The sequence below is a fragment of the Heteronotia binoei genome, chromosome 5, assembly GCF_032191835.1.
Source record: "Heteronotia binoei isolate CCM8104 ecotype False Entrance Well chromosome 5, APGP_CSIRO_Hbin_v1, whole genome shotgun sequence".
Lineage (NCBI taxonomy): Eukaryota > Metazoa > Chordata > Lepidosauria > Squamata > Gekkonidae > Heteronotia > Heteronotia binoei.
This window is the reverse complement of record NC_083227.1, coordinates 113,383,176-113,454,792: the sequence shown is the minus strand read 5'-3', so window position 1 is coordinate 113,454,792 and position 71,617 is coordinate 113,383,176. Positions and strand designations below refer to the sequence as shown.

Here is a 71,617-nt window from a genome sequence, read left to right as displayed (position 1 = left end):
GATTTAAGGGGTGGGACCTAAAGATGGTGGGGTATGAGGACAGTGTCATGAGCCTTGAGAAGGGGGAGCTGGAAGGGTTAACAGACCAGGAAGAACCAACAGCTGGCCCATCAATCACTCTCCCCACATTCCAGGCACCAGTGCTGTTGACAATCAGTCTCCTCCAAGCTTTTTCCCTCCCATCTCAAGAATGTGCAGCCATCTTTGACAAACACTGGCAGAACATAGGCGTGCTACACACCAATGCTTCCAATCTCTTAGCCCTGATTACTAGGAGAACTACGGCCACCCAGGTAGCAGGCTGATTGAGGCGCCCATATAACTCATGTCCGGGACCTGGCAACCTTGTGGAAGCAACAAGTCAATTCCCTGGCTTGCATCAATGCTCCTTCCTGATTCCAGTTCCTGACCGGTTTGAATTCCTTGGCACCCTGACCCTTTGGCTTTGGACACTGACTTCTGCTTCTGGTTTGCGATTTTGCTGTGGTGACTTGGCTCCTGACTGACTCCCTGAACTTTGACTTCAGACCGGCTTTAGACTCCCTCCTGCCTGCACCCTGAGAACGTGACAGAGGGATAGGACCTCAGACAGGTACAATGTCATTTCCTCCTGGGGAACCACTGGCGATCACTCAGATTTACAGTTGTCCTCTAGATAGCAGAGATCAGCTGCCCTTGAAGGGGGGGGGCAATGCCTTCATTTGGGGGAATGGGAAGATTGCAAGGGTGACGGGCACTCACCAAGAGCCTCCTTCTAGAGCCCATTGTATTTTTCTTCGCAACAGGCCTTACTCCTAGTGCTTCAATAAATCTGTTAGCCTTTAAAGTGCTACAACACTCTTTTTTCTTTCTGACACTGATTAGCATGGTTATCCCACAGGAAATTTGACAGGTAGCTGAACACATGAAGCTGCCATCTACGGAGTCAGACCATTGGTCAGCCAAGGTTAGTGTTGTCTACTCAGAATAGCAGCAGATTTCTGGATCTCAGGCTGAGATTTTTCACATCACCTACTAGCTGATCCTTTTAATTGGAGATGCCTGGAAACTTCTGTTTGCAAAGCCAGTTTGGTGTAGTGGTTAAATGCACAGACTCTTATCTGGGAGAACCTGGTTTGTTTCCCCACTCCGCCACTTGCACCTGCTGGAGTGGCCTTGGGTCAGCCATAGCTTTTGTAATTGTCCTTGAAAGAGCAGCTGCTGTAAGACCTCTCTTAGCCCCACCTACCACACAGGGTGTCTGTTGGGGGGGGGGGGGTAAAGAAGATTGTGACTGCTCTGAGACTCTGAGTTTCAGAGTATAGGATGGGAAATAGATCCAATATCTTCTTCTTCTACCATTGAGCCATGCCACTCTCCTTGTTACCCATAAAAATTCCAGGTTTATGGGAGCAATAATCAAGATAGCTGTTAACTTCTCAAGCCTCATAATTCATTCCTCAAAAGAAGGATTGTGACAATTATCAAAAACATAATTCCATTCTAAAACAGCACAAGACTGAGACAAAACAGGAAACAGAGACAGTCTGATAAGGGAATCTATCCTGCCCCTGCTGAGTAATTCCTACCCACCATTGTGTCCCTCTCCACTCTCACAGAACCAGCTAAGAACAAACACTTATCTGGAGATCTGAGACACACAAGGTATGATGCAACTTATTTCTGGGGTGAGCTATATTTGGGGTTCCTGGCAGTTGCCCTGCAGACACATGTTGAAGCTGCTGGGCAGCATGGAAGCAAAGGAAGCTGAACACTGCAAAACCCTACTCAGAAAGGGGATTCTGCTCTGCTGAGTTTACTTACAGGGTAATGTTCAGCAGCGTTATGGGCTTGGGATGGTATAATTCTACTTAGTACTGCACTGCTAGCCTCTTACTAGCTTGAAGAAAAAGGAAGGTAACGTTAAATGGATGGATGGGAGCCAAAACGGATCAGACAATTCTTCTTAATAGGCCAGGATAGTTTTACTTGAAAAGAAACTTTGTGTAAGCTCAGAGCTTATTGTCTTCCTCTGTCAGCAGGACTCCCTCAATAAAACATACCTATATCATTTTGGATCCTTTGGAATGGACAGTTTGCTAGGAGTCTTGTTAGGTCAATAAGTGATCCACACACAAGACGATTTAAACTGCTGTCCTAGCTACATTGACCTCCAGGCTGGACTACTGTACCTCACTGTATGTTGACTGCCTTTGAAGACATCTCAGTTCATACAAAATGTGGCAACAAGAATTCTGTCATCAGCCAGTTGAATTTGTAACAATCCGTTGCGCTGGTTATTTATTTGCTTCTGGGCTCAATTTAGGGTTGCCAAGTACAATTCAAGAAATATCTGGGGACTTTGGGGATGGAGCCAGGAGACATTAGGGATGGAGCCATAAGCAAAGTTGTGACAAGCACAACTGAACTCCAAAGGGAGTTCTGGCCATCACATTTAAAAGAACCACACACCTTTTAAATGCCTTCCTTGCATTAGAAATAATGGAGAGGGGCACCTTCTTTTGGGGCTCATAGAATTAGACCCCCTGGTCCAATCTTTTTGAAACCTGGTGAGCATTTTGAGGAGAGTCATCAGATACACTTTCAAAACAGGTGATTGGCAACAATCAAGTTGCGGGCATTTTCTGTAGCCAGACTGTTCAGTTGGAATGGCCTACCAGAATGGGTGAGGAAGGCACTATCACATTCTGCATTCAGGAAGGCGTGCACAATTTATTTTATTTTGATGGTGGCCTTTGGTGGTGGCACAGAGTGGTAAGCTGCAGTACTGCAGTTCCAAGCTCTGCTCATGACCTGAGTTCGATCCTGGCAGAAGCTGGGTTCAGGTGGACAGCTCAAGGTTGATACAGCCTTCTATCTTTCCAAGGTTGGTAAAATGAGTACCCGGCTTGCTGGGGGTAAAGTGTAGATGACTGGAGAAGACAATGGCAAACCACCCCATAAAAAAGTGTGCTGGGAAAATGTCATGATATGATGTCACCCCATGGATTCGTAATGACTGGTTCTTTCACAGGGGACTACCTTTTAAACTGTTTTGCAGATTTGGGTGTGTTGTTTTGTCTTGCTCATGAATTGTTCTGTTGTATTTAATGCATTTTCAACTTGTTCTTGTTTTGTTACTCACCTCTGAGTTCAAGGAGATAAGGTAGGATACATTCCTTAAAATGAAATAAATATTTACTTTCTTTTAGAGTATTTCTACATGTGGCGTTTCTTGAACAATTAAAGAGCAATCCCTACTAAGTTATTGTTTTTGCTTGGCAGATGTGGCAAAATGGCACACATACTTCACAGGAGAACTCTTTTTCAATGAAGCCCCCAAGCCCTGACTAGAACCATTCAGCACCTTTACAATGTGTGGCTGAAGCAGAGTTCCAGCACCTGCTTCTTCCAATTACATACAGTGTGGTTTGTATGCTGAGCTTGGCCTCTAATGTTGTGGCCACATGGAGCTGCTGGGCCACATGGGCCCAGGCCCCACCTGTCATGATCTTCATCTATAACCTCATTGTCATTGACCTACTGTTTGTGCTGTCATTGCCATTGCAGGCTGTGTATCATGTGAGACACAATGACTGGCCTTTTGGTGAGAATCTGTGTAAAGCCACCAATGCTCTTTTCTTGGCCAACATGTTCAGCTGCACCCTTTTTATGGCTTGCATCCGCCTGGAGCGTTACCTGGCTGTCATTCACCCTGTCCGCTACCTGCACATAAGGTGGCCCTTCTATCTTTGGTGATCTGGACACTCTTCTCCAAGAGCTCTGTGACCAGTCGATTCCCAAATGGGAACATAGCCTGCATGGAGAATTTCCCAACTCATGTGTGAAGTGGAAGACTGGCAGGTATGGTTCTAGCATCCTCAGCACTGGGCTTCTTTGTGCCTTTCCTTACCATTGCCATCTGCTCCATAGTGATTGCCCGGCGTATCATTCATCTGAGCCATGGCTCAGCTCAAGCTTTTTCATTGCGGAGGCACTCTCTCCACACCCTCCTGATGGTGACTGTCCTGCTCACACTCTGCTTTCTACCATTCTATATCATCTACACACCCTTGGCCGGATTGGTGTCCTGTCTTCTCCAGGGCTTCTGCAGTTCACGTGTTCAGCCCAACACGCTACCATGGCCCTTGCTAGCACCAATAGTGCTCTTGACCCACTAGTGTACTACTTCAATATGGAACTTGCCCACTGGAAAATGCCCTGCTGTGGCACAATCCTTCAGCACTGTAAGGGCTCAGGTGGGGCCTAGCCCAGCAGCGGAGGTGGATCAGAAACATGACCTAGAGAGAGAATGATCTTGCCTCAGGCCCCTCTCCAAAGCAACATCTGACTTCAATCTGAACTCAAACCACACCACACTGTGAAGACAATCAACCAGTGGAATGGAATCTGGACTTGGAAAGGGCAAGGAAATAGAACCATCTGATTACCAGGAATGCTTTGGCATAGCTAAGGGTCCTGTGGGGTGGAACTGCCAGCAGCAGAACCTACAAACTGGTTTTGGCCCAAACCAAATTATGGGAGAATGGATTAAGGTGTTCTCAGAATCCTCAGATCCAGCTAAGTTTGTAGCCCGAGAGACCACTTAAATGCAATTGGAACAGAGCAGACCTTGAGAACAGTGCAGGCAAGCAAGAAGCCCAGACAGAGTGAGGCCTAGGTATGATCTGAAAAGCAATGCAAAAGCATGCTTATTGTACAGAGAAAGTTAAAGAAAGGACATTTAACAGAAAACAGAACACTTACAATTAAATTCGTTGGGCCCAAAAGCTTTGACAGTTGCAATTTGAGGTTAGGTGTATCCGGGTGTAGGAATAAGCAAATCCTTGCAAAATCTGATCTAGAAATAATCTGGAGTAAATTTATTAATTTCATGCAAGTGTTCTAGGATATCTGTGGCATGAAGACCATAACTGAACTTAAATCCTGGATACTGCTATGCATACATGATGCATTCAGGGACAATGGGAACAAAGGAACCAAAAGCACAGACACATCAAGGACCTCAGGATCCATTTCAGACTGAACCTGGTCTCCTAGAGAGCCAGTTTGGTATAATGGTTAAGTGTGTGGCAGGGCTGGATTTACATATTTTTTGAGTGGGAGCAAAACCAAAAAATGGTGCCCCCACAAAAAATGCAGGAGGGGAAGCTGTGGAGCTGCCTCCCCCCCTTGTAAACACCCCAGCGGGGTGTCTAAAGGGAGAGGGAAGCAATGGGGCTGCCTTGCGGAGAGGCAGCAAAGGCAGGCGATCTGCCTCCCCTCCCCATTTAAACATCCTGGCAGGTTGTCTAAGTGGGGAGGGAATGTGTGGGGCTGCCCTTCTTGCTTCTCTGTCTGCCTCCCCCCCACCCCAGGAAGGTGCCCAATTTGGCTCCCCGGTGATGCCCGGGGCAAGAGCTTGCTCTGCCCCCCCCCCCGCCCAATCCAGCGCTGCTGTGCGGTCTCTTATCTGGGAGAACCGGGTTTGATTCCCCACTCATCTACTTACAGCTACTGGAATGGCCTTGGGTCAGCCATAGCTCTTGCAAGAGTTGTTCTTGAAAGGGCAGCTTCTGTGAGAGCTCTCAGCCCCACCCACCTCACAGGTTGTCTGTTGTGGGGGAAGAAGATAAAGGAGATTGTAAACTGCTCTGATTCAGAGAGAAGGGCGGGGTATAAATCTATGGTCTTCTTCTTATGCAGTCTGATTAAAAATGCAATGTGTGTGTGCGGGGGGAGATTCCCATAATCTGGGTGGGGTTAGGTTTTATGGATTTTATCTGCATCTCACACATGGAGAAGAGCTTGCAAAGAGTATGGTAAAACAAATTAACATTTATCATTTTTATGGACTCCAATTATAGTCCTGTAATCTGATATTGATTACACTTTATGGATGTTCCATGTGATTTGATGATATGGGAAATGGTGGCCAGTGTCACCAGCACCAGCTGTTGGATGTTAGATGAATGGGATTGAAGGTTTGGGACCTGCTGTCTGATTATTGTGAATGAGTGTTTCACTATGGTTTTGCCTAAAGTGATTCTAGATGGGAGTCAGGAAAAAAAGTTAGTTTAATGGTTTTAGATGTTTCTGAATGCCAGCTTCCCTGGGTGAAATGGAGTCTGAGATGAATGCTTAGTATGAAGAAGAAGATATTGGATTTATACCCCGCCTTATACTCTGAATCTCAGAGTCTCAGAGTGGTCACAATCTCCTTTACCTCCCCCTCCCCCACAACAGACACCCTGTGAGGTAGGTGGGGCTGAGGGAGCTCTTACAGCAGCTGAGGGTTTCAAATTCTGAGAGATTTCATTTGGCAGGCATCAAAGAATTTCTCTAAACTGGATGAATGAACAATAAAATACAAATAAAATTCAATGGAAGTCTAACACTATGTACGTATATTCAGGGGGGAAAATTCTCATATTCACACACTGCTGGAATATGAACAGGCTGTGACTAGCTAGGATGGTGGTCTTGGAGTAATAGCGCACAGCTCAATCAAAATGTCACTTCTTTATGGGCGGGGGGTTGAATCTGTGTCAGGAGAAAGGGGTGTGTGTCTTCTATTGAACCAATGGCAAGTAATAATGAAATAGAATGATAAAACAGAACAATAACAAAAGGAGCAATAATGAAACAAAACCATACAAAGCAACCCAATAATAGAACTCCCTTTGAGAATAACATAAATGAAATAAACAAACCAAACTCCAAAGCACAAGTCTAAGATTCAATGGAAGATGATAATAACAGCAGTCAGAAAGTTTACAGCTTTCAGGAAGCATCACACTTGGAATGGTCACATGTTTTGTCACATGTTCCTAGATAATACCTGGATAAAGCTGGCTGACTGGGCTGCAGACTCCAGTAGTCAGTAGGGTAAGAGACACCCTTGTGGAGTGTATTGTTTCAACAAACAAGAATATTGCTTGGTAGAAAGAGTTTGGGAGACACAGTCTTGGCTCCTAGATTGCAACCTCATAATTTGTACCCAAAACAGTCACTGTTGGAGTGAACCTGTCACAGATTATCTGTTCTCCCTGTTCACTGCTTACACTCCTAATTAAAAGCCCAACCAGCCTGACAGGTCGGAGAGTGGGAGGAGGGATGGAGAATTCTAGCTCTTTTCCCCCACCCTAGTTCCCAGCTGCACTTATCATTTCCCAGCTCCCATAGAAGGACCACCAGTGTGAAGGATTTTTGGACCCCTAAGAACAAATGAGTAACAAGTGAGCATATGTTGCACTGTAAATAAATCTCATGGAGGGACTGACAGACTAAGCCCTCAGTGTTTAAAAATTGTGTGTGTTCACTGAAAAGACCTATATATGGATAATACTTAAGGGGTTGAAGGTAATCTGATGCTGCTTCTCAGATTTACTGAACATTTCCAAAATTTGGAATAAAAACAAATGAGACAGAGAGGTCCCATGACTGGGGCCCTTTCTGCATGCAAATTTACCCTGCAGTTTTTGCGCACCCAATTCACTTCACCTTTTACTTCAGATACAGTGCTTGTAATTCTGCACCTCTGGATTTCCCCTCAGAAATCACAAAATATGTACATCTACAATCCAAACCTGAATTGTTTGCTTAATTGTGGATAACATCACTTGTGAGCTGTGGGTGGTAATGTTCAATTGACAACTATTTAGCCAAGGGCATGTGCAAGAGAAGGCACACTGCAACCTCCCCTTTCTCTCCTCTCCTCCCTGCTCTCCCACTCCCTTCAGCTCACTGACGCTGAGCTACTCCATGCATGGGTCACCCACAGAGGGACACAAACTCAGTGGCTGGCTGGCTGGTCTGTCAAGAGGGGTGAAGTCTCAAGGTTTTTTTAACATTTTCAAACTAGGCACTATTTTAATGGTAGTTTCCCAGAAATTGCCAAAATGTCCTCCCTCCCCCCTCCAATTTTTTTGTCCACTGAGGCATTACATGGAGAAACACTTTCAAACCTTTCCCATCCTGGTTTCAATTTCATTCCATGCTGATGATCACCCCCTTTATTTTCTTTGTTTGTCCATCCTGGTTCCACCCCTCGTTTGTTGCATTGCACTCTCAATTTAAATCCTCCTTGTTCAGTTCCATGAATGAAACTGACAAAGGAAAATGGCCACCAACTTGTGGGAGCCTGTGCACAAGTAATGGGGCACACTGCAGCCTCCCCTTTCTCTCCTCCTCGCTCCCCCATCCCCCTCAGCTCACCGCCATTGGGCTAGTCTGGGCCTGGGCAAGCAGAACTGGTGGGGACACAGTTCTTCCGAGGGGAGGGGGGGCGTGGAATCTTTGCAGCAGAAAGACTTCCAGATAGGGTTGCCCAGTCCAATTCAAGAAATATCTGGGGACTTTGGGGGTGGAGCCAGGAGACATTAGGGGTGGAGCCAAGATCAAGGCTGTGACAAGCATAATTGAACTCTAAAGGGAGTTCTGGCCATCACATTTAAAGGGACGGCACACCTTTTCAATTCCTTCCTTCCATAGGAAATAATGAAGGATAGGGGCACCTTCTTTTGGGGCTCATAGAATTGGACTCCCTGGTCCAATATTTTTGAAACTTGGGGGGTATTTTGGGGAGAGGCACTAGATGTTATACTGAAAATTTGGTGCCTCTACCCCAAAAAACAGCTCCCCCCAGAGCCCCAGTTACCCGCGGATCAATTCTCCATGATTTTCTATGAGAATAAATCTCCATAGGGAATAATAGAGTTCCCAGCAGACATTTACCTCCCCTCCCCCTGCTTTCTGACGACCCTGAAGAGGGGGGGAGGGCCTCCAAACCGGGGGATCCCCTGCCCCCACCTGGGGATTGGCAACCCTACTTCCAGATATCAGAGTTTTTCAACTTGCAGGAAGGAGACAAATAAAAAGTAGAAATTTCACCCCCTCCCTCTTTCTGCCTCCAGCTCTACATCCAACCACTGAGAGGGGGGGCGGGCAGACAGCAGCTCCCAGGAATGGGAACTGGCATTGCTGGTGTGGAGAATCTGTCTTTGCACAGACCTCCCCCTCCCAAGAAATCTGCCCCGGCTTTCCCAAAAAAAGTGAATCAAAGAAAGAAAAAAAGATAGATTAAGTCTAACCACGCTGATGATTGCCTTGCCTCCCAGCATTGAGTGCAACCAGTAGAGGCTAGCTCAGAGCTCTGGCCATTTTACAGAATGCAGAGAGCCTTTGGACTTCAGTCCCTGTGCCTGCCTTTTCTCCTGCACCTGGCAGGGCCCAGTGCTTGCAAACATGAAAGTCCTGGGGGAAACTCTTGAGAAAAAAGCCCAGCTCAAAGTGCACACCATGCCCACTCAATATTTTCCCTTCAGTTTCAAGCACAACAAATAACTCCCCTGTAGGACGCAGAAAGGAGTGGGTGGAGGAGTGGCCTCCAAAGGGTCCAGAAAAGGGGCAGAGGGGGTGGAAATCAGAGGAAATATCTCTGGATTTAAATTACTCTGGCGTGGAAATGGGAGGGGATAAAGTTCACGGCAAAACCGTATTCAGAAAACTTGGAGAAGCAGCAGAGGGAAACCAAACTGAGAGCTGAGCAATTCAGAATTAAAAAATAACCTGGCAGAAATGCAGAGCAAACCCCAGAGGCAATGCAGAATTTAAAATATACAGCGAGTTGAAAGGAGAAGGCAATGTAGAATGAAAAATATGCTGCAAGGTAGAACACCTGTGAGTGTGGGGAAAACCCACTGCAGAAAGGGCCTGCATCTTCCATCTCTTTAAGTGTCTATTATTAGCAGTGTGGCTGAATGTGCCTGCTCTGGCCCACAGGCCACACTCCCCACCCCCCTTAACACCTAGGGTATCCCAACTCCCTGGAGGGGCTTTTCTCCTACTCTCAGGGCAACCTGCCACCACCACGTGTCCTTTGTCAAGGTATTGCCCGCTGAGAGGGATAGGAGTCCCAGCTTCCTTTCCTCGTACAGAGGCCTTGCTTCAGTGTCTTCCTCTGCCCAGCACCTGTTCATCATAGGGACAGATTACTGCCTTGAGCACCCTTGGAAGAATAGCTACTTGCCAGTTGCCTGCCCTTCCTTGCCTCCCCCTTCAGATAGTGTATTCAAGATGGTGGAGATTTATATGGTATAGAGAACCATACCAGCATCCAAAGTTATAAAGTATTTACTAAAAGAAAATATTTGTAAGCATACTTTAGCACAACACCAGATTTGAGCAAGAAAAACAAAAGAATTTGGCAAAAAAAAATGTAAATCCCCTGTTCCTTTCGCTATACATGCCCTATCTAATCGTAAAATATAGGACAGGCTCTTAAGCTTAGCTGTTCTAGTTCTCTACAGAGTTACCATCACCTTGAGGCTTGGTCCAAGTCTTCTTGGTGAGCACATGGTCAATATGGCTGCCTGCTTGCAGAACCCAGCTCAGAATTCTTCCCTCAACTGCATCCCAAAGAAAAAAGAGCCCTAGTTCCCATGGCAAGGAAGTTTTATGATCTCTATTTCTCCTCTTCCTTGACCCCAGCCATCCCAGGTCAAAGAAGCATTTCCTCCAGCTCTTTACTGGAGATGTTACAGCTTCTAGTCTTTCAAACCTGCCTGGAGAATGGAGGGGAGAAGGAGGGGAAAGCTTCACCATCCCTTTGTTTTTCCCACTAGGCCCATTAGCATTTCTTAAGAGGTGATCCTGGAAAGCTTTTTATGGACTTCCTCCTTCCCCTCTGGCCTGTTCCCAGCTCAGAGTAAAAGGGGGGGGGGAAGCACCAGCTTGCCAACTTTCCAGGAGAAAAGGCATTTCCTCACAAGCAGCAACAGGAGAGTATGCCAGGGATAGGATCCATAGTACTGGGAGAGAGGAAAGATAACTCTCCCCCACATATCTTTTTCTCCTTAGCAAGGGTAAACTTCCTCTCCCCAATTAATTCACCTTGGTAGGGAAAACAGATCAGTGTAGATATGAAACTGATAACTTGTATGTTCATCCCACCCACACACATCACAGGGTAAACACCTCCAAGGGTGACATCTTGCCCCAACAGAGACCAGGCCCAAACTGAGCTTCTATATACTGGAGCATGCCCAGAAAGGTCCAGCTCCTTAGGACAAAGGAGTGTCTCTTAAAGGGCCTATGATTGCCTTTGGAATCTTGCATTCTTGAAGCACTCTGTGACCTCCTGGAAGGTCCTCTGGCATCTCCAGTGAGTTGGGCTCAATTACAGAAATCTCTGAGGCAGTTTGTAGGTTTGACAGCCTCCAGGTGGGCAGGGAATTACAAGTGATCTCCAGTCCAGACTACAGAGATCTATTCTCCAGGGAGTGGGGTGGATGGCTGCTTTGGAGAGTAGACTCTCACTGAAGCACTCTGTGACCTCCTGGAAGGTCCTCTGGCATCTCCAGTGAGTTGGGCTCAATTACAGAAATCTCTGAGGCAGTTTGTAGGTTTGACAGCCTCCAGGTGGGCAGGGAATTACAAGTGATCTCCAGTCCAGACTACAGAGATCTATTCTCCAGGGAGTGGGGTGGATGGCTGCTTTGGAGAGTAGACTCTCACTGAGGTTCCTCCTTTCTCCAAATCCTATCTCCAGGAGCAAGAGTGTGACAAGCACAATTGAACTCCAAACGGAGGTCTGTTCATCATATTTAAAGAGACAACATTCCTTTTAAATGCCTTCCTTCCATTGGAAATAATGGTAGATAGGGGCACCACCTTTGGAGGCTCATAGAATTGGTCCAATCTTTTTAAAATTGGGAGTGGGGTAAGGAGTGGCACCAGATGCTATGCTGAAAATCTGGTACCTCTACTTAAAAAAAACAGCCCCCCCCCCAAGCCCCTGATACCCACGGATTGATTCTCCATTATACCCTATGGGTATAATGATCCCGTACTCACCTCATCCCTCACCTTCCATAGAGCACATTAAAAAGCTACCACCTACTAAGTGGTAGCATATTGCAAGGCATTTCCAAGGCACCTTTCCCAGCTGTCTGGATGGCCAGGAAGTGCCCAGGGAGTGGCAGTAAGGCATATGAGTGCTGTGGATGCTCCTCTGAGGTGCTTGCAACCTGTCCCTGTTCTGGCGGCATGCCAAGTGTCGTCTGGATGCCCCAGGGCGCTTCTGTTTGCACCAGCTTACTTCCAGGTCAGCATACTGCCACCCCAAGCCAGCAGTCTGGACCCTGCAAGGGAGTGCCCAGCGGACAGTCAGCCCTCCTCCCTGCTTTCTGATAACCCTCCTTTCTGATAACCCAGAAGTGCGGGGAAGGCCTCCAAACCAGGGGATCCCCTACCCACAACTGGGGACTGGCAACCCTGTTGGGCGAGCTGTGTTATTGCTGTGGGTGGGTTCAGGTCAGAACTGTAGACTGTTGTTCCCTGGCTTTAATTGCTGGCTCAGATAAGCTATTTCCACAGCTGCATCTTCCTTCTTTGGAACAAAACCTGTAACAGGGTCTGTGATGGACAGTCCCTTTTCTGAGTTTGTGTGCAGATGGCAAAGAGTGAAAATGACAAGGACAAAGACAGCTGAGTTGACTGCAGGTGAAACATCTTTGGGCACAGACTAACATCTTGGCACAGACACCAGTTATATAAAATATATCCTTAATACTATTGTTTACCAAATTTGAAACTAAATTTGAATACTAACTTTTGAATTCTGTCTAATTAAGTTGTTTCTGGAATCTTGTAGGAAGAGAGAGGAAAATGGCAAGAAGGAAGTGCAGCAATATGGAAATCAATGGGCAGATGAGGTAAGGCAAATAAGAGTGATTGGCAGGCATGTAGGGTTCCTATTCTTCCGCTAGGGGTGGGGGTTCCCCCTCTTTCGGAGCCTCCAACCCACTACCACAGAACTGGCTGGCAGGGGAGCCCTGCCCCCAAAGAGCGGCAGCATGCGCAACATGCCTGGTGCAATGGTGTCAACCAGAGTTAATGTCATTGCATCGGGCATGTTGCGTGGAGGACACTCTAGCATTTGGGAAAGACTTTATGATGACCATAGAGTTTCCCCCAGATGATAGAACACCCCTGCACAACATGCCCGATGCAATGATGTCACTTCTGGGTGATGTCATGGTGGCATGTGCGCTTTGCACATGTACTGAAGACTCCAGATAAAAGGATCAGAGTCCCTTGCTGGCAGCCAGGTAAGACTTGGCAACCCTATAGGCATGCCATGCAATCTTAAACAGAATCATACCCACTGACAGGCCTGGATTCAGCAGGAGCTCACAGGAGCACAGCTCCTGAACCTTTCTGAGGGTTCCCCCTCCTCTTCCTCACCTCGTCCATTGAAAAGTAGGTGCAGCTGCATAACAATCCCTGGATGAGCTCCACCACCTATTTTTCTACAAAGCGACCCCTGCCTACTGACATCAGTGGGTTTACAAGGATATAACTCTTAGGGTTGCACTGATATACCCTAAACTCCAGGTTCTTTGCCAGAACAACGCCCTTTGTTTTCTGAAACTTTCACAAATGCAACCTACATATTCACAAGCGTTTCTCTGCAACAACACGTTTCTTTCTTGTTTCATAAAGCTGCCGCTGCCATTCTCACAATACCAAAAGCCTGTGCTAAATACAGATCTGCTTTTGTGCTTGTGTACTGATGACATATACACATAGAAAATACACACAGTCCTGAAGGAAGGAGGGCATCAAATCTTTCTATTTCTGGCTCCCAGTCCCTCGGCTCTGTCCCCTGGGCTGTCCTCCCCATGCTGCCAATTAAATCCCACCCAAAGACCTTTGCTTTAAGCTGTATTGATCGAGGACTGTTTGCTTTGCCTGGAACAGAGCACAAACCTCACCACTTTATCCTTGCCCAGGCACCTCCACCATGACTTTCCTCCTGCTGCTTCTGCTGGTTCTGAGCCCTGGGGAGCCATTCCCGGTGAGATCCTAGTACAACCCTTTTATATCAAGTTGATTTCTTCCTTTCTAGCTTAAATTAATCTAGGTCCATCGTAGCTTAGATCAAAAAATTTTGCACACTACAACATAAGCACAGAGCCTGTAACATGGGGACAAATGCTCCCTCTAAGCTGTAGAGTTTTGTGAGCAAAAATTCTACTTTGTGAGCTACTGGCATTAAAGTTGTGAGCTGCTGCATAACCTAGTTTGTTCTGGGGCCATTTTTCCTGCGCTAAGACAAAAATGTGTGAGCCAGAGGCTTAAAAACTGTGAGCTAGCTCACACTAACTCAGCTTAGAGGGAGCACTGAACACAGATAACTTGTCCCTTAGGTGTATAAGGCATTTCCCAGGAGGTGAAGAGTTGTTAGGTGTGCCAGGAAGAGAATAGTAAAGGTGTGAAAGAAGTAATAAGATGTATGAACAACTCAGTTATCACGGGGAACTGGGGGATGGCACAGTTAGATTGCCTCCTGCCAAATTCAGTTCAACACTGTTCTTTGTTCTGGTGCTCATGATTTGCTATCATCTGGATGGTGATATTGAGGGCTAGTGACTCAACAATCTGAGAAACAGGAACCAGGAAGACTGATTCTTTCTAGTATATTGTTTTATTGCACAAGACATGCAGAGTCATTGCAGAACTGTTCCAAAACCCCTCAATGCTTTTCCCAGATGTTCTCAGTAGAAACACTGCGTTTTCCCAGCATTCAAACCATTGTATTGTGTTTATTTCCCCCTTCTCCACTAATTAAAGCTGTGTGTGGAACTATGTGGAAGTTCTGTGGTCAGTGCCTATGACATCACTGGGGTCCATCAACACATTTGTATCCTCTTGTCATCCCTATAAAATTATGCAAACACCCTAAAGGTTTTTAACCTTTTGTTTATTTTTCTGACTTTAGATCCTCAGAATTCCACTGTTTACTACTCCAATGAGAGGTAGCCTTTTAAAATCTTTCACCAGAGCCTGGAAATGTGTATTTAAAAAGTATAATTTAGGACTGCATGGTTCCTTTTTCTGCACAGAGGTATACTGGCATTAGGACCATCCCTATGCATTTTATGAGGATACATTAAGGAACAGTGGAAGTCAGTAAGCTGGAGTGAGGAGAAATAAGGCGATGGAATTGCTCCTTCTCTTCCCTGGAGATCTCTTCTTGCAGATGGAGGAGAGATTTCACATCAGTCTCTCTCCATCCCCTCCCCCACAGGGATTCTGTGGGGGGGGGTGTTCAGGAAGAATTAAAGCAATACAGAAAAGTGCAGTACAGTGTCTGTCTATTGTGAAGCTGTAAGAAAATAAGAGTGTTCAACGTGAAGCCATAATAAAATTGAGTTTGGGGTGTGGCAGAATATTAGATTCTCCCATCTCAAACCTGAAAGATTTTTAGGTAATCCTGCAGATCTTGTTGGAGGCTTTGATGAACCTTTTATTCCTGTTGAGGACAGTTTAGTGTAACCCTATAGGCAGTCTTTTAAGTTTTTATGTCACTGGAAACTACTGTTCAGGATATGGAGAAAGAGGAAAAGATGACAGTATGAACTGGGACTTTTAATTTTTTTTTTTAATCAGCACATTTTTAAAATCAGCAAAATATTATACCCAATCTAATTACTGTTCCTTCAACTCTTGTCAAAACCAGCAAATATCATTCTATCAATATCGTGTTATAACTACAGGTGTAAGAGGTTTTCTGAATTCCCAGCTTTCACTTAAAAAAAAGTCTCTAGTCTTTTTCCTTGAGGAGATATAAGAGAAAATACATATATTTGCAATGGAAAGCCCTAGACTTTTAAAATAAAAGCTGGGAATTAACAGAGCCTGTTTCACCTACTATCACTGCTAGGGAACTGAGGCAAGGAAACCCCAGGGAAACTTGCCATGCTGAAGCCCTGTTGCTGTTGTGCAGTATCTGCAGCTGCAACAGTGACAGGGAAACCACAAAAGCCCATCCCCATGTAGAAATCATCATAGTAATTTATCTTTTTCTGGCAGCCTCCACGTGGGAATCAACACGAGAAGAAGCATAGTGGTGAGTACCAACGCTGTGCTAGCACCAATCAAGGAACAATAGTTCCTATGGCAAATTCCAAATTTGGAATCTAGTTGGGGCTTTAGATTATTTATTACTGTACTAATACAAAAATCCATGCCCATGAAATAGATACAAGGGGACAGGGGCCTTGTTGAAGGATGGGTAATGTTTTGGGGGGAATTCACTAGTCACAATTATTTTATTTTTCTTTTTATAAGAAACAGAGGATTCTAGACTGAAGAAAGGAACTGCTCAGTTTAGTGTTAAAGAAAATACAAAGGTTCACAAAGTCATAAAGTAGGAAAGTTTGAGTCCAGTGCTACCTTTAAGACCAACAAAGTTTAATTCAAGGTATGAGCTTTTGTGTGCATGTGCAGAAGTGGAGAAAAATCTTGAGAGTCCCTTGGACTGCAAGAAGATCAAATCAGTCAGTCTTAAGGGAAATCAACCCTGACTGTTCTCTGGAAGGTCAGTTGCTGAAGCTGAAATACTTTGGCCACCAAATGAGAAGGGAGCACTCACTAGAGAAGGATCCTGATGTTGGGAAAGACAGACAGCAAAAGTTGAGATGGCTGGACAGCATTACTGATGTAACTAACATGAATTTGAGCAGACTTTGGAGGATGGTGGAAGACAGAAGGGCCTGGTGTGACTTTGTCCATGGGGTTGCAAAGAGTCGGACTCGACCATGTGACCGAACAACAACAAGCAGAAGTGTGCTTGCACAGAAAAGCACATACCTTGAATTAAAGTTTGTTGGTCTTAACGGTGCCACTGGATTAAAACTTCGTTCTGCTTCAGACCAACACAGCTACCCACCTGAATCTAAAGTCATAAAGGGTTAATGTGTGTCCTGATAGTGTTTGTTTTTAATGGAAATATAAAAGGCTGGGTTGATACAATATTAGCATTGACAAAAGAGAGCACAGGGTGCAAATTGCAAGTCAGCTCTATGCTCTGTTTGGGCTGCCCTCACCAACTGTTTGCTTTGGGGAATTTGCCTCAGGAATAGATTGGCCCATGGTGGGGGGAGGGTGGGGGGAAGATAATTAGATCCCAACTCCACTGATTTGTTTCTAATCATTCATTGCACTTTATCTTGCTTTCCTATGTGAAGAAAAATGCACTTTTAAGGGCACAAAAGAGAACAAAATCTCTCTATTGTTAAGGACCAAAAAAGGAGGGGGCATAATATCCAAGCAATTGTAACCCCCATCACCTCTCACAACAGAAACAGAAAGCCTTTGGTGAGAATCTAAATAAGTCTGAGCCAAGTATAAGCCTTGTTCCCAACACCAAGACTGCAAAAAAGTAAAAACAGTACTGGGTATCTGCATACTATCAGTTCCTCCCTAAACAGTAGCCACACAAATTTACCTACTTAATGTTAGGGGGTGAGTTTCTAAGTTGGAGAATGTGGAGGGCAGGTGGAACACTGGCATCTCTTATTTTAGTGATAGCCATTCTCAAAATCGTTTTGATTCCAGCCCCCAAAAAGATTCACACACATGCGCTCCAGCATCTTTTGAAGAAGAATATAGGTATCTTCAATAACAATAAAATTGTTGTGGATGAGGGGCAAATGGGCAAGATATGCTGTGACAGTTATGGAGTTGGAAGGCTGAGCTGGAGTCCCAGAGACGTGCAGAGTAAGGGAAAATACATTTCAACAGATATAGAGGGTTGGGGTAGTTTACAGTGTGGAGGGAAAATGCATTAGCTCTTTGATGTGTTAACACCTTTTCATTGGAGGAATGCTCTGGTGGGCTTAAGTTCTGGGACCTGACACCTGCAACAGCTAAGGCGTCAGGTCCCAGGTTGCTAGCTCGGGGTTCGGAAATATCTGGAGATTTTGGAAGTGGAGCCTGGGGAGGTGGGATTTAGAGAGGAGGGACCTCAGCCGAGTACAGTGCCACAGAGTCTACCCTCCAAAGCAGCCATTTTCTCCAGGGGAACTGATCTCTGTTGTTTAGAGATCAGTTGTAATAGCAGATCTCCAGGCCCCACCTAGAGGTTGGTAACCCTAGGAGTCCATCTGAAAAGGGGAGCTGTTCTTTTGTTTGATGTTGTTGCTTTTTGTTTGACTGCACAAGGGCCCTGGGAGAAGTTCATGTGGGTTGTTGTTGATTGTTTCACAGAGGAGAGTGATGCCAGAGGAAGCTTGCAGGTGCAGTGGAAAACCAGTCCAAGTGAGATTAATAAAAGGGAACACAGGCTGTGGCAAATCAAATGCAAGATTGTGATCAGGCAGGCGAAAAGGGACTATGAGGAGCATATTGCAAAAAACATAAAGACCAACAATAAAAATTCCTTCAAATATATTAGAAACCAGCTAGGGAGGCAGTGGGGCCCTTGGATGACCAAGGGGTAAAAGCATTACTGAAGAAGGATAGGGAAATGGCTGAGAAGCTGAATGCATTTTTTGCCTCCATCTTCACTGTGGAAGATGAGAAGTGTTTGCCCGCTCCAGAACCACTAATTTTGGAAGGGTTGTTGAAAGATCTGAGTCAGATTGAGGTGACAAAAGAGGAGGTTCTACAACTGATAGACGAATTAAAAACTAATAAGTCACCAGGTCCGGATGGCATACATCCAAGAGTTCTGAAAGAACTCAAAGTTGAACTTGTGGATCTTCTAACAAAAATCTGTAACCTTTATTGAAATTTTCCTCCGTTCTTGAGGACTGGAAGATAGCAAATGTCACCCCCATCTTTAAAAAGGGTTCCAGAGGAGATCCGGGAAATTGCAGGCCAGTCAGTCTGACTTCAATACCGGGAAAGTTGGTAGAAACCATTATCAAGGACAGAATGAGTAGGCATATTGATGAACACGGGTTATTGAGGAAGACTCAGCATGGGTTCTGTAAGGGAAGACTTGCCTCACTAACCTGTTACATTTCTTTGAGGGGGTGAACAAACATGTGGACAAAGGAGACCCAATGGATGTTGTTTACCTTGACTTACAGAAAGCTTTTGATAAAGTTCCTCATCAAAGGCTCCTTAGAAAGCTCGAGAGTCATAGAGTAAAAGGACAGGTCCTCTTGTGGATCAAAAACTGACTGATTAATAGGAAACAGAGAGTGAGTATAAATGGGCAGTCTTCGCAGTGGAGGACGGTAAAGCAGTGGGGTGCCACAGGGCTCGGTACTGGGTCCCATGCTCTTTAACTTGTTCATAAATGATTTGGAGTTGGGAGTGAGCAGTGAAGTGGCCAAGTTTGCAGATGACACTAAATTGTTCAGGGTGGTGAGAACTAGAGAGGATTGTGAGGCACTCCAAAGGGATCTGTTGAGGCTGGGTGAGTGGGCGTCAGCATGGCAGATGAGGTTCAGCGTGGCCAAGTGCAAAGTTATGGACATTGGGGCCAAGAATCCCAGCTACAAATACAACTTGATGGGGTGTGAACTGGCAGAGACTGACCAAGAGAGAGATCTTGGGGTTATAGTAGATAACTCACTGAAAATGTCAAGACAGTCTGCATTTGCAATAAAAAAGGCCAACGCTGTGCTGGGAATTATTAGGAAGGGAATTGATAACAAATCAGCCAGTATCATAATGCCCCTGTATAAATCGATGGTGCGGTCTCATTTGGAGTACTGTGTGCAGTTCTGGTCGCCGCACCTCAAAAAGGATATTATAGCATTGGAGAAAGTCCAGAAAAGGGCAACTAGAATGATTAAAGGTTTGGAACACTTTCCCTATGAAGAAAGGTTAAAACGCTTGGGGCTCTTTAGCTTGGAGAAATGTCGACTGCGGGGTGGCATGATAGAGGTTTACAAGATAATGCTTGGGATGGAGAAAGTAGAGAAAGAAGTACTTTTCTCCCTTTCTCACAATACAAGAACTCGTGGGCATTCGATGAAATTGCTGAGTAGTCGGGTTAAAATGGATAAAAGGAAGTACTTCTTCACCAGAAGGTGATTAACATGTGGAATTCACTGCCACGGCTACAAGCATAGCCAGCTTCAGGAGGGGATTGGATAAAAATATGGAGCAGAGGTCCATCAGTGGCTATTAGCCACAGTGTGCATATATATATATTTAGATATATAGATATAATTTTTTTGGGCCACTGTGTGACACAGAGTGTTGGACTGGATGGGCCATTGGCCTGATCCAACATGGCTTCTCTTATGTTCTTATGTTCTTACCCTGGGGGATGCACTATGCAATTAACTGCCAGCTTCCATCCTAGGCTGGTTCAAGGATTGTAAGTTAATTAGCCAATAACCTTTCTTTTATGTGCTTAGCTGTACCTAGATCTGTTTTGTAATTACCATGAGTTGTGCCTTGTAGTAATAAAATTGTTTAACTAAAGAGCCTGCACACATCCTTACTCACACTGCCTTACTACTTTTTTGCCATTGGATTCTGACTTGATATTATTTTGCATTTTTAACCACTGCCCACCAGCCATATGTAGCTCTTTTCACTATACCCCATTCCATTGTCTGATGAAGTATGCATGCATACGAAAGCTTACATTCTGAATAAAACTTTGTTGGACTTAAAGGTAGCACTGGATTCCTACTTTATTCTACTGCCTTACTAAAAAGTAGTCCCCTGTGCAAGCACCAGTTGTTTCCGACTCTGGTGTGATGTCACATTACAATGTTTTCACGGCAGACTTTTTACAAGGTGGTTTGTCATTGCCTTTCCCAGTCATCTACGCTTTACCCCCAGCAAACTAGGTACTCATCTTACTGACCCCGGAAGGATGGAAGGCTGAGTCAACTGCCTTACTACTGGCATGCTAATGCAAAAATTCCCATCTGGCATTGGGATGTACCAAGGAAATTGGCATTGGGATGTACCAAATTTCCATTTGGCATCCCTGGGATGCACCAAGGAAAGAAGGGGGGGATTTCAAGACCTAGGGGCAGTGGTATGCTACCAAATAGGCAAAAGAGAGATGCAAGAAACAGCTTTCTGCCCCAGCTTCCTGACAAGGTTGCAAGCCAATAAGGGACGTCTGAGGAGAAAGTGCCCCTGTCATTAAAGCTGTTCTGCTACAAAAACATACGTGGACAATATGCTCAGCTCTGTCACTAGGCCTGCATCCTTTGTATTTCTTTCACATATCTGAAAAACCAGCCTTTTCTTGGATACAGTTTTAGAGAATTTCCATTCTACATTACTGCTACACCTCCAACAATTAGAGGTCTCAGGCCTCCTTAGCACAGTTACATGTTCCCAAACCCTTTAACTACAATGGACTTAGTAACTCTGCACTGTCAATCACCTACTTAAACATTATTACTGTGTTTGATAAGCTTGCAGTTTTTCATTTGTGGGTGTGAATTTTAATAAGATAATGCTATGAGGAATAGAAATCCAGACCCTAAATTTTAGATTTTAGGCCACTTCAGTTTGCTTACAATGCTCTTTGCCCAGTTGTACCCTTAGATTGCAGGCCTGCCTATCATCACCCTAAGAATAATTCCATTAGATTCTTATTATTCCATTAGATTATCTCACTTCCAGCGTACATGGAGGTAAGCAAAAGCAGAAGGAATGGAACAACCATATGTTGGATTTTATATTCCTTTTTGACACTGCATGCATAACCCTAACTCTAAGCAGTTCATCTACTTTTGCCTTGCAGAGATGGTTTCCAGTGAGGAGCTCTGCCATTTCCCTTTTCGCTACCAGCGTGAAATGCACTATTCCTGCCTCCCAGGCAGCTTTGCTGATCCTGAGGCCTGGTAAGCATCTCTTGTGTAGGATGGAGAGTGGGGACTGATACTCGAGCATATCAGCCTATGAAGCTGCCTTATACTGAGTCATTCCGTTGGTCCATCTAGCTCAGTATTGTCTACTCTGATTGGTGGCAGTCCTCCTGACCTCTAGGCAGATTAAAGTCTTTCCCAGTGCTGCTCATGGATTGTTCTAAATTGGAGATGTCAGGGATTGAATTTGGGATCTTTTGCAAGCAAAGCACATGCTCTTACAGAGGCCTGGCCCTCTAAAGCATACTGTGAGGGAAGAGGGGACAATAACAGCCTGGCCAGACCTGCATTTGAGATGTATGGGGAAGTAATCACATGCAACTTTACATTTCAGCATAGGTCCAGCTTCCAAGTACTGGTTTGCTGACTCTCAGATTCTTCCATATCAGGTGTGCCACCACAGAGAACTATGACCGAGACCGACAACGGAGGTACTGTGAAAAACAGGAGAGGCCAAGAGGTGAGTCAGTGGTGGGAAGAAGCCAATCTGCTTGCAGCTGGTATAAGGGAAAGATCTCCGCTGTAGGATTTTTGACCTCCAGTCCTCCACTCCAACATATAGATTTTATGTACTTGGTCCAGAACAAGAACCTTACTCTGTGAAATCTATGTCTTAATGGGGCTGTCAGTCACTTCCAGTAGCAGAGTTAAGGTATCCATGCACTCTCATCCTTGGTCTGGTTGTGGCTAAATTTGGTAAGTCACTAAGAAAATCTCCCCATTGAGAGGCAGTAAATCTGACTACCAGTGCTGAGAGGCAATGTCATGGGAAGGCCTTGGTCACCATGCCCCCCATTTGTTGGCCTTCCTGAGCAACTGATTGGCCACAGTGTGAAGCAAGATGCTGGACAAGATGGACCATTGGTCTGATCCAGCAAAGGACTTTTAAAGTTCTTATGGTTGAGACTTCTGGTTTCAGCGACGTGACATTGAAAGCAGCTCAGACCGTCGCATCCTGAGCTGCTTTCAAATCGATGCATTGAGGGGTCGCCCCCGAAGGATAACTTGACTCTGGGGTCCAGGAAGGATCCCAGAAGGCAGGGGAATTGAAACGGCAGATCGGGAGTGCCAGCAGAGGCGGCTGCCCCCCATCCCGTTTTTCTCTAGCCTCATCGCTCTGATCGCCATTTTTAAATGGCAAGAGGGTCAGCCACTGGTTTCTTCTTTCCCCTTTCTACACTCTACATTCTGGATCTTCAAGCTTGGCAAATTCAAGATAAGTGACATTGATTTCTCTATTGATGTAAGTGTCCTGTTTTTATACTATTTTCTGGATGGGTAATGTCGTTGAGAAGCAGGAAAAAGGAGAATCAAGAGTGAAGCAGATTCCAAGGCAAAAGACTGAGAACATATGAACATATGAAGCTGCCTTATACTGAATCAGACCTTTGGTCCATCAAAGTCAGTATTGTCTTCTCAGACTGGCAGCGGCTCTCCTGCTAAGGTTTTTCACACCTATTTGCCTGGACCCTTTTTTGGAGATGCCAGGGATTGAACCTGGGACCTTCTGCTTTCCCAAGCAGATGCTCTACCACTGAGCCACCGTCCCTCCCCCAACATATGATGCTGCCTTATACTGAATCAGACCATGGGTCCATCAAAGTCAGTATTGTCTACTCAGACTGGCAGCAGCTCTCCAGGGTCTCAAGCTGAGGTTTTTCACACCTATTTGCCTGGACCTTTTTTAGTTGGAGATGCCGGGGATTGAACCTGGGACCTTCTGCTTACCAAGCAGATGCTCTACCACTGACCCACCGTCCCTCCCCTAAGGGGGGGGGAACTCTCCCTCATTCTCTTTAAAGGCTTGTAAAAGTTTCTGCCTAACCTGATCATTGAAGATGCCTGCATCAGAGTATACCAATTTATATCTTTATAAGAGAATGATCTATTTCAAACCCTTTTGGGGGAGAAAAATTCTTTGGACTTGGGGAAAGATGCTTGCTGTCAAATAAACAAGGATGTGAAATTTTAAAAACTGGTGAGTACCTGATATTGATTTATAAGGCATTGTGGGATTTTTGGCTTTAAGAAGACTATTCTGACAAACTTCCAAATTGGATTTTTATCTTTTCCTGTGGATGATATGAATATATCTTTTTAAACTGGCTTTTATTTTTTTCTCTCTCACTGCCTTTTGTTCATCTGTGGTTGGATTATTTTTTTGACAAGATTTGCCATGGTTTAAATATTTTAAGGTTTGGATTTTCCTTTTTATGCACCTTTTATTTTTTTTTTTTTTTTGTGTATCACCAAATAGGGGGATTTTCCCCATTTTTTATCATTCTTTATTATTTTTTTATCTTACTTTTGGATTTGTTGGTTTGCTCTATCTTTTGTTTGGATTATTGGTCTGTGGTTTAATTTTGGGTCTCATTTGTGGAATTACAAATAGGGCATTCAGCCTTGGATTACAAATTTATACTTTGCAGCTGTTGAACTTTGGAAATATTTGAAAGTCGTGGTGGTGAGCTGGGCTGCATCTGAATCAGCATTGCTGGAAGACATTGGACCGTGAATTGCTGTGTTTGTAGTGAACTGGATAGTTTTGTCTATTGGTTATCTAGTGTGGTGAACTGAAAAGTTGTGTTTACTATTATTCTTAGCATTGTTTTGGGTTACCACAAATTGTTTATAGATGCTAGAAGGTTGTTTTCTTTTTTTAGAACTATCTCATAATAAGGGCAGTGTTTGGAGGAGATTAGCCTTTCTGTTGCAAACAGGAACACAGAGTTTTAAAACAAACGTTGAAGAAGCCTTATTGAACTTGTGGCTGTGAGTGTACTTAATTTAATAAGTATGGAAACTAAAGCCGGGACTGTGCCCAAAGAAACTGTCAAAAATGATATCAAAGAAGGCAAGTCACCATTTCTTTCACCCAGTACTCCAACCGGTCCAGGGAAGTTTACAACCATGCAAGGAGACATGAAAGAACTGCAAACTACTTTAATGACTGCTGTTACTCGGCTGACAAGTAAAGTAGACAATATTGATGAACAGATGGCAGAGATTAAACAAGAGCTTTTGGAGAATAGCAGACAGACAGCTGAGACCAATAAAGTCTTAAAAGTATTAGAGGGTCAGGTGACGGAGAATATTCAAAAGGTGGAATATCTGGGAAAAGAACAGAGTATACAGGACTCTAGACTCTTGCAGCTGGAAGTAGATAAAGCTGCTTATATGCTGAGGTTTCAAAACATACTAGAAGAGAAAAATGAAGACCTACAGAAAATGTTAAGTGAAGCCTTGACTGAAATCTTACAGGTGACTCCTCAGAGGATGGAAGAAGAATTTGATCAAGTTAAGTGGGTGCCATTGAGTTATACCAGATGAAATAAATTACCTAGTGAAGTTCATTTGAGATGTTCAAGAAAGAAGACTAAAGATGACATTTTGAAACAAGTAAGAGATAGACCAATGATGATAGCTGGAAATGTGGTGAAAATTCTAAGAGAGGTTCCTTGGCCTGTGAGACAAAGGAGGAGAGAATATCAAGCATTAACAGATCTTTTGAGAGGAGGAGAAATACCCTACATGTGGCTAATGCCAGAGGGTCGTCTTTTTACGTACCAGGAGAACAGATATAGAATCAACTCAATTTTTAAAGTTCAAATTTTTTTTGAAAGAATGAAGAAAAAAGAAAGCAAAGAAAAGAAAGATGAGGAGGAGGAGGAGGAAGAAAACTCAGGTGAAGAAGATCCAAATGAACCACGGAGATACCATACAAGACAGCACTCCAAAAAAGATAAGAAGGATAATGATAATCAAAACCCATAATGGCTTCAATAACTTCAATTAATGTGAATGGACTGAATTCTCCTGCTAAAAGGAGAAAGACATTTAGATATTTGGAAAAATGGAAATGGACATAATTTCTTTACAAGAAACACATATTCTAACTAAAGATCAACATTATTTGAAAAATAAAACACTTGGTAATTTATTCACAGCAACAGATGCGTATAAGAAAAGGGGACTGGCAATATATATTAAAGATAAATTTAACCCACAACTGCAATTTGTTTCTGAAGATGGAAGAATTTTATTAGTGGAAATCACAGTGGATAATAAAAAATTTTTTACTTGCAAATATTTATGCAAATGATCATCAAGAGAAACTTTTTCAAGATTTGCGTCATAAATTATCAAATTTGGAGTATGTAGCATATTGTCTAATAGGAGACTTCAATGCTGTTTCTGACAGACTACTGGATAAAAAAAATGCATAACAGATGAAAAGTAAAGGTCTTCAGCTACCTACAAGTTTTTGGAAATTAGCAGAAGAAATGGATTTGGTGGATGCATGGAGAACAAGATATTCCAAATGCAAAGATTTTACTTACTATTCCTCTAGTCACCAAACTTGGTCAAGAATTGATATGTGTTGGCTTTCTGCAAGTCTGATCAAAAATTTAGTGAACATAGAAATTCTTTTTTTTTTCCGAGAGGGGCACAGGACCCCCCCCCCCCCCCGCCCTTTGCTTCTTCAACACACTTGCCAGCTCACCCTCTTCCGGGACCCCACGCTGCAAAAGAGGACCAATCCTGGGAGGCGAGGACGGGGCGGAAAGGACAGCCTGGGACACGCTTCCCCCTCTCCGGCCCCTGACCCACCTTCCCAGGCGGTCGGCCTCCCTTGTCCCCTCCTCAGCCCCTCTCAAGCTCACCATGATGGAATCTCTGTGGCTCCACTGGCACAAAGGGCGTTCCTCAGATGACGCCGGAAGGAGCTGCGAGCACAGCCGGATGTGGTGGCACCCCTTCTATAGAGACGGCACAGCCGTGAATATAGAAATTCAAACAAGAATCATTTCAGATCATAGCCCTGTAATGATATAATTAAAAGGCTCACGGATGAGGAAATCATGGAAGTTAAATACTTCAGTTTTGAAAGATAAAGACTTTCTTAAAGAATCCAAAGTGGAAATGGAATCTTTTTTCAAACAGAATATAACACAAGAGGTAAAGATGCAAGTAGTTTGGACACTGCTAAAGTTTTTTATAGAGGTCTTGCAATTAGATATAGTATCAAGAAAAAAAAGAAAGAACTGAAAATTTTCAAAATTTAATGTCACAAGCTGGAGAAGCTGAAAAGAACCTTAAAAAACAACCAACAAAATATGAATTCCAAAAAAAGGTGAAAGAAACACAACATAAATTGAATTTAATTCTTATGGAAGAAGTGGAGATTAAATTAAGGTACGCTAGACAAAATGTCTTTGAACATGCCAATAAGCCTGGAAGGTGGCTGGCTTACAAGATGAAAAAAGAAAAGGCTAAAAGAATAATTACAATATTGAGAGATGAGAATAACAGAGAGAAAACTCAAAAGCAAGAAATACATCAAATTGTGCAACAATTTTATAAAAAATTATATGAAGACAAGCAAGTTCATAAAATAGACTTAGAAGAATATGTTACTCAAAATAACCTCAGCAAATTTACAGAAGAACAACAAAAAGTTTTGAATGAGCCAATAACAATAAGGGAACTTGGAGAAGCAATGACATCTCAGAAGAATGGTAAAACTCCAGGTCCAGATGGATTACCTGCAGAATTTTACAAAGCTTATGAAGAGTCTTTACTTTCACCATTTAAACGTCGTATTGAAAAGTTTCAAGAGGAGAGCCAAATTCCAGTTTCATGGCAAGAAGCTACAATATCTTTGATTCCGAAAGAAGATAATGATTTGTAAGATATTAAAAACTATCGTCCAATTTCCCTTTTAAATGTGGATTACAAATTTTTGCTGCAATATTGGCACAACGTTTGAAGAAAGTTTTACAATCCATAATACACCATGATCAAGCAGGATTCCTTCCTAAAAGATATTTGAAAGACAATGTCAGAACAATTTGTAATATTTTGGAATATTATGAGAACCACCCAGAGAAGCAACTGGCTTTAATTTGTTTAGATGCTGAGAAGGCCTTTGATAATGTTCGTTGGCATTTTATGTTACAGCAGCTGAAAGGCATGGAATGTGGTGAAAACTTTTTGAGAGCGGTAGAAGCAATATATTCCTCACAAAAGGCTAAGGTGACAGTGAATGGTGAACTAAAAGATGTAATTAACATTCGAAAAGGTACAAGACAAAGCTGTCCACTGTACTTTTTATTTTATCTTTAGAAGTATTGAACAATCAAATAAGTGAAGATGGCTAAAAGATGAACAATATAAACTCAGAGCCTTTGCTGATGACTTAGTTTTTATACTTGAACAACCAATGGACTCAATAGATGGTCTTATAAACAAAATCAAACAATTTGATTATTGGGCAGGCTTAAAGTTTAATTATCATAAAACAAAATTTTTGACAAAGAATATGACAATGGAACAAATTCAATCCTTCCAGCAAAAATCAGGATTTTTGTATGAAAAAAGAATTAAATATCTAGGTGTTGTTATTTCAAACAGGTGTAGCAACTTAAAAGCAGATAACTATGATAAACTACTTAAATAAAAAAAGATCTGGAAAAATGGCATGATCTGAATTTATCTTTAAGGGGAAAAATAGCTTTGATAAAGATGAATATTTTACCAATGTTATTATTTCTGTTTCAAAGTATTCCAATATTTTTAAATAGTGGATTTTTTTCAAGAACTAAACAAGATGGTTGCTAAATATGTGTGGCAAGGCAAAAAACCTAGAATTAAACTAAAGACATTGCAGGACTCTAAATTAAGAGCAGGTATGGACCTTCCAGACTGGCAATTGTATTATAAAGCATCTGTACTTCTTTGGCTAAGAGACTGGATATTGTTGAACAACAAGAGACAATTGTTGTTAGAAGGACATGATTTGACTATGGGATGGCATGCATATTTGTGGTATCAAAGACTTGAAGGACACTCCTATTTTAGGGACCACTGGTTTTGAAAATCTTTGTATCATACGTGGTCATGGTTAAAGACTAGAACTTATCAAAAAATTCCAAGATGGGTTTCACCAGTAGAAGCATTTACACATCCAAATCTTTTAAAATCAAATCAGTACTATAGGTATGATGATTTGCTGGGAAAAGATAATCAATTGAAAACTAAAGAAGAATTGGAAAAAATGGATATTAAAATGAATTGGTGGCTGAGAATGCAAGTTGAATCCCGATATGCTAAAGAGAAGGCAACAGGTTTTAATACAGAACAATACATATTTGACAAAATACTCTTGGGTCCACAAGAAAAGTTAATCTCCAAACTATATGCATATTTACTTCAAATGAAGACACAAGATGAAGTTGTAAAGGACTGTATGGTTCAATGGGCAAAAATTTTTGGTTATAATATTACATTAGAAGAATGGGAGACTGTGGAAGCTTAATCTTAAATTAACTAGGTCAGTAGCCTTCAAAGAAAATCTTTACAAGATGTTTTATAGATGGTACTTGACACCACAGAAATTGTGTAAGATTTATACTAATATGCCTAACAAATGTTGGAGATGTGCTAAACAGATTGGCACCTTTTACCATATGTGGTGGACATGTGAGATGGTGAAAGACTATTGGAAAATGGTGCATGAAATGTTACAGAAAATTATGAAGACTCAGATCCATTTCAAACCAGAATTATTTTTTATTGAACATATTTCCTGAGGACTACTCTAAAGAGATGAGACATTTGTTGGCACACTTTATTACAGCAGCTAGGATCCTTCTGGTGAAGAGATGGAAATCGCAGGAAATTCCCATGAAAATGGACTTGGTGGGAAAAGTTCTAGAGTCAGCAGAGCTGGACTTTCTATCCCAGCTGATGGCTGGGAAATCTAAAGAAGAAGCAAGAAAATATTTGGTGAAATTGTATGCTTGGTTGGATACTCAAGACTCTTAAGATTCTCTGGTGTGAACGGATTTCTTTTGCTTTTTTCCTGTATTTTATATTATAAAATTTACCTTTACAGGAATTGTCAAAACTATTAGATAATAACAAAAAACTTTTACTATAAAATTTTAACATGGATTATATACAGTTTAGACAAAATAATATGGGACAATTTATGTAAAGAAAATATTATAGAATCATACTTGGTTTTTTTTAAGTATTTTATACAAAATGAGGTCAGAATGTATTGTGCTTTTACACTTTTCTTTCCCCTATTTCTATCCTTCCACCTTTTTTTGAAACCAATAAAACTTTTTAAAGCTGTAAAGTTCTTATAGTCATTCATGTGGTCAGCAGTGCTGACCAATGATGTGTGGTGCCTAATTCTTGCAGAGGTGTCCACATAGCCAAAATCCTGAGACTTCTTGCCTGTCTGCATGTCTGACTCTTACCCCTCTTTTTTCAGGACACTGTGATCCTAACCCATGCCAAAATGGTGCTGTCTGTGAAGCTCGACGCACTGGGTTTCATTGCATCTGTAATCCTGGTTTCTATGGGAAACATTGTGAGAAAGGTAATAGAGGCTGAATCCTGGAATTATGACCCCTACATGACTCCTTGATAGCCTAATAATGATGGTTCAGTAATCTGACAAAACAAATTATGAACACCACCAATAACTACCTTTGTCTTTGCACAAGGGCAAATTTGCTATCATCATCTTTCTCCATGGGGCCAAGACCTCAGTCTGCCATACACCAAATGGAATGGCTAAGAGCTGTTCCTCTATTGTAATTGTGTTCCGCTGGACTTCATAGCCCCATCATCAGGTTTGACACTCCTATCTTATTCTCCTAGTGCCAAACTGGCCAAATTAAGCTTTTAATGGCCATGAGGTAGTATTGGCAGTTCTGAGGAACCTTGGGATTTGTCATGTGTTGGTGGACAAAGCAATCTCATTGCTATAAATGAGAAGCTGCAACAGTTGCTTTTTGTCTCCAGAGGCCAAGTTGCATTGTGTAAGTCCCTGTATCACCTGTAATCTTGCTTTGCAGAAAGCTGCTTTGAATCTCCGGGGCGCCTGCACATTGGAGAAAAGGAGACCTGGCTGTCATATCAACCTGCTGGGCTGGAGGAATGCCATTGTGCTGGAAAGAAGAAGATTGTTTGCAAGCCCGTGTATGGAAAGGGTCAGATACAGAAGAGAATAGTGCCAGCATTAGGGAAGATGAATGGGGAAATCTCATAATAAGTGGAGCTGGAGGGACACAATTTTTCCTTGGTTAATGGGTCAGGATCATCAGAGATGAGACATAAAAAGGAGTAATTTATACTTGGCTATTAAGGAAAATCTTGCTTGGTGTATTCTCAACTTAAATGGTTCTTGAACTTGATCACTATAGTAGATTCATCCCCCCCCCCCTTTGATTCACAGCATGTACAACAAACCCTTGTTTGAATGGAGGTCACTGCATAATGCTGAAGCAAGGCTGGGTCTGTGGTTGTCCTGGAAGGTTTTCTGGACCACTATGTGATATAGGTAAGACTATCCTCCACCCTCCAGAAGTTAGAAATGTTTATGTATATAACTGACACCTAGGCATAGGGTTGCCAGCTCCAGGTTGGGAAATACCTAGAGATTTTGGGGGTAGAGCCTGAGGAGGGTGGAGTGTGGAGAAGAGGGACTTCAGTGGGGTATAATGCCATAGAAACTACTATTCCAAAGTAGCCATTTTCTCCAGGTGAATTGATCTGTCTTGTCTGGAGATCAGTTGTAATCCTAGGAGATCTCCAGCCACCACCTGGAAGCTGGAAACCCTACAAAGGCAACAGTTGCCTAGGTTGGGGAAATTATTGGGTAAATTAACTCAAATGATATGTATAGCTTATTTTGGATGTTTATCACAACGGGAGGAATCATGGCTACTCAGAGGCATTTCAATTGGGAGGTGATGGGGGTGTCTTAAACTGCCCTTTCTCATGCACGTGATCCTGATCTCAATCTGGACTCCACATTCCTGATGTGCATTTTTTAAAATGCTGGGAAGTCTCAGCATCTTGTCTAGTTTGGGCCTTCTGCTGAGTTCAGACCATTGGTTCATCCAGCTCAGTACTGCATATTGTGGTGGGCAGTGACTCTCCCTGGTTTCATACAGAAAAAGATATTTCACTTTCTGCTGTTTCAGATCCTTTAACTGTAGACAGAAAAAACTGAAGCATTCTTCTGTTGAGCCACAGCCTCTTTCGAGTTGAGACAACTCAAGGGGGACATGATAGAGGGAACATTGTGCATGGGGTACTGAGAATTGACAAAGAAACATTTTTCTCCCGCTCCCAAAACTTCAGGGAATCCAATGAAACTGGTGGACAGTAGATTCAGGACAGACAAAAGAAAATACTTTTAGACAAAGAGTGATTAAAATGTGGAATTAGCTGCCAGAGGATGTAGTTATGGCCACAGAAATAGACAGTTTTAAAAGGGGGTTAGGTAAATTCATGAAAGATAAGTCTAGCAGTGGCTACTAGCTGAAGTGACTGAGGGGCACCTCCATGTTCAGAGGCAGTCAGCCTCTGAATCCCAGAGCCAGGAGACAACATCAGGAAAGGTCTCTGCCTCTATGCCCTGTTGTTGGCCCTCCAAAGGAACTGGTCAGCCACTGTGTGAGACAGGATGCTGTACTAGATGGTCCATTGATTTGATCCAGCCAGGGCCAGTGCCAGGGTTTCTGGTGCCCTGGCCGCTGGCCACCTCCATGCCTGTGGTGGTGAGGGCAAGCACAGCGGCAGCTGGTGGCATGGCACCAAGTGCCTCCAAGTGCACCCACTGCCATGCCACCCATGCCCGGCCTTCATGGGTCACCCGGATAGGCTGAGTGGGGTCAGCAGGGCGGTGTGCAGCAAGGCAAAGGAGGGCGGTGGAGAGGTGGGTGGCAAGGGCAAGCACCACCGTGGCAGGGAAGGGGCACCAGGGGCAGTGGGGCACACATGGAGAGGGGGAGACTGCTGGCCACCACTGAGGCCTGGTAGCACCCTAAGTGGCCACCTACCTACCTGGCCTACCTGGCCTACTGGTCCTAGATTCCACAGGGCTTTTCTTATGTTCTTAACAACATGGAAGTGAGAAGAGGCTGTCTTCTTGGGAAAGGGCAAGTACGGGGTTCATAAGCATTTTCTTCTACAGCCCCTGCTAGTTTTAATAACTGGCCTTCTTGCTCCCTAGATCACTCTCACACCTGCTACAGTGGGAATGGGCATCTGTACCGAGGTATTGCTCAAAGCACTTCCTTAGGGGAGCCCTGCCTGCCTTGGGACTCTCCCATTCTGTTTCATGAGTTCTCCAGCAACACTTTGGAAAATGCTGCCAGTCTAGGTTTGGGGTCGCATGCATTCTGCAGGTGAGCTGTGTTTTTAATGTAGCGAGTGGGCATATATACCAAGCAATTAGGCTTCTCAATCCCCAGGTCCCAGCGGGGGATCCCCCATTTTTACAGGCTTCCCCCCCCCGCCCCCAGCCAGCTGGCCGGTGGGGGAAGCCCTGCCCCCACAGTCACCATGTCGTTTTAGAGCTCCTGCAGATTTAGAAACCTGCAAACAGGTCCGTTTTTTAAAATGTGTGCCTTTAAGGCTGAGCAGGAAGCAGGAAACAGGAAGGGCTTCATGGGAAAGGGCCAGTAACAGTTTTGTCGGAGAACGGCCCCTCCCTTTGTTTTGCTTTCGTTTTCATAGCAAGTAAAGTTCTGCAGGAACAAGATCCAGTAAGTATTTGTGTGTGTGAGAGAGGGAGGGGGCAGGGGATTCCCTAGTTTGGAGCCCCCCCCCCACTTTAGAAAGCATGGTGGGGGGAGGGAAATGTCTACTGGGCACTCTGTTATTCCCTATGGAGAACGATTCCCATAGGGAATAATGGGGAATTGATCTGTGGGTATTGGGGGCTCTGGGGGGCCCTATTTTTTGAGGTAGAGGCACTGAATTTTTAGTATAGCATCTAGTGCCTCTCCCCAAAATACCCCCCAAGTTTCAAAACGAGTGGACCAGGGGGTCCAATTCTATGAGCCCCAAAAGATGGTGCCCCTATCCTTCATTATTTCCTATGGAAGAAAGAAATTTTAAAAGGTGTGCTGTTCCTTTAAATGTGATGACCAGAACTCCCTTAGAGTTCAATTATGCTTGTCACACCCCTGTTCCTGGATCCACCCCCAATGTCTCCTGGCTCCACCCCCAAAGTCCCCTGGCTCCACCCCCAAAGTCCCCAGATATTTCTTGAATTAGACTTGGCAACCCTACAAGCAATGTTCCCTCTAAGCTGTAGAGTCTTGTGAGCAAAAATTCTACTTTGTTAGCTACTGGCATTAAAGTTGTGAACTACTGCATAAATTAGTGTACTCTGAGGTCATCCTTCCTGATCTATGTGTGAGCTGGAGGCTAAAAATCTGTGAGCTAGCTCATGCTAACTAACCTTAGAGGAAACATTGATACCAAGTAATAGTGTAAGAAAAGTAAGAGGGATGTGATAGAGCCATCTGACTGGCGCGAAATTCCAGGGGTGGTAACAGCCAGAACTGCACCCAAGGGGTAGGGCACCAAAAAAAACAAATGATGGATGGGATAAGACTTGCTGAGTGCACATCTTGTTTGAGACAGAATTGGACACTTTGCTCATGCAGAAACCCTGATAATGACAGCCAGCCGTGGTGTTACGTGTTGCGAGATAAGCAGCTCAGCTGGGGATTCTGCAATGTCCCCCATTGTTATCCCCACACTAACGGTAAGGCATGCCATTTTCTCTGGGTAAAATGAATGAGGTGTGGGTGAATGAACCAGAAATGAATGAGCTATGCTGCTTTCTCTGCAGTTAGTGAGAGTACAATGAATGAGGGAAAGCACATGGAATCAGTGACGGAGTCTCCAGACAGGACCAATAATACCCAGTCCAGTGCTGGCTCAGCTCCAGTATGTGGACAACGTTATACAAAGACTGCCTCCCAGAGAAGTCGTGTAGCGGGAGGCATGGTAGCGCATTCTGATGCCCATCCTTACATGGCTGCCATGTATGTGGGGGAGCAGTTCTGTGGAGGGAGCCTCATTGATTCCTGCTGGATCCTGACTGCTGCACATTGTCTGGAGAGAAGGCAAGTTTTACTATTGTTTCCCAGAACTGCTAAAAGGCCTGATAGAAAATCTATAGCACCCAGATCTGATGGTAGAGGGCTCTACTGATCAAAGATTCTGTACTCTAGGCCAGCTGTCTCCCAAATTTCAGTTGTGCTGGGCCAGACCATCTACAATGTCACCACCAAAGGTTCCATAAAATTTCAAGTACAGGGATATCAACTGCATGAGAACTACTCTGCGATCAACAAGCACAATGACATTGGTGAGAGCCTGTTCTTGTATGTCTCCTCCCCACACACACACATGGAGTAGCAATCTGTGCCTGTGCTCTGGACACCCATAGAACATCCTGTGCCCAACTTCTTTATGAACCATCTTTTGGGTCTCTCTATACCAGGGGTGGTCAAACTGTGGGTCAGCAGCCACATGTGGGCCTTCTACATATATTGTGTGGCTCTTAAAGCTTCCATCACCCCATTGGCCATCTTGGAGAAGGCATTTCTCTCTTTAAATCACTTCTTCGTCAAGCAAGTTGCTTTCTTTCCCTCCCACAATCTATCTATCTATCATCCTTCCTTCCTTCCTTCCTTCCTTGTCTTGTCTTGTGGCTTTCAAACATCTGACATTCATGTCTTGTGGTTCTCAAACATCTGACGTTTATTCTATGTGGCTCTTACATTAAGCAAGTTTGGCCACCCCTGCTCTATACCATCTAGGCCCGGCCAGAAATGCCTTTCCTTAACCTTTCTTGAGTCCAAAGGATCTCAACCATTGGGTTATACTAGGATCAAAGGTAGGTCAACGGATGAGCTGGTTCCTGTCTTAACAAAACCACAAGGTTCTAATCCATGCTATACAATCACAGACAGAAAGTACAATGCAGGATTTTGGCCATGCCAGAAGCCTATTTATATGCCTGGTGGTGGTGGTGTTTCTCTTTAGTCCGTTTCAAGTTCCAACTACCCTCCATAAAGATAGGTAACAATTTTCACTCACTGTCTCTCTAGCAATCCCCTCCCCTGTGCCCAGTTCACTTTACCAAAAGACTAACTAGATGCCTAACTAGATGCCTGCACTCTCTCTAGCACTAGTACGACTGAAGGAGAATGGACCAGGACACTGTGCTGAGTTTTCACACTCCATCTCACCTGTGTGCCTGCCCAGTTCCATGGAGAAATATGATGAAGGCAGTCGGTGCCAGATTGCTGGTTGGGGACATCTGTATGAAGGTGAGAAAGAAGCAGTCATAGCAAGAAGTGGTGACAGGGCCTTATCCTTTCTATAGAAATCCAAATTTAAAATCCACCATCATGTTCTCTACCAGTTTTTGTTGCAATGAAAGGCATGATACTTTCTCATTGGCCTCTCTGCCCCCCTCTTCTCAGACATTTGTTTTGGAGGAAGCGGAAGAAGCTACTAACTGCCTGCAACCTGTCAGTATCATTTCCATCTATAGAGTCAAGATGGTTTCATTCATATCAGTACTATGAGTCTGCAGGCAGACAGTAAATGTGGTTGTTATCCAGGTGTGTTTTCTGCAGCTACAGGGTCAATGCAGATGACCTTATCATTTCAACTAGATAAGTCCCAGCCATCTTAAGGAGAATCATGACATCCTAACCATAAAATCCTGATGCTTAGCACTCTTTGATATAAGCAGACTACATTTTGTTCTGATACACTGCCTTCCTGGGGCCCTGTTCTTTCCCTCCAGGAGCTGACAAGCTTTCACAGTATCTGCAGGAGGCAGATGTGCCTGTCATTCCTCATGAGCAGTGCCAGGCCCATAATGTACATGGGACTCGTGTTACACTAAAAATGCTGTGTGCTGGATACATGGATGGACGAAGTGATGCTTGCCAGGTGAGTCCATTGGGAAGTAAAGGGAAAGGCAACACAGGGATATCTCTGGCATCCCTCCTCTCTACTGTCCAGATTTGGGGTTGAGCAAGCCATTTGCTCTGGTAGATTTTCCCAGTTAGCTACCACAGCTGGAGATTCCAGTCAATCTAAAGGCTAAACACTGACTATATGTTTTACTTCACAACCATATCAAAGTGCTGCAACTAAAATTTCAGATCCCTTTATTTTTCACTGTTACCTAGAGCCATGCTATATTTCTCCTCATAAACTTCTTTCTCCAGTACAACTTCTCCACTTGTGACTTCAGCTATTCTAGCCATTCCCAATCACAGTATTTTTCTGTATTTATGTTAGTGTGCCTGGGAGCTATAACCTGATCAATGGCAGATTAAATGGGGGGGGGGAGGAGAGGGGAAAGCTGCCTCCTCAAATGTCTTGGAAGGGCTTGAAGATAAGAACATAAGAGAAGCCATGTTAGATCAGGCAATGGCCCATCCAGTCCACTCTGTGTCACATAGTGGCAAAATTTATATTTATATTTATATATGTGTGTGTGCGTGTATATATATACACGCACACACACACACACACACACACATACATTGTGGCTAATAGCCACTGATGGACCTCTGCTCCATATTTTTATCTAAACCCCTCTTGAAGGTGGCTATATTTGTGTCCGCCACCACCTCCTGTGGCAGTGAATTCCACATGTTAATCACCCTTTGGGTGAAGAAGTACTTCCTTTTATCCGTTTTAACCTGTCTGCTCAGCAATTTCATCGAATGCCCATGAGTTCTTGTATTGTGAGAAAGGGAGAAAAGTACTTCTTTCTCTACTTTCTCCATCCCATGCATTATCTTGTAAACCTCTATCATGTCACCCCGCAGTCGACGTTTCTTCAAGCTAAAGAGTCCCAAGCGTTTCAACCTTTCTTCATAGGGAAAGTGTTCCAGCCCTTTAATCATTCTAGATTAGCAAGACCTTATGAATTTGATAACCCAAGTGCATATTATTCTCCTCAACTCCCCTCCCAGCTCTTCTCACACACTATTCATTCCACATTTGGGCATTTTTATAGTATGTTTGGGCTTCTCACTCATGTTCCTAATTCCATATAACATTTACTGGCCAGAAATTCAAACCAGTTCATGGACTGTTAAAATGTCCCCCCCCCCGCCCTTCTTACCTGATGAGCTTCCTTTGCAAAAAAAAAAAAAAAAAAAAGGCCTGTGCAGGAAAAGCAAAATTGGAGATTGGATGTATACCATCTTCGATATCCACCCAAATGCTGGGTGGACAATTTCATCCTTGTTGGATTTATCAGTGGCGGTCACACTGAACTAGTTTGTGAGAGTGGTTGACAACAAGTTATCCAAAAGAAGATACTCATTTTGGATACAGAAATTTTGGCAGGTGGTTTGTCAGGTTGGAGACAGGTTGGGGTTGTTAGGAACTTCTAGTTTACGGGTTGTCCATATAAAAGCTAAGTTAGGGATCCACGTGACATCAGGATCAATGAAAAACATCTACAAGGGAAGGAAGAAGATGGATTGGGTCCACACTACTGGGGAACAATGGGCTTAATTCTTTCCAAAGATTTCAGGTTTTCACGGCTGGTAACATCATTAAGGTTTGTAGAATCTTTCGGGATCAAGTGCCGTGTTCTACTGGAGAAAGTTTTCCTTCCAGACGTTTCGTTCTCAGCTGCGGAGAACATCCTCAGTGGCATTGCAGCCGGAGCAGGCGCTCTGACCTTCTTGGCTGCTGTGCATTGAGTGGGGCCAGGGCTGCTGGAGAGCTGCTATTTCTAGGCTGGAGGAGGTGTGATGAAAGCTGAGAACGAAACGTCTGGAAGGAAAACTTTCTCCAGTAGAACACGGCACTTGATCCCGAAAGATTCTACAAACCTTAATTAATTCTTTCCCTTGCTTCATTTTTTAAAATTGGAAATACACCCGCTCCAACACACACACATGTACACTTTTAATCCCAGTAGAGATTGAAAAACTGGGCATTTATTGTGCTAGCCTTTTCCCTTCTGGGACTAACAACAGCCTGTGAGGCCATTTCGAACCCGCAGCACTAGTATAGATATATGTTTTTTGTCTCTAAATATGAACTTAGGAATTTCATCGCTGATCTCCAACTTCATGTATAGTATAGCCTCTAGACTAGGAGTAGGTGTTTTAGACTTGTAATTAAATTTACAGTACAGCTATTTGGTAACAGCTATGTTACTCTTACCCTGCCAAACTGTTCTTCCCTATCCTAACTAAAATTCTTCTTTCTTCTATTAAAACCGGACATGAAAAGTTTTGTAATTACTGGGTGAGCTTTGGAAAGCAGAGAGGCTAACCAGGCCCTCAAGTTGCCAAATGGAAAACTTCCAACACTACTAATAAAATATCAAACCGTGATGGTTTTAGTGGTGGCAGTGGTAGGTTCTGGACTATCCTGATTGTTTTCCTTCTCTTTGCTGCAGGGAGATTCTGGAGGGCCCCTAGTGTGTGAAGAGCAGAATAAGGCCATCCTTCGTGGCATTGTCAGCTGGGGTACAGGCTGTGCACAGGAGAACAAGCCTGGGGTCTACACTAATGTTGCTCACTACCTTGACTGGATCCAAACCAAAATGCACTAGCAAATGAGAGAGTGCCAACTCACTCACTGGACAAGGAGCATTGTACAGTCCTATATGTTATCATAAAAATAAATCACCCCCCTGGCAATATGGCCTAGGATCATTCTTATGTTGGCATTATATTTTCTGAGATGCACTAGTGCCACCTTGGATTGTTTTCTCACATACACCCCCCCTCCCCAAAAAAATGGCTACTGAAAACTAACTTGGGCTACTGAAGGTTAAGCCAGATGGATCTCCGGCAGTCTATAAAAAAGCAAATTTATATCAGGGGCATTCCAAAAGAAGGGAGGGTTTTTAACTCTTTAACTCACACTTGGCAAGAAGGGGAAGGAGATTGGATTTATACCCTGCCCTTCTCTCAGAGCCTCAGATGGGCTTACAATCTTCTTTCCTTTCCTATCCCCACAACAGACACCCTGAGAGAGTTCTGCTCTTGAGAGAACAGCTCTGAGAGAACTTGTGACTGATCCAAGGTCACTCAGCAGCTGCATGTGGAGGAGTAGGGTGTCAAACCTGGTTCTCCCAGATTGGAGTCCGCGCTCTAAACCACTACACCAAACTGGCTCTCTTAAGCAAAACTAATATCCCTACAATAAGTCTGAAAGGGTATTAATTCTTCCCATGCACTGGAAGTCTGTGTCTTGACCACCTGTCTTCTCTTTGCCCTTATTCTTCCACCCAGAGCACTAGCACACCTCATATTCCAGTGCTCTGGAGAGCATCCTCTATGCCATTCTGGGGGAGCTGAGGGAGAGAAAGAAAGATAGCCTGTACAGAAATGTGTAAATGGCCAGGTCTGGTGTTAGCATACCCTGATGTGGGCAGCTCCCAGGGTCCAGAGCTTTCAGGAAGACCCATTACTACCAACTAGGGCTTTATACTCCATTGAAGTAACTTACCTTCCACAAACTCTACCCTCCTCAGGCTCCACCCCTAAAATCTCCAAGTATTTCTCAACCTGGAGCTGGCAACCCCCCTCCTATTCACTTGTTAGCACTCTACCATCTGTGCTGTGCCGTGCATAATTTCTGGTGCCACCAGAGAAATGGTTGCAGGTGGCTTTGAGTTTGGGCAGTGGCAGGTCTTGCAGGCAGGCAAGGAAAGGTACACAGGCAGATGGAGGACATGAGGATTGGTGGGAGGGAATAAGGGTATGATCAGGGCCTGGTGGTGGGAGAAGAGGGGGGCCTGAGAATTCTCTGCCCAGGGTCTCCCAAAATCTGGAACCTGCCCTGCATAGAGCCATGGAAACTGAGGAGCCCATGGAAACTCTACTGTGACTCTCAGCAGAATAGCATTTATCATGGAAGTGCCAAGAATACAAGATAACTCAAGAACATTTGGAGCCAATGAAGAAAAAGATAAGGGAGGAAGAACACCCCCTCCATGCCTCTAATTGTTCCAACAGAATGATTTATAAAGAACTCTGAACACCAGAGGGCAGCCCATATTCAGACTATCCCTTGTCAGAGATGCAACAATATGGAGAGTAAATTGCACTTACGGAAATTAAATCCAGTTGTTGTCATTCCTTTCTGACATGGAGACATATCATAATCTTAACTGCTGCTCAGGCTTGCCAGAAGACAAATCTCTGCTATTCATCCCTGAGTTTTTCTCTCGTGCCTGATAGCTCTGCAGGTTTTATTAGAAAGAGAGCCTTCATGCTGCAGCATTTGCAGCACCACATGTTCAGGTTGTGCCACACCTTTTGGTTCAGAGTATCACAAACCTGTAAAAAGATGTGAGGATGCTACCATGCGCTAAGATTTGCTGTCAAGAAAGACTGGTCAACAGCACAAAGATGGAATCCACATGAGGCCTTAATGCTCACTGCTGAATTAATAGCAGGGTGGGGGGAGGCTCTTCCATGTGATTTTCAGTCACATTTTCTAACATTAACTCCAATGTACCCATATCTGTTTTGTGTCGGGATATAACTTCTTGCAAAACCAATCCACATAATATAGAAGCTCTAGCATTGAAAACAAAATAGATTGTGCAAACTGAACATGATTATGCAAATTGAGAAGGGCTGCCAACTTCAAGATGGTGGCTGGAGATCTCCTGGAATTACACCTTCTCTCCAAGTGACAGAGATCAGTTTGCCAGGAGACAATGGCCACTTTGGAAGGTGAACTCTATGGCATTTTTATTTATTTTGCAAATTTACAGTCCACCCTTTCCAATGATGGGCTCAGGGCGGATTACAACACAATAGAACAGTTAAAATTGAACAATAAAACAGTTAAAAATTAAATAGTTAAAACCATTAAATAAAAATAAAATAAGGCAGCATCAGTGGTATGAACATAATTATGCCCTACTGAGGTCTCTCCCCTCCCCAAACCCTGCCCTCCTCAGACTCCACCCCCAAAATCTCCAGATATTTCCCAGCCCAGAGCTGGCAACCCTAAAATTGAGCAAAATAACTCTTCAAAAACGGTATTAATTTTCATCATTTATTTTTAATGCAGAAGTTATATTTTCTGGCTCAAATAATTTTGTTTTCCTAATGAGAAATTTAGACCTCTGGGTACAGAGAGCAAATGGGTTAGTGTTGAGTCCCAAGGAGATATTCAGCATGATATAAAAAATTCCACACAGATTAAGCCATTTGATATATGATCTCAGTTCAGAATCCACTACTGAAAATTCAGATTTTGATCGGCTTAAAGCCTATTTTCTCTTCTAGCTGAAAATGCCTTTGTTGCTAATATGTAATGTCATAACACTGTGGGCGCCCAGTACATTTAGCTCTGCCCCTACTTGGCCTTGATAGGAAAGGAGGGTCATTGTTTGCCACCCAGAGTCATCTTCCTCCTTCCTGATGGCCAGTTTCTTCCTCCCTGTATTTGGTGGACTACTGGCAAAAACATATGCATCTGAAATCCATACACAAATACTCCTCGATCAACAGTTTTATATTTTACTCAAATCTTAACCTATGAAATTCAAATATTTATATTATTGAATCAAGTTGAAATGTTGCATTCCACAGTAATTTAATCCCTTGTGTGCTCTGTTTTGCTTTTTGCAGTTCTGAAAAATATAGATGCTGTGGGAGTGTTCCATAACCCAAGCCCAGGGCCTAGTTTCTTCTCTGAAAAATGTGGGCAGTGAAACCACCTGTTCATCCTGCCTCATCTATTGTGAATGGAGTCAAACCACTTCCATGAATTATTTTTATTTATTTATTTTATTTACATTACACTTCTATCCTGCCCTCTCCGCAAGCGGACTCAGGGCAGCTCACAACATTCGTTTAAAACAGTAAGTCAATAAAATCTATAAAACATTAATACAATTAAAATTTAAAAACTATTCCACAGTGCTGTACCATTACTATGTAGGCAGTTCTGCTTTTCAGACGGTTGGACACTGGATACTCTAACTGATGTCAGGTGGCAGCTCTCTCTCAGTTTAAACTTCGAAGCCCTGTCAAAACAATTTGGTCTTACAGGCCCTGCAGAATTTAGGAAGGTCCCGCAGGGCCCTTATGGCTTCCAGGAGAGCATCCCATAACTCTGGTGCTGCCACCGAGAAGGCCCTGGCTTGTGTCAAACACAACCTGCCCTCCTTTGGTCCAGGGGTGGACAGCAGATTTTTTGTCCCTGAACGCAGTGCTCTCTGGGAGATATATGGGGAAAGGCGGTCCCGCAGATAAACAGGTCCCTGACCATAAAGGGCTTTAAAGGTCAATACCAACACCTTGAAACGGACTCGGAACACAATAGGTAGCCAGTGCAGCTCTCCCCCATGGGGGGAGCATCATTAACAGCCGTGCTGCAGCGTTCTGCACTAGCTGTAGTTTCCCAGTCAAAGTCAAGGGTAGCCCCATGTAGAGAGCATTACAGTGGTCTATTCTTGAGCTGACCGTAGCATGGATCACCATTGCTAAGTCATTGTGCTCCAGAAAAGGAGCCAACTGCCGCACCCGCCGAAGATGAAAGAAGGCGGATCTAATAGTGGCTGCTACCTGGGCCTTCATTGTAAGGGAGGACTCAAGGAGCACGCCCAAGCTCTTGACCTTAGGGGCCAGTATCAATGGCACCCCATCAAGAGCCGGCAGCTGGACACCTCCCCTTGGACCACCCCAGCTCAGATAGAGAACCTCTGTCTTCGTCGGATTCAACTTCAGCCGACTCAGCCTGAGCCAAGATGCTATGGCTTGAAGAGCCAGGTCCAGATTTTCCGGGGTACAGTCGGACTGGCTACCCATCAATAGATAGAGCTAGGTGTCGTCTGCATATTGGTGACAACCCAGTCCATACCTCCTGACAATCTGGGCAAGGGGGCGCATATAGATGTTAAATAACATCGGGGACAGAACCGCACCCTGAGGCACACCACATATGAGTGAGTGCCTCTGGGATGACTCCTCCCCTATCACCACCTTTGTCCCCGATCTTGGAGAAAGGAGGTCAACCACTGTAAGGCGGACCCCTGAATCCCCACGTCAGCAAGGCGGCCAGTTGGTAGCTGATGATCAACCGTATCAAAAGCGGCTGACAGGTCCAATAATAGCAGCACTGCTGAGCCGCCCCAATCCAGATGTCGCAGGAGGTCATCCATGAGAGCGACCAGAACCGTCTTCATCCCGTGACCTGGTGGGAAGCCGGACTGGAATGGATCCAGGGAGGAAGTGTCCTCCAGGAATCCCTGTAGCTGAATTGCCACCGCCTGCTCTATAACCTTACCCAAGAAGGGAAGGTTTGATACCGGCCGATAGTTCACCAATACGGCCGGATCTGCAGATGGTTTTTTCAAGAGGGGACAGACCACAGCCTCTTTAAGGGGTGTGGGAAAGATCCCTTCTATCAGGGATCCTTTCTATCTCCTGGCTAGCTTTCGTAAGCCAGGACGGGCACAGATCCAACCTACAAGTCGTAGGGCGTACAGCTAAAAGGATCCTTTCGACTTCCTTCAGGCTGAGTGGACTGAAGGAATCTAGAACTGGACCAGAAGACGCGCTCGGTGCCCCAAGTTCTTTCACTGTATCAATTATGGTGGGAAGGTCGCATCGGAGCGATGAGACTTTATCTGCGAAAAAACTCGCAAAAGCCTCACTGCCTATTTCCAATTCTAAAATATTTTGTTTACCATGCGGTAAAATTGTTAATGACCGAATTATACTAAACAATTGTGCTGGGCGCGAGGTCGCAGATGCAATCCGGGATGCAAAGTAAGTCTTCCTTGTGGCCTGGACTGCCATCTCATAGGTCCTCATAAATGACCTATAAGATGTTCTCTTAGCTTCATCGCGAGTATGTCACCATTGTCTCCCTAGCTGTCTTAATCACTGTTTCATTGATCGCAGCTCCAGGGTATACCATGGAGCGGATCGTGAACGAGGATGAAGAGGATGCCGGGGAGCGATCTCATCAATGGCCATAAAGAGCTGGTTGTTCCAGTTCTCCACCAGTTCATCCAGTGAGTCGCCAGAGGGCCAGGGATCCCACATAGCCGTTTGAAGCCACAAAGGGTCCATCTGGCTACGCGGGCAAGCTAAAACTTGCTCACCGCCTAACTGGGGTAGAGGTGGCGTATCCACATGAGCCCTCAGGGCATAGTGGTCAGACCATGGCACTGCCTCAGCAGAAATCTGATCCACTCCAACTCCCGCTGCAAAGATCAGGTTTAATGTATGCCCAGCCTGGTGCGTGGGCACTGTTACACATTGGGAGAGTCCCAGTGCTGCCATGGAAAGCACTAGGTCCATCGCCCGAGTGGAAGCTGCGTCCTCGGCATGGACATTGAAGTCACCCAAGACTATAAGCCGAGGGTGCTCCAATGCCCAGCCTGCTACAGCCTCCATCAGGGATGGTAGGGCACTGGCTGGTGCATTAGGCGGACGGTACCCAGCCAGATTGCTAAACTCTCCCCTACGTCCCACACCAGGCCAACACATTCTATGCCTACGATCTTTGGCGGCGGAAGCACTTTGAAGGAACAATCCTCCTGTATGAAAAAAGCCACCCCTCCCCCCCGCCCGCTAGTCCGAACCTGGTGAAGGACGGAGAACCCAGGCGGGGCTACTTGGGAGAGAGCCACTGTCTCCCCGTCCTGCACCCAGCTCTCCGTCACGCAAGCCAGGTCCATGTCCTGTCTGATAAAGAAATCCCGCAGGACTGAGGTTTTATTATTTATGGACCTGGCATTGCACAATACCAGGGACGGAGGTGAATGTTTCCACTTGGCCCATCTACCTGCTATCTTTGGGATGGGACACAGGCTTGAAGGGGAACGAGCCCTCTTGTGTCTCAGTCTCCTTCCGTTCCAATTTTGCCTGCTCCCACCGCTATACCTTCTCCTCCCCAGGAGCACTGGAATCCCTTGACCCGACATCATTTACCAAAGATATATGCAGAGACTCGGTCACCAGTCTCAGATCACACAATCACGTATTCTGCTCCTCTCATCCAGTCATTCAATTTAATACTCTATCCAATAAAATTCTTAAAGACCTAGCTAAAAACACATACTAATAATAATTTATCCAAGCCAACTAAAAAACACAACAAGATAAAAACACAACTAGATAACACAACATTGTGTTATCTGTGCTTGGTAAACAACAGGAACAGAAAAAGGGATCTTGCAGGAATTACATGATCTTGGGGTTTGGAATCTGGACAGTGATAGATGCCCTAGAAAATATATTAAGAAAGAATACAGACCAGCCAAAGAGATATGTAACATGGTTTTATTTTAACTCATGGGGCCACAAATCTCTACAACAACTCCAGGTCTTTGTCCTGTCTCCAGCTGACATTTCAGAAAAATGGGTTATTCTATATGATTATTTTGAGAGGCAATCCAGTTCAGATGACCAGCTTGGATGCTCAGGTTTCTCCGGGTAAGGCTTAACTTTTGCCACTCTATCTCATATGCTATATGAGCCTATGAAGACAGAGACTAATTTCCCACTCACCTTACTTTGCTCACATGTTCGTCTTCTCAGCGCGGCTTCCTTCCGATTTCACACTATCTGCCCCAGGGCTGCAGCAAGCATCGGTGTTTTTGTGCAGCAAACAAAAACTGTTTTTTAACGGTTTCTGTTTGCTGCGTGAAAGCACTGATGCTTCCTGCAGCCCCAGGGCAGATAGTGTGAAATTGGAAGGAAGCCATGCTGAGAAGACAAACGTGAAAGCGGTGTAAGGTGATTGGGAAATCAGTCAGGGTGATTCAGACAATTTGGTCCTTCCTGTTTGATACTATCTACTAACAGCAGCTATCTGGGGACTTAAGCAAAGAAAGCTGTTTCCCAACACTTGCTGTTTGAGATCTTTTTGAAACTGAGATGCTGAATTTTCAATCTGGGACCATCTTTATGCAAAGTATATGCTCTGCCACTGAGCCGCAGCTCTTCCTACGTCCATGTTATAATGATTTTCCCCCTTGAACCTCCAAAAGAAAAACAAAGTCAGTCAGGTAGATCCTTTTCATAGATTTACTGATATCAGTAGGAGCAGCAATACATCAGGCAAGCTTCAAGTACAGAATTAAAGAAAATACATTTATACTACTCCAGCCGCAAGTCCCTCCCTTGTCCTCCCAGTTGATAAGAGAACAAGGTTTACAATTCTTTCAGACCGCCTTCTTCACAGCACTACACATTAGCTCCTTGATATGACCCCCACCCTCTAACATACACCGTATGACTATGTAAATGAAGCAATTATCTATGCTGGGCGTGTTAGTGAATATTCATGAATCTATTAAGCATGCCAGTGTCCACCTGTATACCCCACCACACTTTCATTCCTCGCTGCCAAGATGGCCTTAAGATGTATCAAAACCCTGGAACACAGAGACTTTACTAAAATATGCAACATCTCTAAGTTTCACTCCTGCTTCTCTGTTGCCTAAAGTTAACTCTTACACATTGGGTTCCACTTCAGCTCAAACATCAAAATCATTTCCCTCATTCAGAAGCTAAATTCAACAATAGCAGGTATAGTAAGTAGATTGACCTTAATGGTGGAAAAGATCCATACCCTCTTTCCAGAGAAAATGAGCTTCTTTGAACACAAATTCTTTGTTTCAAACAATTTTATTAGTAACATACGGTAATATATTCAGTTTCTTACATCATTAATAACTGCTTTTTCCTCTATCCCATATATTACTTTCTAACCACCCCTCCCCCCGTTACTTGACCCCCGCCGGTGTACTATACTTAGAATGTTAGTATTAAAGGTACCCTAAATTAGTAAGAACCAAAATTCATATCCTCCTCCCTCTTATACTTAGTTATTATCGAAAATTGTCCAATGTCCTTTTATTTTCCACTCTTTTTCTACGTAACTTCTGAACTTTTTCCACTCCATCTTAAATACTTCTAAATCATAGTCTCTTAAGGTCCTTGTTAACTTGTCCATTTCACTCCATGTCATAACTTTTACAATCCAATCCCATTTCTCTGGTATTCTTTCTTGCTTCCACAACTGCGCATACAGTGTCCTAGCAGCTGAGAGCAAGTACCAGATTAAAGTCCTATCTTCTTTTGGAAATTTTTCCATTTGTAATCCCAACAGAAGAGTCTTTGCAACTTTATTAAATTCGTATCCCAAGATCATAGAAATCTCTTGTTGAATCATCTGCCAATACTTTTTCGCTCTTTCACAAGTCCACCACATATGGTAGAAAGAACCTTCATTTTTTTACATTTCCAGCATCTGTCTGGCATCTTATTATTCATCTTTGCCAACTTTTTAGGAGTCATGTACCATCTATACATCATCTTAAAACAATTTTCTTTGATACTCTGACACGTTGAGAGTTTCATAGAGTTCTTCCACAAATATTCCCATGTGTCCATTTGTATTTCTTTATTTACATTACTGTAATTGCCCATTTAATCATTTGAGATTTCACTACTTCATCTTCCGTAGACCATTTTAAAAGTAACTTATAAATTTTCAAAATTAAGTTTTCATTATCTCCAAGCAGAACTTTTTCCATTTCCGTTTGTTCTCGTCGTATGCCTTCGGTTTTAAGATCGCTTTCCACCAAACTCTTTATTTGTTGCATTTGAAACCAATCATACTTATAATTCAGCTCCTCAGTAGTTTTCAACTCTACTTTACCGTTTTGTATTTTTAATAGTTGATTATATGACATCCATTTTCCCTCTCCTAACTCAGCTGTTATTTTTATTACTTCTGCAGGCACAATCTAAAGTGGTTTTCTCTCATCTCCATATTTCTTATACTTCATCCAGATACTTAGCAAGTTATTTCTTTAAAGACAAATTCTTGAAATATGATGTACAGTCTGCTCAGTAGTAGCACATATATGCACATTTGACAGTATTGCCCTGTCTATGATGTCTTTAGGTTCACACTATCCACCGGATCAAATGCTAGCTCTAACACTGAGACCAATTTGTGGCTGCCCTGACCTGGATGGCCCAGTTCTAGCCTTAAGCAGGGAGTGTGCATGGTTAACTACAGTTAAATGCTCCAGAGTGCACAGAGTGTCACTAATGAGTGCTGGCTACAGCTCCCAGTTGGTATCACAGAAAGAGAGTAGAAACAGTTGACCCCCACCCCACCCAACAAAATCTGATCTTGTCAGATCTCGAAAATGAAGCAGGGTCAGCCCTGGTTAGCATTTGGATGGGAGACCAGCAAGGAAGTCCAGACAGAGTTGCTACACAGAGGCAGGCAGTAGCAAAGCACCTCTGTTCACTCTTGTCTTGAAACCCCGTGGGGTCACCATAAGTCAGCTGTGACTTGACAACACTTTCCACACCAATTGCAGACTAGATGGAAAAGAACATCAGTGATAATTAACAAGTACAATTGTAGCAAGGCTGGGGAGATAAACAACAGGTTTTTTAAAAAGCACTTTGAAAGTGGCATCCTGTCCTAGGTATTTATCTGTCACTTCTAGTTAAGCAACTTTATTTAAAATATTTATAGGCCCATCTTTCGTTCCAACAAATGGGACCCAAAGCAAGTAACAAAATAATGAGATGTCTACAAAACAATGGATCCCTACAGAATCCTGCAGTGCTTGTTTACCAGATGCAAAACTTCGATGAACACACACAGCAGTCCCCCCCCCCCCTTTCAAAGCCACCACAGTTATCTGAAAAACAACTTTTGTCTGTTTCTAGCCTTAAGCAGGGAGTTTGCATATCTAACTACAGCTAAACATTCCAGAGTGCACAAAGTGTTGCTAATGAGTGCTGGCTACAGCTCCCAGTTGGTATCAAAGAAAGAGAGTTGAAACAGTTGACCCCCTCCACACACATACATACAAGAGCCTGTTCCAGAGACCACAACGGTGATGGATATCAGACCAACCTCCTTAGAAAGCCAGATGGTTCCAAGCCTGCTCCTTATCTTACCACATCTTGGCTTTGGAAGCTAAAATGGGCACAGGAGTTCTTGTCTTGTGGAATCCAGCTCCCATGGCGCCAACGTCTGTTTTTAGATGGGTGAAGGGTCAATGTTTCAAGTTTTTCTATTTTGAGCTACAAAGCTGGGGAAATTAGTCAGCCTCTGGCCTCTGGGTGTCTGAGCCAAGCATCCTGGCCAGTCTGGCTCTCCGATGTGAGCTGCATTGCTTTAGATTCCCAGCCCAGTTTGTACAGAGCCCCACCCACTCCATCCTAATTCTCCTAGGTCCATTTTTCATCTCCCACTTTGCACATTTGGTCCGGCTTCAATCACAGCCTGGTCAGCCTCATCTTCTGGGCCAGGAAACTCTTCCCCAACAGATTTCAAATCAGCTGAGTTCCTGCAGCAGGCTCTCCCTTTGTGTCTTGGTGCTGCCCTGCCTCTTGCCACCTCGCAATGGGCACATGCCATATCTGTGGCAAAGCTACAGTCTGCCCCTTTGCCCTTCCAGCAGCTGCCTTAGAAAAGGGTAATGAAGGAGCTTTGCTTGTGCCTGATGGAAACCAACCACAACATCACAGTTTTGCTAGAATCCAAATATGTATGTTCTCTCTCCCACTTAGCCCTTTTGCAGCTGCAACTCCCCCTCTAAATGGTGAATGGAAGAGGAAGCAGATAAGCACAGGAGGGAAGGAAAGATAGGGACTTGACCATCCGCTTGCCCCATTTCACTATGCTATCGACCTTGTTCCTCTTTACATAAAAAGACTGGGAGTCGAGAGGGATCCTTGGTCTGAAGTGCAAAGCACCGTTCAGAGAGTTCCTATCTCCAACCCTGAGCACTGTAGACATACCCATTACATCTTTCCATGAACTAACACCTTGGCAGGGAAATATCCAAGAACAGGGAAGGGATGTGAGAATAACAATAATGTCAAGGGGCAGCCAAGGAACATCCTGAGAACATATTGCTCTTCCTACCGCCTTGCTCTGCCATTAACTATACTGCTCCCTCGGGGACTGTCCCTCCACTCAGACATCAAAGCCCCTTTCACCCCATTCTCATCCATGCCAGCTGGCTTCAGTTCAGAGATGCAGTGTGGGAGGGGGTTATTAAGACAAATATTTGAACGCAATTGTGATCCTCCCTTCTTGCCTGGGATGCAGAGTCACATAACCATACATCCCAGGCTTTAAACAAGCTATTCTTGGCCAAATCTTGTAGAACACTGAGAGACACACAAGGCCCACAGAGTCTCTCATACCCTGTGCTCTTCAGCGACAGAACTCTTTGCAACAGGATGTCCCAGGGATGAATGGGGGAAAACAGGGTAGCCAATGAATGCAAAGTATAAACAGCCCTTAGAAAGCCCTACATAGACAATAAAAGATGATTGGCAGCATTAATGAGACTGGCCTGCAGGGTACCTTGCCAGCATTAAGATACATGGATTGCTGCTGCCATATAAGTTCTGGGGCTGAGGGTTTCTTAGAACCTTTTCTAGAGCACATATGCCAAAATCTGTTGTTACTGTAAGGCAGTAGTCCCCAACCTTTTTGGTACCCGGGACTAGTTTTGTGGAAGATAATTCTTCCATGGACTGGTGCGGGGAGGGGGGGGGATGATGGTTTTGGGATGATATAATTGTGCACTTTATTTTGGTGTGGTGGTTAAGTGTGCAGACTCTTATCTGGGAGAATTGGGTTTGATTCCCCACTTCTTCATTTGCATCTGCTGGAATGGCCTTGGGTCAGCCATAGCTCTTGCAGAGCTGTCCTTGAAAGCGCAGCTGCTGTGAGAGCCCTCTCAGCCCCACCCACCTCACAGGGTGTCAGTTGTGGGGGAGGAAGATAAAGGAGATTGTGTGCCACTCTTAGATTCAGAGTGGAGGGCAGGATATAAATCCAATGCTGTATTATTATTATTATTACATTGTAATATATAATGAAATAATTTTACAACTCATGGACTGGTTGCTAACTGGCCACGGGCCAGTACTGGTCTACGGACCTGGGGTTGGGGACCCCTGCTGTAAGACGTTACTCCACCCGCATCCTTCTGCTAGCCATGCACAAATGTCAAGCTTTATACTTTTGCTTGCGATGTAAACACTGCTAGTTCTTCCTGGTGCCTCAAAAACATTCATTTCCAGTAAGGTCACAACCCCAGAAAGAAGCTTGGTTCCTTTATAGCTACCAGTTTATGAGGAAAGGCAACCATGGCTTTGAAAGCATACACATGAAGCTGATTTTTACTGAGTCAAAACACTGGTCTATCAAGGTCAGTATTACCTGTTCAGACAGGAAGCAGCGCACCAAAATCTCAGACAGACAAAACTGGATTCATAGATAAGCTAAGTAAACTAAAGTTTTGGGCCTGAGATTGCAAGCGATCTTGAAGAGTAACAAAATAACTAAATTACATTTTTCGGGTAATGCTATGGGGTCTCTTAAACTTGCCAAAGCTCATGGCCTCAGGATGTTCAGTTGGGCCCTGTAGACAGAAATCTTTCACATCACCCATTACTTGATCTTTTAAACTAGGAATATTGGGGACAGAACCTGGGTCTTTAATGTGTGTAAATAAAATTCTCTGCTACAAGGAGCTAAATATTACTTTTCCTCACATGCATTTTCTGCAGCCACAGAGCAATTACGCAGAACTGGTTCTTAAAACAAACAAACAACTGCCTAAATAGAATTAAGAATGGTGCATGGGGGCACTGCAACCCCCCCCCCCAAAAAAGCAATTTTCTTTCTCAAAACCACAATAGGAGTTATTTTGCTGCTCCATGTACACCAATACTCTAAAATTGGCAAAATATCTGCCCCCAGCATGGTTTTCACACACGAAAACTGCTGGGAGTGGGGAAGCAGGAACCTTTCCTCACCTCATGGTTCCATTCTGTGAGCCTGTTTGGGCTCTCCCTTTTTCTTTCTTTTTTAAAAGAAGCAGTTGCCCACAGCTGCTGTGTGGCTGCAGCCACAGGGAGTGTGAGGGGAAGGCATGGAAAAGGTAATATATAGTTTGGCTGTGAGCCACAAACCTTATTTTCACCATCCCTTTGTATATACCCCACCTGCTGTGCACACACCTGGAGTCTTGCTTGCTATATAGGTGGGGGAGGACCACAGAATAAACAAAGGAAGGCAAGGAAAAGCCATGGCTGGGCTGTTCCCTGCTTATCTGGTAGTCAGGGGGAAAAATCCCTGGATTGCAGCTGAAAATCCTACCTTTTTACCATCTGACCCCAGTTTAGGACACTGTAATGAAACTGCTCAGTTAGATGAACTACAAAAGACCAACAAAGCTTCAGAGAACAGAACCTACCAAGTCTCCATCTGGGAGGTTGTAAGCTGAGCAGACAGTAGCCAGGCACCAGTTGTTCTCTATTAGGTTTCTGGAACTGGGGCAGAGTCATAATGGGGCTAATAGGGCCTGTCTCCGTGGTTACCTGCTCAATTTAACTCCTCTCTTAAATTGCTGTTTTTGCTTTCTAGCATCTGGAAAGACTGGGTCACTGCATGTGAACCAGTACTTGCTGTTTCTGTCACTTAAGTAATGTTAATGTCGGGGAGATTTAAATGCAGTCTCTCAGTGGGTATGCATACAGAGTTGGTACAGAGTTCTTAGCTGTTAATGTTTGCCCTTATTGAGAATGTAAAGTTGGCTCCACAGAGTGCATTTAGAGTTGCTCCTCTGGCAAAATTTATAGGATGCAGGTTGGAAAAGCAGCAATACAGAATAATATTTTTACATACTACTTTTCCAGCAGTGTTTAAAAGGGGGGGGGGATACATAAACAAATGTCTGTGGCTGAAAATGCAATTAGTGGATCGTCCCTTGTTAGCAAGATTGATGTTCCATCCCATATTCAACAGGATCTATGTCTTTAATAGCTGCCCAGTGGCCAAAAGTGCAATAGGTGAAACTGTTCCCACTTCCTTCATACCAGAAATAAACCACACCTGTTGAAATGTTTGTCTAACATGCAGCTGATAAAGATCACCCCCAAAGGAGGCTGGCAGCTCTAGAGCCTATGTACGGGGTGGCAGGGTGGTGACTGAAGCCAGCTCCTCCCTATCACATTTTATCTTGCCCTTCTTCCAAAGAGCTCAGGCCAGGATACATGAGTCTCCCTCTTTCAATTTAATCCTCCCAACCACCCTGTGAGACACAGTAGGCTGAGAGAGACTGACCAAGTAGCCCAACATCGCCCTGAAAGCTTCATGGATGAGTCTGAACCCAGGTTGTCCCTCTCCTATGAAACTCTAACCATTACACCATGCTGACTGGCGGTCGGTGGGGCATGTACCTATTTTTGTTTATCCCATCTTCCTCCAAGGAGCTCAGGGCAGCAAACAGGGTTCCCTCATTCTGTTCTCATAACTGAGAGAGGATGAAGATAGAAGATGATATTGGATTTATATCCCGCCCTCCACTCCGAAGAGTCTCAGAGCGGCTCACAATCTCCTTTACCTTCCTCCCCCACAACAGACACCCTGTGAGGTGGGTGGGGCTGGAGAGGGCTCTCACAGCAGCTGCCCTTTCAAGGACAACCTCTGCCAGAGCTATGGCTGACCCAAGGCCATTCCAGCAAGTGCAAGTGGAGGAGTGGGGAATCAAACCCGGTTCTCCCAGATAAGAGTCCGCACACTTAACCACTACACCAAACTGACTAGAATGACTAGTCCTGGGTCACCTCATGAGCTTAAGGACTTGAGCAGGAAATTGAACCTGAGTCTCCCAGGTCCCAGATTAACATTCTATCAGCTATACCACTCGGGTGGAATAATGACAGGAAACTGATCTCTAGAACCAGTGCTTTTTAAAAAAGTGTCAGTATTCATATATATAGTTATGCCAATTTCCACCAATTTCACCCTTCCCCCTCAGGACCTGGGAGACCCCTTCTCCAAAAGTACCAGTAGTCAGCACCAGTGAATACCACCACACAAAAAAAGCCCTAGTTAGAACTGATCAGGGATGCTCTAGGCCAGGGGTGGCCAAACTGTGGCTCAGGAGCCACATGTGGCTCTTTCACACATATGGTCTGGCTCTTGAAGCCCCCATTGCCCCATCAGCCAGCTTGGAGAAGGCATTTAAAGTTTCTTTAAAGCACTTCCTCAAACCTAAGCTAGCTGGTGGCTTGGAGAATACATTTAAAGTTAAATTTTCTTTCCACCTCTCCCTTCTTCCCCCATTGATTTGCTTTCCTTCCTTCTTTCCAGCTCCAGACATCTGACATACATGTCTTGTGGCTCTCAAACATCTGATGTTTATTCTGTGTGGCTCTTACATTAAGCAAGTTTGGCCACCCCTGCTCTAGGCTGATCCTGTATTGAGTAAAGGGTTGGACTAGATGGCCTGTATGGCCCCTTCCAACTCTGTGATTCTATGATGGTTGGGGCACACATTACAGAGGGCAAGCTGTTACGCTCTGGCACCTTCTCCAATCTACTGTGGATCTAATTGCCACGATCCAGAGTAGCAGGAAAAGCCAGAGATCCCCAAGTAGCTAGACACAGATATTACCTGCAGCATCTCACTCACACACCAACCATCTGCAATGCTGAGTAAAAGGTGGAGCAACGTAGCTGGAGGCCTTACTCATTTCTCTCAAAGCCAAACATCCCCAGAAGCCCAACTCATTGCTGAATTTCTGCTTTACCTAAAGCAGGCAGCAAGTTCAACACACTGTATGGACAGGAATCCATTTTGCAATGGCCACCACGGCATCCTCCCAGCAGTGCCAGCAGCAAAGTAATGTTTGCCAGAGCCAGATGGCAGGCTGACTCACTCAGCATCTGGTCTCCTCCTTGCTTTGCTCAGCTCCCTTCTGGTTAGCAGCCTGCAGACTGGGTAGAGAGGCAAAGTGGACACCCTCCAAACCAAGTCATTGCTGCAAAAAGGAAGAGGAGATGCAGATGCTTCATGTAGCAAAACAGTCCACCACGACACTCATGCCTGCATCCTCCTCCTCATTGTGTGCAACTGAGGCTATGGGGAAATGGCAGTCTTCTTTCCTTTAGTGCTATAATGGCAGAGGGAGGGGGAGTGCAAGCTATAGCAGATAGGTTCATTGCTCAATTCTTTGTTTTCAAAAGAAGAAATGAATGTCTCCAGAACAATTGTAACTTTGCCTAGCCTCTCACAGCCTGTTGCTTTCTGGGAAGGGTGTGGACCAAAAATCTAGCTTCTCAGATTGCTTTCTCATTACAGCAATAGCTATCCATATCCTTCTCATCACAGCTGTGAATGCAGAGGTCTTTACAGTGGTGATGGAGCACCCACACAAGGCAGGGGGGGTTCTCATGTGCTTTCCTCTCTCTTCTGATTTTCCCCTTCCGTACAGCTCTACAGTGACTCTGCACTGGCTATTGGCAGGAAGCATTGTCATCACAGCTGCCTGGTGATGCACAGCCCATTGTGAAGCCATTTGTCAGTAACATCTTGGTACTGGAGCCAAAAAAGAGGGCATGGCTTCCCAGGAACATCTGCCTGGCCACTGTTAGAGAAAATGCTGAGCTAGATGGCCCCACCTGGTTTATTATGCTCATAATTCCCTAAAACATTTCTGCCCATAAGGCATTAAATACCTGTGGACCTCCAGAACATTTATACCTCCATAGCCATAATGAATAAATTTTATGTATTTGGATAGTGATAGCCTACTTTTCAACCGGGGTGGGCGGGGTGGGCAGGGACATAAAGTGCCAGTTTACAACATTATTCTCCATGCTTCTATTTTATCCTCCAGTCTTCCTTATCCCTGGAAGGTATGCAAGGGTGAAAGAGAATGACTGCCCCCCAGGTCACCCAATGAGCTTCTATAGTAGAGTAGAGATTTGAAGCCAGTTCTCCCAAATCCTCACCCAACATTCTACCATTACAGTATGGTCACCCCTTACGATTTCCTCTAATGCAGTTCTCCTGCTTATTATGATTCCTGGTTATTCTTCTTCCCAACAGAGCAGCAATGAAAAGGGGACATGATAGAGTTTCCATCAGGACAGACCACACCCATTCTAGGTGTACACTGATCTCTGTGCCTGATAAGGGTTTGCACTCCAAATGAGCAGACATCAGAACATATCCTTGCTTGGTTTTATGGTGGTAATGGCCTGTAACAACAAGGAAAGGCTCAGGTATTATAACTCACCACTCTAACACACTCTACAAAACATGCACAGCATCCCCACACCACCCCAATTCTGCCTCCAGTCTCTTGAGCCAAGGAGAAGGAAAGAGCCAGCATTTCAGAAAGGTAGGTCAGGAGTACAACTTGATACTATGCTATGACCAGGCCTATCACCCCTCCATTCCTGGCCAGACATCCCAAGCTCCTGTTGCTGGTGTTACTTTTGGCATGTATGCATCATGCATACTTCACTGGAAGTTCTTCAGCAAAACTTGCAGGCAACCTGTTCCTCAGCCACAAGCAGTTCCCTTCACTGTGGCCTTAGGATGTCATTCCAGACCCAAGCCCCAGAGCTCCTGCATCTCTGCCTTCAGCTGTAAAGAAAAATCTTCATTTCCTACATGTAAGTTGGCAGGCATGGGAAAGAAGGTGCTGAAAGGCCCGGCGGAAGTCCCGATTGAAGACAGTGTAGATAATAGGGTTGAGGCTGCTGTTGCAGTAACCAATCCAGAAGAAGAATTTGAAGAGACTCCTGGAGATGCAGCAGTCTTCCCCAAAGATGGATTCAAGGCTGTACATGAAAAAGAATGGGAACCAGCAGAGCACAAAAGCTCCAATGATGACAGCCAGGACAAAGGTGAACCTGCGCTCTCGCAATTGCATCAGTCGGTTAGTGGAGATGGACAAGTCCCTGCTTCTGCGGTGTTGCCGGCTGGAGGGAATTGACCAGGAAAGCCTTTGGGTCTTTTGTGGCCTGGAGCTGCTTTTGCTGGCTTCTTCTACCTTCCATTGGTGAGATGGCCGGGGCAAGCCTGGCAGGGAGAGAGAAAGCGGGCTCTGCTCCAGACTGGGGTTCTGCACTTCTCCAGTGGGCTGGGTGTTGGTTTGGAGAGTGTCACACTTGATGGCAGTGATGAGGGTGGGGTGAGAAGCCCGTCTGGCTGCAAGGACGATTGAGTTTCTGTGCTTGGCCACATGGTAGATCCGGCAGTAGACAGCAACCATGATGAGACAAGGGGCATAGAAGGAGGCAGTGCAAGAGGCCAGAACGTACCAGGTGTCATCATGCAGCTGGCACTCCCAGGCCTGGGAAGTTGACTTGAACAGCGGTGGCAGGGATACAAAGGCAGCGATGGCCCACACAGCGCCAATCATGCATTTCACCTGCAGGGGGCTCCTTTTGAGGTTGTATCGGGCAGCCCTGGTTACCGCCCAGTATCTGTCCAGGCTGATGGCACACAGGTGCATGATGGAGGCGGTGCAGAATAGCACGTCCAGCGACAGGTAGAGGCTGCACCAAAGGCGGCCAAAACACCAGTAGCCCATGACCTCATTGGCCAGGGAGAAGGGGATGATGAGGGTGGCTACAAGGATGTCAGCTGCAGCCAGAGACACCAGGAAGAGGTTCTGTGGGGCACGAAGAGCACGGCTGGTGTACACAGCGAGCACGACCAGCACGTTTCCCATCAGCGTCACGAGTGCCATAGTCAGCACTGCCATCAGAATGAGTGCTGTGGCAAGAGGTGAGTAAGGGATGCTAGGGAGCATCCCACAGCTCTGGTTGCTGGAAGCATTGCAGAGTGGCTCCATCCCATTCATCCCCCAACCAGGCCATGGGGGTGCCCCAAAGTGCCTCGGTGTTGCTCCCAGGTTCCTGAGTCAGCCAGGCCCACTTCCAGCACACTTCCAGCTGCAGAGTCATGAGTCCAGGAGAGCGTGGCACCACCAGCCTCTCTCACTAGGCAGCATCCTAGGCTGGGGCGTAATCCCACTGTAGATCTCGGTATGGTGGATGTTAAAGCAGAAGCTCAAACTCCAGAGAGGCACCACCATGGGTCCAGGGAGGTATGATGAGCTTCGGAGAGCTATGGTGGATCCCAGGAAGTTTCCTCAGACCCACAAGCACCATCATCCAAGATAAATCCAGGGTCCCAGGCAGTGGTCGGGAAAGGTGCCCAATTCCATCCAGACACAGTCCCCCTCCCCACTTTTATTTCTGTTCAAAGCTGTCCGGAGAGCAAACTTTGGGGAGGAGGGAGACGCGTCCTTTCTTCCGGGCCGTTGCCTCCCTTTCCCTGCCTGAGCAGCTCCAGCTCTGAGCTTCTGTGAGGCCAGTCTCCGTGCAGATCCCCCCCCGAGGGAGGGAAAGGAGGGGCGGACAGCGGCGACTGGTTGGCCGGCCGGCGTCGAGCCGGCTCCGACTGGTGGGAGAGGCCGCCTGCTGCCAACATGAACAAGCCCTCGGCACCGCTCGCCCTTGCCCAGAGCACCTGGCAACCGCCCACACCCAGGGGAAGGGCTGCGCCCAGCCGCCTAGGCAGCACTCTGTCCCGCTGCTTTCAACCGGACGTCCTTCCACGGACCTCTCCCGACTGGATCCCAGCCTTTCTCGGCCAGGCTGGAAGAGAAAACTTCAGGCGAAGGCAAATGGCAGGTTTGCTGCCTGTTTGAAAACCGCATCTGTATTGGTTGCCCTAAGGGGTGGAGGAGAGGGGAGCCAGTCCCGTCTAGGTGTCCTCGCAGCGTCGGCCCTCAGCAATGAAAGGATGAAGCGGCTGGAGTCTGGTGAAGGAGCCTGTGGAAGATTCGGGTTGCCGTCAAATTCACGGGATGAGTCGAGCGAGAGCCACTCAACGCTAAAACAGAGCAGGGTAAAAATATGCTAAGCTTGTGCATGCAGCCTTCTGAACTCCTGGGAAGTGGGGTGATAGGTAACTTCGCTGCTCTGGCTGTTAAAAGATGTTTCTCCTGCCGTTTCCTAGACCCAGGCAGAAGGTGGCTTTTGACTCTGCCTTAGACAATGCAATCCGGTGGCTGCAGTCTTTAAAACCAAAAGTGCTTAGTTAGGGCTGAACTTTGCCGAGGCATCATGCTTTTGGCTCAGCCGCCCTGAGCCACTTGTGGGAAGGGCGGGGTATAAATCTTAAATAAATAAATAAATGTTGAACTCCACATCCCCATGCTGAATGTGTGGCTGTGGTCACTCAGTATTGAAGGAAATAATTCTGTACATGCACAGGAGTACTGTGGCTACTTTATGGATAATTCTGGTTAGCATTAAAAAAAAAAAAAAATCCTGGAGCCTGGTTGGCAAGCACTAGCTCAAATTCAGTCACGTCCTAATCGGAAATGTCTCGCCTACATTCTCTGCGGTATCATTAAGCATACCATTCGCTAGCCGTGCTACAGGCCCCTCAGGTCGGAGTCTCCTGGGAGGGCTGCATCCACAGGCCCTGCGTCCGTCGTCTCATCGCTGGGCTTTATTCAGCTTAGCATTGCCACCTAGTGGCCAGATGCTTCCACGGCGGTAGATCTCTGTTCCAAGTGCCCATGTTCCAAAAAACCCCCTCTCCCCCCTCCCGTGATGAAAGCTTAAAATACAGCTCACCTACTCGCAGGAGTACTGGGGGCGTGGGCGGTTAACTTTTTAAAAGGGCAGGTTTGAGGAACTGCTTGTCAAGGGCCTGTGTGAGCAATTTATAGCAACCATTCCATATTCAGATTTCGAGTGCATATTAGTAATGCAGAAGCAGGAGATCCCACAGAATTATTCATATTTGGCATTAAATATTGATTCTCCCAGAACAGCTCCACAAGCAATTAATGACCCCATATCTGATGCAAGGTTTGAATACAGTGTTGTAAGGAACTGAGCCACAAACAAATTATACTGAACAGCTTTCTCATCTGCTGTCTTTTGGGGGAAGTTAATCATCTGTATGCATTTTACAAAACCTATTGCTTTTTTGTGTAGGTTTCTCTGGTACATGCTTGTGCACAATCTCTCCTGAGCCAGTATAAATGAGGTGATGGATAGAGGCTAATTGGTTTGGGAATGTTTAAATATGGAACATCCTTCTTCAGTACAAGAAACTAGTTCTTTCTGGCACACAATTACCAAAACATAACCTTTGAACTGGTTATTTATAGTTTCCCCATTTCAAAAACTGGTTTATTAATGGGCAGTCATATAATTTTTGGAATGAATCAAAATGATGTACCGTAACTTCTTTTTTTTTTTACTTTGAAGAGAGTAAAAAATAATTCATATGTCCAAACACAAGTGCTATTTTCAACCCCAATCTGAGTAAAGAAAAATATACTAAGCTACTCTCTCTCCTGCCCCTTGCTCTAACAGCTAAGCTTATTCAGTCTTTATTGACTATTAAAGTAAAAGCAGGTACACTAGAAAGCCAGTGTAAGGTAAGTGGAGAAAGTTTTGGACAGGTATGATTCACACACGCAGGCAAATGCCCTAAGGTGGCAGAATGGATCACACCATGTCAGATTGCAGGGGGGGGGGCTTTAGCTCTTAATTTTCTTCCTCAGTGGAACAGTTAGAGTGGTTCCTCAGTGGAACAGGCTTCCTCTTGAGGTGGTGGGCTTTTCTTTTTTGGAGGTTTTTAAACAGAGGCTAGATGGCCATCTGACAACAATGCTGATCCTGCGAACTTAAGGGGAAGTATTTGTGAATTTCCTGCAATGTGCAGGGGGCAGGACTAGATGACTCTGGATGTCCCTTCCAACTCTGTGATTCTATTATTCTTTTCAGTTAAAAAATACCCAGGCAAATAGAAAATTATTGCACCTCTCTTTATTACTGTTTTCATTTTGGGAAGAATTCCAAAATGTGAGCTGCAATCTGAAGTGATACAATCTGTTCTACCACTTTACTGCCATCTCATCCCCCTGCATGTGTGAACCAGATTTATAAACCCAGATTACTGATCCCACTGAGCCATGAAGCATACTGGGTGGCTCTGGTCACCATCTTTTAGCCACAGGGTTGTTATGAGGATACATGAACTTCCCAGATCTCTGTGTTATCTCATAATAACAGCATGACTCTGTATGCCTGGTACCTGCTTGTTTCATGGGTTTTGGTGATAAAATCCAAAGAGTCTTGAATAGAACAGAAAGGAGTTTTGGTACTTAACAGCTGACAAAGAAAGCATGGAGCTCATGGGCAGGTATGTCTTGGTTTGGGTCATCACCTTGCCCCCATTCCATGACTTGGCCACAGAATACTTCTTAAGGCTATGGGCTTGGCAAGTTCCTCATGTAGCCATACTGGGAGTCAGTATGATATTATTTTAACTCTGTTGCTTTATTGTTGTAAACTGCCCTGAGCCCACTTGCGGGATACATTTAAATTAAATTAAAGTACTCCCTTTTACTAGAAACAGAATCTCTTCCTAAACCAAAGGGTTAATACTAGCTTTTCTCTACCTTGTCAGAGCACGAGGTGTTTCAAAAGAGTCTAGGACTTGCAGGGAGCAACCATTCAGAAGCAGCTGCCTCTGTTGTAGCAGGACACTTGGTGTAGAGAAAGACCTTGGCCGTTTTCGCACTAGCGTTTGCTCCGTCGTAGCGCCCCATTTACCTCCGGATCTTCTCTTGGATTTCCCACATGCTGCTCCGGCGCTGCGGTTTGCTCCGGCGCTACAGGGATTTTACGCCGGAGTATGTTTTCCAGCATGTTGCCGGAGTTTCCGAAAACCTCCGGATCCACTCCGGATCCACTCAGCGGAGTTTGCTGTGGGAAATCCATCCACGCCGGATCGACTGCTTTGTGGGTGTCACCCTCCCCCTTTTCCGTCCTCCCACCCCATCCACCCTCTTGGCCAATCATCACCCTTTCGCGGCGCTTCCCCGAAGTGCCGGCGCGTCCATTTTTTTTTTTTAAAAAGCATCTCAGTTTTGCGTAATAGCGATATTACGAAATAACAACCCCTCCCGGAATAGCCTCGTTTGCAGTTTTTTTTGCAATGTTGCGCTGTCTCTCCGCTGTTACACCATTTCAACAGTGGATGCATTAATGTTTTTTTATTTTTTTTTACTTCACTAAACCGGTCATTACGAGTGATGTTTCGTTACTTCGTAGTTGCGTTACAAATAACACATTTCGGCGGATACGTGATTATTGATAATATGCATTATTATTGGTAGGGTGTTAGGTTTGCGAGACTCTGATGGGTGCTATGGCGAGGGTCTCGCGAGAATTGCGGACGATACATTATAGTTGAGGGTGTTGGGTCTCGCGAGAATTGCAGCTGCGGAGCTAGAATCAGGGAATCGCCCACATCATGCTGCCGATGCTAGTGGCCAATCATGAGGCGAGAAGCAGCTGTCGTCACAATTTGCAGGAGCCGAACAGAACACTGGGAGGAAGAAGGGACAGATATTGCTGGCCGCCATTGAGCATCTTACTCCCGCCACCGCACAGCAGGTCCGTTTAAGAGAAGCTTGACTTTTATCTTTTATCGCAATAGCGATACTTCGTACTAACGAAACTACAAAACGTAAGTGGTTGGCCGGTGATAGGGAGCCATGGGGAAAACCTTAATGAAACCGCCCCTAGATGAAGGGAGACGTTGGTGTTTGGCACTTATTATACCCGCGACACTCCTCCGCCTTCTGCCTCCCTCCCCCCCCCCCGCTTGCGTGGTACTGTTGATTTCTCTGCATTGCTATAGGTTCAAGCGGCGTGAACCCAAGCAGTGCGTTGCAGGAACAGGAACACAGCCAGGTTTTTACTGATGGACATCCAGGCGAGGAGTCATTTCGGGGTAAGTGCGGCCTGCAGTGCTTCTGATAAGTCTTATGTGGAATGTGAAAGCTTTCAGTGGAACTTAGATGCATTGCCCAGCTTACAATTGCTGAGCCATTGACCCTGCGTTTCCTGCTTCATGTATGAGCAGAACTGCTCCTGAAGACATGTTATAGCACAGATTTTTAAGGTAAGCATGGGCTTTGCGGCACTAGCCATGGAGAGGAATGAGTGTGGTGTCAATTTCAATTCCAGGTGACTTTGAGGAGGAAGAAGGGTGCTTTATCCAGAGGGGAGGACCTGGAAAGCCGTCTGGATCATGAAGATGCGATGGAGTGCTTTGACCGAATGCTAGCTTCTGAAGAACGCAGGTTCACTTTGCGGGGAGAGCGTGACACAGGCTTGGTAAAGAATTTCGAGCAGGCCACAAGGTAGACTGTGGATGTTATGAGGGCAGCTGTTGATATGCTAGGCAGCATTGCCCAAATTTTTAGGGAAGGTCGGTCACCGTGGGGTTCCCCGGAACCCAGAGCCCTGCATCATTGCCAGAGCAGAGATGGCTGTTCGCGAGAACAAAGGCATCGTTGGTCTTTCCGCTGTGGCCGAACTCTGCATCCACGAAGCGTCCTGTGTGATCAACCGTGCCTTGGAGGATCATGGAGCAGAACATCTTCCGGTTGCAGAACTCCTCCGATTTGCCCCCAGGCGCCCGTATCGGGATGTGCGATCCATCCAGAGCAGCCACCGTATGCGGCATACCGAGCTTACCGAAACCATCCATAATCTGTAGAGAAATGGAGCACAATGGATCAGGGATATTTCAACTTCCACTGTATTAGCAATAGAGAATCACATCAGGGTCAGATATATCGATGTTACGTTATAACGCAAAACTAGGGAAAAGAAAAAAAAATACACACCGTTCCGATGTCGTCACCGAGGCACACGACCTTTGAGAACAAACGTTTCTCGATGGCTTCGCAGATCTCCATCACAATCCCATGGACGGTGGTAACGCCGATCCCGAACTGCGTACCGACTTCCCGATAGGCGCTTCCGGTAGCGAGGTACCACAGCGCTACCGCGAGCCGCTTCTCAGGGTGGACCGGAGACCTCATCCTTGTGGTTTGCCTTTCCAGCTTGTCCTTCAAAGCGGCATAAATCTCCATAAAGGTCCCTCTGGTCATCCGGAAGTTATCCAGCCATTGCTCGTCGCCCCAGTACACAAGCACAAAGTTCTCCCACCAGCCGAGTTCACGGGGGAACACCCAATACCTGGGCGCGAACCGGATACCGGCAAGGTAGTGCCATCTACGTTGCTGGCGGCGACTGCCACCTCTAATCAGCCGAAGCCGGGGGTCAGACTTCCTAGAGGCGGCCAGAGGTTTCGGTGATCCAAGTCCATGAGCGAGGAGTTTTTCTCCGGTGCGGAGCACTTGGCGCGCGGCGTAGATACACAAAATCAGAATATCCACTGCTGAATAAAGCAGCGCCATAGTCTCGTCATCAGGATTCTCCATTGTGAATGCTTCTGACGATACGAGGCAGTGTGGAGGACGCCGCTGCGGCCAGTATTAAAACAGAGCCGTCACGTGATGGTTTGCCCGCGAAAAAGGGGATTCTCTATCACGTTGTCGCGTTGTTACGTTGTTACGTTGTTACGTAATTACGCAACTAGAATGACGTTTAAAAAAAAATGATTGACAGGGCATCGACTCCAGTCGATGCCACTGGGAAAACGCCGGTGGGAAAACGATTTGAGCCGGCGCTTCAGGGAGGGCGACTCCGCAAAGAGTCACTAGTGGGAAAACGAAAAAAGTGATCCGGAGATAATTGCGCCGGGGAATAAGGGGAGCAAACGCTAAGTGGGAAAACGGCCCTTGTCTTCTGGTTGGCAATGAATACGGCTCAACAGTGCATTTAATCATTCCCCTCCACTCTGAGCTAAGAACAAGCAGGAGGAGGGAGGGAAGATTAGCCCATGACTTTCCAACACATCTCTTAAGATATGCTAATAGATCTAGTAGGAGAGAGAATAGGATGGGCCAGTTCACCCTCCTCTTCTTCAAGCAGGTAATAGATTTGGAAGACTAGAATGCTAGATAGTATCAGGGATATTCTCCAGGAAGGGGCTGGACAAAATGCTTCTCTGATCTGCCCTGACTGGGTCAAGGGGGAGGAGAGAGGTGATAAAATCTTTGGGCAACCGGAAATAGCTCTTGTTTCCTTGGAATGCTGCACTGGGGGTCAACTATGAGTTCTGGTATGCAAGCATGCAGCTGGCCTGGAGAGCTGGAGCAAGGCTGAAGGTACTGGACACTGTGTAGGGAATTAGCAGATCTCCCACTTTTACAACTTATCTTCCAGCTGGCAGAGATCAGCTCCTCTGGAGAAAATGGGCTGCTTTGAAGGGTGGACTGTATGGCATTGCATCATGCTGAGGCCCCTCCCCTCCCCAAACCCCATCGTCTCCCAGATCTACCCCCAAAGTCTCCAGGTTTTTTCCAACACAGACCTAGCAGCCCTGGTGTTGGGGAATGGGGAGTCCACTGATTTCAATGAGGAGAACATCATGTGCATGCGTATCTGAAGAGGGTAGATACTATCCAGACCAAACTTGGTGCTCTTTCAGTTTGTTAACTTCAACATTTTTCCTATTGGATTCTAACTCTGTACTTTTTTGCATGCTTAACCACTGCCCGCCAGCTATACATAGCACTGCTCATTGTATACCATTTCATCATCTGATGAAGCACACATGTACACGAAAGCTTACATTCTTGCCAGAGCCCGCATCTCCATTCCTGTCTGTGGACTCTGCCCAACTCCTCCCAGCTGAGGACAAGCATCTCGCTACTGTTCCTCAGGACAGTGAGTTGACTGCCACACCTTCCTACAGTGTGGAAACCCTACCTGGTGTCCTGGTCCAGACTCAGGGACCCAGCAAAGCCCACCTGATGACACCACCAACTCAGGCAGGACAGCTGGAGTCATGATGGCCCCTCCACCCTGTTAGAGAGCCTCCTTCCAGATTGAGGGATCCTAATATTAATAAATCACTGTGATTGGTGGAGGGAGGGAAAGTGGGGTGTGGAGACAAAAATTTAATGCCTGGTATGTGCGTACACTGGGGAAGAAGAGCTTGCAGCCTAATAAGACAGAGGTACAGAGAGATGAAGAACAGGCTTGAGCAGTGGCCATCAGGGGTTACAGGTGATGTCAACCTCCCTGCAGCCACCATCTGAGGTGTTGCATACTGGCAGTGGCACTAAAGCATGTCCTGGAGCCCCCAACACCTCCCTCCACCAAACCTGAACCCTCGGGACCTGACAATTCTGAATAAAGCTTTGTTGGTCTTAAAAGTGCTACTGGACTCAAACTTTGTTCTATTTGAAGAGGGGACACTGCAACATTTCATTGGTACCTGCTGAAAGCTAAAAAGAAAAGTCAGCCTACAATATACTGTTTAGCACACGTGGGACAGTGAAACCCCATTCTTAATCAGTTTTGAATCTTCAGTCTAAAGATATTTATTAAGTTAGGTAAGATATAATTACAAGTATTTTAGAAAGTAATTAATACAGTTCCTAATATTACCTTGTGTACATCTTTTCTAAAACAAATGGTAGAACTCATGTACTTTTAATAACTATCCAGATCTCTGTCTCAACACAGAATCTATTTGTTAGATCCTTTCCCCTATTTTTCATTTGAGAGAGAGAGAGAGACAGAGACGGAGAGGTAAGGGACAAACTAGATGCAATAGTATTCCTGGGTTTGATCTCTGGACTCTGCCTCCATTTTAAAGCCTAATGAGGCCGTTTAAAAAATATACCACAAGGGACTGAACATAACAGGGCCTGCAGCATAGTGGGATGAGGTGCTCTTGCCCACTTCTGTACCTTTTTGAGTGTCCAAATCCACCTCATCCTGCTGTGCTCACCTTGTAGCATTTTTTTAAATGACCCCACTGGACTTTAAAATGGCCTTTCGTATACAGTACCAAAAATGCATCAGGAAATTGCTTCCTTTTTATTGTTAATCTTCATTGTAATAACTCAGCTGTTTGTTGGACAAGGTAGGGTAGGGACAAAGTTTATAAATGATAAGATCTTTACAATGTGGATTTAAATTTCAACAAATGAAACTGCCATATTGTTTGCCTGAAACTAAGGAGCCACATAATAAAAGGAATGTTTTGTCATATATACATTTTTCACTGTTTCAGTGGATGGGCTGCAATAGCTCAGGAAATGCAGGTTCATAGATTACATTTTTTGAGTAGCATGCATTGAAAAGTGCAACATGTTGTGATAGGGTTGCCTCCCCCCACTTCAAGGCTATAAGAAAGCGGCCAGGGGTGAGGGAGGAAATGTCTGCAGGCACTCCATTATTATTAGGGCTTAATGGAAAATCAATCTGTGGGTATCTGGGACTCGGGGGGGCTGTTTTTTGAGGTAGAAGCACCAAATTTTCAGCATAGCATCTGGTGTCCTTCCTCAAAAAAACCCACCAGGTTTCAAAAAGATTGGACTAGGGGGTTCAATTCTATGAGCCCCCCCAAAAGGTGCCCCTATCCTCCATTATTTCTAATAGAAGGAAGGCATTTAAAAGGAGTTTGGTCCCTTTAAATGTGATGGCCAGAACTCCCTTCGGCATTCAATGGTGCTTTTCATAACCTTGCTCCTGGCTCCACCACCACAATATCCTAGCTCCACCCCCAAATTCCCCAGGTATTTCCTGAGCTGGACCTGGCAAACCTAAATTGGAATGCTGCCAGGATTTTCAAATTGGATGCAGATCCCTGTGATATGTAAAGGAATTGAGGGGGGGTAGGGGGACACCTACACTTTACTGGGTCCTAATAATACAAGGCAAGGGGGTCCAGCCCAGACTGCAACCTCTTTACTATGATATAGTCTCTGTCTTTGCAGATTTCAGAAAAACACCTTTCTTTTATAACTCAACAATATACGTAGGGGGTAAAATTGGGTGTGGGGGGAAGTTAAGAGTCTATACTGGGACCCCAAACAATGATGATTAGGCCCAGGGCATGTATCCATAGCAGAAACCTGTGGTGGCTGTATGATGCAGCCTCAACTTTTTAGATGCCTCTTTTGCAGACACTTAGGGTCCCATTCTTCTCTTACAGGACACTTACAGCCTGTCTTGAAAAGGCCAGAATTAGAGGAAAGGACCTCTGAATGTAGAGGCAGCCAGAGATTACTTAATAATTTTATACTTTTTTAAACAACAACAACACTGAAACAGCGTTTCAAGTACTGACAGGGAATTACTTGCCAGGTGCTGTGATATTTCTTTCAAGAGGCAAGGAGTAGGCAAGAGGATATTAACATTATGCAGGTTGGTTAGGAAAGTGGAGAATGCTCTCCAAACACCACTACTCAACTATGTCTAGCATGGTATATGTTGTGAATCTTGTAAAACTCTACAGAGGGAAATCCCCAGTAATGACCTGAATAATTTCTTCCCTTTACAACTTGGAATATCTGGAGTGCAAGCGTTCCAAAATTCATCTGGGAAACAGTATCCAGAGCACTATGCACAAACACCCTTCTACATAAAATGTGCAAATACAACTGTAATGACTGAATTTCAGCTTTACACATATTCATGAATGCACAGATATACATATACACTGTGGCAGTTATATCCATAATCACAAGGCATACAGACATTCCATACAAAGTCACACACATTGGCAGGTATTCTAGATACACCCACAAAGTTGCAGTCCTCAAGGATAGACTACTGTAATGCCCTCTACATGGAGCTACCCTTGACTCTGACTGTAGCTAGTGCAGAATGCAGCGGCACGGTTGTTAATGGGAGCACATTCAACCGGTGCTAAAAGAACTGCACTGGCTGCCTATAGTGTACCGAATCCGTTTCAAAGTGTTGGTATTGACCTTCAAAGCCCTATATGGCAGAGGACCTGCCTATCTAAGGGACCACCTTTCCGCATATATACCCCAGAGAGCACTGCGTTCAGGAGGGCAAAATTTGTTATCCATCCCCGGACCAAGGGAGGCCAGACTAAGCTCTACACGAGCTAGGGCCTTCTCATTGGCAGCACCAATTTTGTGGAATGCTCTCCCAGAGGCCACGAGAGCCCTGCGGGACCTCTCCCAATTCTGTAGGGCTTGCAAAACTGAACTTTTTCGTCAGGCCTACAACAACTAATGTGGGAGTAGATTGCCACTGTTATATCGCAGAACAATATCATCTGTAAGACCTTGGGTTGTCAAGTCCAATTCAAGAAATATCTGGGGACTTTGGGAGTGCAGCCAGGAGACATTGGGGGTGGAGCCATAAGCAAAGTTGTGACAAGCACGACTGAACTCCAAAGGGAGTTCTGGCCATCACATTTAAAGGAACTGCACACCTCTTAAATGCCTTCCCTACATTAAGAAATAAGGATAGGTGCACCTTCTTTTGGGGCTCATAGAATCGGACCCCCTGGTCCAGTCTATTTGAAACTTGGAGCATATTTTGAGGAGAGTCATTAGATGCTATGCTGAAAATTTGGTGCCTCTACTTCAAAAAACAGCCCTGTGGGACCTCTCCCAATTCTGCCGGGCTTGCAAAACTGAACTTTTTCATCAGGCCTACAACAATTAATGTGGGAGTAGGTTGCCACTGTTATATCGCAGAACAATATCATCCGTAAGACCAAGGGTTGCCAAGTCCAATTCAAGAAATATCTGGGGATTTCAAAAAACAGCCCCTCCAGAGCCCCAGATCAATTCTCCATTATTCCCTATGGGAATTGATCTCCATAGGGAATAATGAAGTGCCCAGCAGACATTTCCTCCCCCCCCCCCATCCCCGTTTCTGATGTCTCTAAAGTAGGGGAGGACCTGCTCCCACCTGGGGATTGGCACCTCTGCTCACAAGTTGCTGAACTTCCAATTTCTTCAAAGTAACATAGAGCAACCGACCTCTGAAAAAATTATGCGACCAATGAAGGGTCTGGGCTGCAAACGACCTCTGCAAAGATTGTGCAACCAACGTAAGGTCTGGGCTGCTTTCACAGCCATGTTATTCTGTCTGCTCCCCCGCCCCCCTTCAGCCTTAAAGACGCAGACGCACCATCTGAAGCCTCCGGAGGTGGAAAGGTACATGGGGGCTGTGGGGTGCAGGAAGGAGCCTGGGAAAGCGGGAGAAACCTGGCTGGGACCTGGGGATTGCTAAGCCTAACCACTAATAGAGTAATATAAGGAACAGAGAATTGAGATATGGAGAAGCCAGCTTTTTTATGAAATCTTCTTATAGCACCTAAAAATGTAGTTTTAAATTATTTTATGTGTTTTATTCTTTTATAATTGTTTTTATCATGACTGTTAGCCACCCAGAGTCCGCTCGCAGAGTGGGCAGCATATAAATTTAAAGTAAAAAAAAAAATCCCATAGACCCATATACCCTTTGTGAAAACAGTTGCACCTTTATGCTCTCAGAGGCTGACCTTGTGTTTTCCTGCTGAGCAGCACCGTTCACAAGGAAGAAAGGGAGCCATGTACCACCATCATTTACAAACGGGTAGCACTTTTCACTTGCAATGAATTTAGCTGGGGCGGTAGAGACAATTCCTCCAAGAAGGTGATTGCAGGGTTGTGCAGGCCTCCTCTGGCTTTGACCTGAGGAGACACATCACTGTGCTCATCTTGGCTGCCTGAGTCAGTGCAACATAATGTGGCTTTGGTGATGACTGCATCCATGGGTTGCAGAGAGTGTAGCCAGTATGGCAGGAATTCCCAAGTCCGAAGCCATCTGGGCAATCGACCAGGGCTTCTTGACTGCATGATATTGACAAAGGCCACAAAGGACAGAAGGCTCAGGAAAGGAGCTCCCACACCTATCAGGACCTGCCACCCTGCAATGGAGAGTCCAAAAACCAGGGATGGCAACAGTAGGAAGCAGATGATCAGGTACAAGACAGCAAACCAGCGGTATTTGGCTGTGCACTCTCCTAGCACCCAAGCCATCTGGATAGGCAGGCGGGTGCAAGGCAAAGGGTACCACAGCAAGATTCCAGAGATGTTGAAGAAGAAATGGCAGAGGGCAATCTGGGGAAGGAAAAAGAGAGCCACATCAATAGGCCATCTTGGAGGCAGCATTGGGCAGCTGATGGGACATCAAACCAGAGGAATTAATTTATGTTTCCCTTCCCCCACCTTGGTTCTTTCAAATGTCCCTCAGCTCCACTCTGTGGTCCTTGCTGTATCAGTCTGGGCCTTCCAAACAGAGGTACAGGTGTGACAAACCAAGATTATTTGGTGGCAGTAACAAAAGATATCATTAGCTATGGACAGATTACCCTTGAGGACAACTCCAGTTCAGCAGAGTGGGGAGTAAATGTTTGCTCACCTGGAAAGCACTGGCCAATTTGTCTCCAGGACTTGTCAAGGCAGCTAGGATAGCAGTAGTTGTAGTTCCAATGTTGGAACCCAGTGTGAGTGGATAAGCACGCTCCAAGCTAATCACCCCAA

The 71,617-nt window shown here is 45.0% G+C and overlaps 3 protein-coding genes across 5 annotated transcripts in view; 1 reads left to right on the top strand and 2 right to left on the bottom strand.

Moving 5' to 3' along the window:
- The first annotated feature begins 21,502 nt into the window (after positions 1-21,502).
- F12 (coagulation factor XII) lies at positions 21,503-39,148 on the top strand. 3 transcript variants are annotated; one of them, XM_060240144.1, is made up of 12 exons: positions 21,503-21,602; positions 22,016-22,086; positions 29,911-30,018; positions 30,500-30,634; positions 30,880-30,984; positions 32,665-32,839; positions 34,109-34,209; positions 34,297-34,573; positions 34,682-34,818; positions 35,642-35,785; positions 36,271-36,419; positions 38,905-39,148. In XM_060240144.1, exons 1-12 carry the CDS (start codon positions 21,505-21,507, stop codon positions 39,058-39,060), a joined length of 1,656 nt encoding a protein of 551 aa, XP_060096127.1. In that variant the 5' UTR covers positions 21,503-21,504; the 3' UTR covers positions 39,061-39,148. The 3 variants fall into 3 exon arrangements, with proteins under 3 accessions (XP_060096127.1, XP_060096128.1, XP_060096129.1); XM_060240145.1 differs by lacking the exon at positions 35,642-35,785; XM_060240146.1 differs by lacking the exons at positions 34,109-34,209; positions 34,297-34,573.
- Positions 39,149-56,919: 17,771 nt separating this feature from the next.
- Positions 56,920-58,333, bottom strand: LOC132571509 (alpha-2Da adrenergic receptor-like). The gene has a single exon (XM_060238310.1). It carries the CDS (start codon positions 58,154-58,156, stop codon positions 56,948-56,950), a length of 1,209 nt encoding a protein of 402 aa, XP_060094293.1. The 5' UTR covers positions 58,157-58,333; the 3' UTR covers positions 56,920-56,947.
- Positions 58,334-70,657: 12,324 nt separating this feature from the next.
- SLC34A1 (solute carrier family 34 member 1) overlaps positions 70,658-71,617 on the bottom strand; it is an 18,538-nt gene continuing 17,578 nt past the window's right edge. The window contains exons 11-12 of the mRNA XM_060240143.1: positions 71,496-71,617; positions 70,658-71,194 (exon numbers count right to left, since the gene is read on the bottom strand). The exon at positions 71,496-71,617 is cut by the window's right edge and continues 3 nt beyond it. Coding sequence (XP_060096126.1) covers positions 70,658-71,194; positions 71,496-71,617 — 659 coding nt within the window. The remainder of the gene's footprint in view (positions 71,195-71,495) is intronic.

Coding starts and splice junctions, on each gene's coding strand:
- F12 (XM_060240144.1), top strand. CDS start 21,505: ATGGTTTCCAGTGAGGAGCTCTGCCATTTCCCTTTTCGCTACCAGCGT. Junction 34,819..35,641: donor CAACAAGCACAATGACATTG/GTGAGAGCCTGT, acceptor CACTCTCTCTAG/CACTAGTACGACTGAAGGAG. Junction 35,786..36,270: donor TTGGGGACATCTGTATGAAG/GTGAGAAAGAAG, acceptor CTTTCCCTCCAG/GAGCTGACAAGCTTTCACAG.
- LOC132571509 (XM_060238310.1), bottom strand. CDS start 58,156: ATGAATGGGATGGAGCCACTCTGCAATGCTTCCAGCAACCAGAGCTGT.